We start from the raw sequence: 72,089 nt of genomic DNA, 5'->3' as shown, positions 1-72,089 counted from the left end.
CCACTAATCTCAAGATTCGTGATAGTTTCGGAGATCTGAGGAACGGCAAAAAAAAAAAAAAAAAAAAAAAAAAAAACATTCAAGCCCCCTTCGCTCCTTTGGATACGTACTTGCCAAAGTCTCATCTTATTTATAGTCTAGAGTGAAGAAGAAGATTTTCACAAAATTTCAAGGTTCTATGCGTAGTAGTTTCGGAGATCTGTTAGTGAGTGGATTTACTCATATATATAAAATTTCGCTATTACATGCTACCACCGTGCAAAATTATTGTGAACGTAAAGACTGGCCTTCCTCCGTCTAGGTAGTGGCAATTTTCTACCAGTTGCAAACAAAGCCTTTCGTTTCGGGGCAAAATATTTTTAAGTAATCTAGTTTTTGGTGCGTTCTAGCTTTTAGTTGTACTTTTACTAAACGAAATATTTATTGTAATTGTTTCCTTTATAGATTTAATGTTCTTTAAAGACATTAATTAAGTTTGTAAAAATTTTACATGAGTATGTGTAGTAAATTTAATATCAAATATGTGGATTTCCCTGATATTAAATACGAGCATGATCCAAATATGAAATATTCCAAAATAGGCTCAGGCATATGTGAACTAAAAAAAGAGCCTTGAAAAATTCTGAGTTAAATCCCATATTAAACGTTTTATTTTTAAGTTTGCAGTTCTTATAATTTGATTTCTTATATTGTAACGCGCTGAGAGAAAGCAAACAGTAACGAAACTTTTTTTTTTTTTTTTTTTTTGTGATTACATACACGAAATTTGACCTTCAAGGCGTTCGAAGCACTTGAGATTGAAGAAACAGAACATTGTGCTGAGTCGCTATCCGGTAGTGATATGAAGCCCATTTTCAACAAAGAACAGAGAAAACAATTACCAGACATGTGAAAATCGCATTAAAATGAAACCGTAATATTTTGGGCTTAAAACTCTACACATTAAAAGAACCCTAATTTCAGTTCGCTGAAATAAATACTTCAAATCCATTTGACAAAAACGGGAGAGCTGGAGCTAGAATTGTTTCTGAGACGTCATCTTATATTTTTCTGTGAACCCTGCATGGAAACTCCAAACCAAGAGTAAGACGTTTTATCAATAGTCCAGTCATAATAGGCTCAAAAATGAATGTTTAAGGAAATATTCATATAAGCAAGGAAATTCGTAGGAACGAATTCCTCAAAAATAAAAGCTGTTCTCAAGCCACCATCTTGTAAAATGGCTAAATTCCGAACGGTTTCGAAGGAAATCAAAGTTTTTGGATTAAACAGATATAGTAGACGTACTAATTGCTTGACTGGTTCAAATTATACCTTCTTGATATCATAGTAAATTGACTTTCATACGATGTATAGCAGTTGTCAGTACTACCTAGTAAAGGCTGCTGGAAAATTTTGTAAGATTCTCAAAGTTCCAGAATTTCCAAAATTCCCTTTTTTCGACTTCTTTCGGCTGTAACGTGTCAATGTTGCATGGAAACCAAACTCCGACAATTATGAAAGTGCACTAATACATTTTAAAGATATGTAAGTTACACATTACTTCAATGAAAGCAAAATTAATAATAATTTTAGTTCTTATAATTTGCTTATTTGAACTGTTAAACAACTCTACAAAAGCGTTCACAAATAGAATTGTTTATACATTCTACGTACTTGCAGCTAAAATATGTGTTACAATCCTTCGAATGACAACAGAACAAACACAATTGGTGTACAACTGTTGTTTATAGTACATAATATAGAGAAGTAATTGAGGGAATTTTCGGAAATTCAATCAAAACGTTGCCTTTTTGAATTATTGCCGCAACACTGCATGGAAATAAGATAAAAATATTCTAAATATACGCTGATAGATATTAAACATGATTTTATCATATCAATCCAACAACAATTAGGATTATGTGGTCGAGGTGTATATAACAAAGAAAAATTGAAATTGATGTCAGAACGACTTCAGGCCATTTTTTTAGTTTTAATTTTAAAAAATTGAAAGATTTTATTATACTCGTTTCTACATTTCTCGCAAAAATATGAAACAAAATTAGTATTACAATTTCTGTTATATGGTCAATATTGACTGCACAAAATGTCAAGCTATGACCACATAGGTCAGATTGGATCATATCGTAGGTTAGCCTGATGATTTTCTAGGCATCGTCTTTGAAGACTTCGATCCTACTGTACTGTCTTCAGGATACTATAGTGAAGACATAGGGAAGGAAATTCCCAAGATTTCAAGGGGAATTACCAAGTTTTGTAGCTGTTTTGCTGTTTAAGAATGTAGTAATAATGAACCAACTTGTTAGCAGGTAATGTCAGGTTGGTACTTAGATCATACAGTTGAATATACAGTACTTGTTTACGCTCTAAATAAGATATCGGAAATTGGGTTTATGTTATTAATGATGGTCAGCTAACTCACTGTGTGGTATAGCCACGACTTACAACTTACAAGAATATTTTCAAAAGCTATTTTCCCTACATAAAATCACATTATGGAGGAATATATAGGTCGTATTTGATGGATATCCAATCAATCCCATCATAAAGATTTGTGAATATCAAAGGAGAGCTTCCCAAAGAATATATACTAACAGTTATAAAAATTCAAACTCTTCATCAAGAACTACACAGGCCGTTTCCTTGCGAACAACAGCAGCAACATACAATTTTAGCTATTCATCTCCTAGAATCAAACATGAATATTTATCAAGCCGAATCTGATGCAGACAGTCTCATTATCTTAGTAGCCATAGGTAAAGCAAATACTAAGTCAAATGTCTTTGTAATTGGTCAGTCATTGATAGTTATTGATCTGCTTGTTCTTTTCAATGCAAAGTCATCTCTGTATGACAAAACTAATTTCTTCAGACCAGTTTCTAAGCATGGGAAAGAGGTATTGTTCAGAATTTTAGACCGAAATGCTCTTTTGGCTGAGGTCTGTAAGATTCTTCTATTTGCTCATGTTGTTTCTGAATGTGATATCACTTCAGACCTTTATCATCATCATCATCATAGGTATTCTGCCTTTATTGGCAGGTCACTTGCCGCAGCTGAAAAGCTTCCATGCTCCACGGTCCTCCGCTAACCTTTTCGTCTTCGCGTATAATCTTTCTGTTTTAATATAATCCATTAATTGTAGTCTCCTTCGCCCCCTCCCTCTCTTTCCCGCCACCATACCCTCTAGGATATTCCTCATGATACAATCTCTTCTTAGGCAATGTCCCAACCAGTTTCTCTTCCTCTTCCTAATAATATCTACAAGTGTTCTTTTCTCACCCACCATTTCTAACACTCTCTCATTCGTTTTCCGCTCGACCCAACTAAGCATCAGGCCTTTATAGCCAACGTAAAATAAAAATTCTAAACATTCTTTAAAAAGAGTCTGAACTTCGGTCAATGGTTTTCAATATGCCTTTGTTTCGAAACATGAAACTGTTTCAGCAGGAGAACAATTTCTTCTTCACTAATATGGAATCAAGAAGAGAGGGAACCTCGATGACTTGAGATATTATAAATACATTAATTTAATTGCCAAACAGCACGTATGTTGAGCCTTTGATCATACTATGCTTCCTCCAACCAATGATGTGGCTTCACATAGCTCATACAGAGTCTATTTGCAAGTGTGCATTGGATAGGAAATGTACTGGATCCAATATTATAAGGATGGATGATCAAGAATAAATTTCTAGTTCTCATGAATTCTTTGAAACATTCCGCGCCATCAGAACTGTTGAAACTAGTGTTCAATGCACGTAAAACATTACGCTCTGACAAATGTTATAAATGCATAAATTAGGAACTGACCTATTCCCCAATCTGTCCAACATTCCAAGGCTTTTCTTGTGATAATCGTATATAAGTCTCTGATAATGTTTCAGAAGACAACGTTAATGAGAATATCTAGAAAATTGTCGGCCTAGCCTATGATATGAACCAGTGTTATGTGATCATAGCTCGACAACATTTTGTATAACTAAGATTGGTTATATATAAAAATACTTATAATACTATAATTTAGCTAGTTTTGATCTATAGTTTTCATGTGATAAAAGTAGTAAGTGATATATTTGGTTGATCTATTAAATCGTGTCGTCCATTTTCAGGACTTTTTTTTTTTTTTTTTTTTTTTTGCTACACGTCAATAATGATGAAAATACTATGGAGTATATCAAATTGTACCTATGTTATCAATAATGTGTAACACTATTTGTGGTTTTGCTAAGGCTAATCATTTTCTGTTTGTCAGGGTTTAAAATATATTAAGTTGAAAAGATCATCATCTGTAGCACGTTCCCCTGTATGAGTTTAATATAGGCTCTAATGCTACAGAGAGATATCCAGACAAATTTGTCTAATGTATAGAGAGAATGCTATTGCTGAAGAGACCATTCGGAAATAGGTTGTCAGGTTCCGAAGTGGAAATTTTGATCTAAAGATGCCCCACGTTCTTCTTATCTATTCCACTTTGACGAGGACCATTGGAACAACATGATCCACCGTAATCCAAGTCAAAGCACTCAGGAATTGGACAAGAAGATACGCAGAGAAAAACATGTTTGTGGCGCACGTAAAAATGTAGGTTACTTGCGTAAATTCTGTAGTTTTTGGACTTAACGTATGGTTATATGTAACATCGTACAGCAAACGTATAATTCAAAATGTATTTTATAATACTTTCCGTATAAGTATTCCATCTATACGTACTTTCCGTATGAAATAAAGAACCATATACAGTCGGTCAGGATTTCACGTACAGATAGCTGACGTATGTAACGTATGTATACGTATGTAATATACGCAATACTGTTAGATGTCAGTCAACCTGCAACGGCATGGTGTAACATCTAAGCGGGAAAAGGCAGTACACATGTAGCATATGGATAAATGTATGCTTCACACATATTTCCGTTGTAAACGTATGGATTCCGTATATTTGTACAATATACTGCTGTCCGGATAACGAGTTTTTGTCAGTACAGGCAGTGGACAGGCAACTGTTGAGAAACAACTTCAAACTATGAAAAGGGTTCAAAAACTGGGTTCGAGAGTGCCTCATCCATCAGTACAGACAACAAAAACCAGTGTGCTACTATGTGTGGTTCATTGCTTGTCCGCCACCGTAAATCTTAACACAATTTATCTTACTTACTGTTACCGAAAATGAGAATGAGTGTCTGTATGTGAATTTAAGGCAGGGAAAGAAATGGGTCAGCCCAAAGAGAAGGGTCACACCACCTCCCGACAGAAGTTGTCTCTCATGAAGAATGTTATATATCTGATGGGACATGGAAGGCATTATCCATAGTATAACTCCTACCCTGTAATCGTACTAATGCATTATAATACATCGTGATGCATTGTCTAGTTAGTTCAACACTCAAATAAAAATGTATCCTTTAGTTCCAAACGGAACGAACTAATGAATCAATCCAATAATAAAAACTTCCAAACTTTTGAAATAATTTTAAAAAACAACTCTAAAACCGTCTTGATCTCCATTTCAATTTTTCTTTCTTATATACCAAAACAATGACATCTCGACTACTGTCATCATCGTAATTATTGTTGAACTGAGATAATAAAATTGAGTTGATTTTGAGTTTAACGTTCCTTTCAGCAGCGAGGCTATATGAGACGTGCATCTACTGATTAACGTAGAATTTAAACCACATGAACTCCCGCCGGGAATCTTACCCGGGTCTCCCACGAAGAAGGCGTGTACGCTAACCGATGACAAAATTTTGTCTAATACCTATCAGTGTATATTTAGAATATTTTAATCTAGTTTTCATGCAGTGTTGCCTTTCTATAATAGCATTAATTCAAAGAGATCATTTTTTGGATTGAAGTTTCCGAAAATTCCCTTAATTACTTCCCTATATTAAACACTAATAACAACAAATCATACATCAATTTAATGTCTGTTTTATTGTGGTTCGAAGGATTTCTAATACATAATACTTCAGCTGCAAGTGAAATGGTGAAAACAATTTTATTTGTGAACGTTCTTGTTCAAGCAGTTCAGATAAGCACAATTATAGGAACTCCAAATTATTATTTCCTTTGTTTTCACTGGAATAATGTGTAACTTACAGAATACCCTTAATATGTATTATATACTTCATAATTTTTGCAGTGTGGTTTCCGTGCAATATTGCCACATTACAGCCAAAAGAAGTATGTTCCAAAATTCATTTCAAACGATTCAATCATTTCTCTGTCATGCGATTTCAAACAACAAAGTCGCTCTAGAATACCTGTCGATTTACTGTTCTATTCCACTAAACTTGGGCTTAAATGTCATTGGGAATTTCACCAGTCAGCTAAGCAATCCCGAAAACTATAGATTCGATAGTAAATTTGGCCATTTTGGACACTTGATTTTTTTCCCTTCTCGCCAACATGCTGATTAGGGCAAAATTTAGATATAAACGGAATCAGGAGTTTCACCGTTTATCTCAGCGACACCAAGAACTATGTAATTGACACTACATAATTTCACCTGTTTTCAATTATTTTTATATTTCCCACCCCAATTCTTGTTATGCTAGATGATCTTACCTTAATAGATATTTCCAGATTGTAAGCTATATTTGTATTGGGTTGGTTGAAATTGCTCAAGGCGTTCTAGAGTAATGCTGTTGCAGTTCTAGAGTTACAGTACATATATGAATCCAGTTTAAGGTCGGGAGTATGTTCAAAAATTCATTTAGAACGGATCGATCGTTTTCCCTTGATGCAATTAGAAACAACATTAATCGATTCTTTTGGTAATTTTATGTCTCGTCCCTTCCCACCCTCATGCCGATGGAGGTTGAATTTGGATTTAAAAGGTACGTATTCATCTAACTGCGCTGAAAACTATGGATTTGACACTAATATCAGTTGTTTTGGATTATTTTTACATGACACCCGTTTCTTATCACTTCGTCACGCCTTCTAATCCTCCACACCGATGGAGGATGAAGTTAAACGACATTCGGAGTATGAATATTTACCTCAGCGACCCCGAAACTGTGGATTTGACACTAATATCAGTCGTTTTCAATTATTTTTGCATGTCACCTCTTCCCACCCTCATCATTTTTGCCCTTATCCCAGTGGGTATGAACTTGGATTTAAGTGGCACCAACTCACTCAGTGACCTTGGAAACTATGCATTCGACAATGATATTGGTCGTTTCCGATTATGTCTACATGTCACCCTCTTTTCATCTTCCTAGACTTCTTAGAGGTGTCTTTCACTCCATTGGAAATGTCACTATTCATTTCAGGGATCCCAAAAACAGTAAATTCGACATTAATATCAGTTGTTTTTGATTATTTTTACATGTTACTCCACCACCCTCAGGAGCTACGGGTGTCTTACCCTACCCTATATTTTAAATTATAAGTCATTGCTCCAGGAGTTCCACAGTTATGTTGGAACATGCAAACATACATCCATTTATATATAGATCGAAGACGTAGAAATTTATGTAAGTGTTTACAGAGTTAAAGCAACAATTTTGTTTATTTCAAACTATTAAATACGTAAACTCAATGGTTAGGAAAGTGCCCAGAAAAACATTTAAGAATATTTATTTCTATAAATATTTGTAATACAACAAGTTGAAACTTTTCTTAACTTAGATTATAATGTTTACATAATTTATCTTAAAACACTTCCGGAATAATCTCATTTGTTTATGTGAGTACAATTGCTCGCATTTTGAGCAGCGATAGTTCAAAATAAAAGTTTTTGGAAATACAATACAAATAATCTGTAGCAAATCACAAATCATTATTATAAACATGAACTCTTTGTGCACAATATGCTCAAAACATATTTTAATTATTTAAATATAGATTTTTTTCCTGAACTTGGTGTGGTTTCTTTTGGTTTTGCCATACATTACAAAGTAGAAGAAAGAGCTAAAACCCGAATATTGGTTCAAATTCTTGTACGTAATTTGGGTGATTGTGAAAATAACGTCTGATGTTTATCAGTGTCTGAGCAAACATTGAGCATATTCAATGAGCTCAGTAGCGTAATTTCAGGTTTTGCTTTAGAGAGGGGGGGCAGAGAGCAAGACTCTCCTATTTTAATAGAATTTTAACGTTTTTCGATACTAGGTTAATTATATTGATCAAAATTAATACATGTTTTCTATACCAAACTCGGAGGGGATAGCAATTGCCGAAGCTGCAAATGGCGCCACTGAATAAGCTCAATGTAATAAAGCATTGTTGCTGTTTATGAATGCTAAAGCTTTTAGCATAGGAAACGCTATTGGAACATAAATATATATTGCTAATCTCACTACAAATAGTATTGAATATTTCCGTGCCGTAGTGATAATTGTGTTCAATTGATAACAAGGCACCTCTCAATACTGACCTTAATACAGGGTGGCGTGGAACCGACTGACACATTTGAAAGTTAAATATTGCGCAGGCGTGAAACCTTGGAATGGGTTGCAGGTGGGAAGTTGGAAGAAGATACGACGCCATTTCATAAGAACACCATAACAGTTACCATGGTCATCACTGCAGTAGAACATTGTGCTTTCTGTGTTCGTACTTATTAAGAAAAAAAATCAGGTATTAAAGTACAGCGATTGTTCACACAAAATTTCATTGTTAACTAATATTGCTTCAAAGGTCCATTGTAACTATCACAATGTTTTTGTGAAACAGTATCCTATCCGCTTCCCATTCTCACCTGCAACCCACTCCAGAATATCTCGCCTGCGCAATACCCAAGTTTGAAATGTGTGTCTCGGTTCCGAGTCATCTTGTACTCAATTTTCGTTGCACTAACTGATAGCAGATAGAGTAATGTCCTCTCGTATTGTGAAGTGTTACAACGTTCTGAATATTTATGTAGATTGAGTTAACATCTAAACTTCCTACATGGAACAGTTGCAGCTCGTATAATAAAAGCAGCATAAAATATTATTTTGATGGAATTATAATTTCTTGTTCCTGAATGCGGTGACACTTGTAAAGAAGTAAGTTCAAATAATGAAAAATATGTTTCTTAAAGAATATACTTAAACGTTTCTGTGATTGCTTGACGTCAACGTTAACACATCTTCCTATATACCTTGTAAGCATTACCTCATCCCCACAACAGTAGGAAAAGAAGTAAATGTATTATAATGAAACACTATTAAATTTGGATAACAAAAGCTATGCATCCAAAATGTTTGAGAGACTGACGTCAGGGGACCCTCAATTTTAAAAAAATACATATAAATATATATAAATTCCTGCTTATTAAATGTTAAAGACAAAACTTAAATTGCACATGTGTTTTCATACTAAACGTTTGTAAAAACAATTTTAATCTGTCTTGAATACATACAAGACCGGAAAACAAACAAAACAAATAAAGTAATAATTAAGACATATGATGGAAGTACATAACAAAGAGCCTACATTTAGCAAAAAGTTGCAAACTCTGTGTAATTGAGTTTATACCAATTTAGCTCATAGTTGACGATAATTGATACGAATTTTTCATAAATAACATAAGATCTCAAAGTATCTAGCAATTATGTGTTATCACAGCATTTTCTCTAAACTAATAAGTAGTCAGAAAAAATAATGTTACAAATATGGTAAACGTCATTTTTCCAACTTGCAAATACGATCTATATCTTACATCAATAAGTACCCACCACTCAACTTGTATTATGTCGGTGTAGGAATAACTGATACTATTGTGTCCATAAATTAAGGAATTTTACCGAAAATTTTCAATCATGTGGAAAAGCTTAATTTGCGTAGGACAATTTGTGCATCTGGATAAATACTAAGGACTATACGGAGTTAAAACAACACATTAAAGTAATACACATACGGACATTGCATAGGCATTGCACTTGCCATCTCCCGTGTGTGTCATGCATACCCTCTTCGATAGTACCATAACCATTCAAAACTTGTGATTAGTTTGAGAGTCTATACGGGTTAAACATCAGGTTCCCTTATTGTCATCATTTTCTATGGTAAACCATGCCATTCTAGGACAAGTACCTTTCGAGTTCGGCAACAATTCGTCTACGTGAAGTTAAGGATACCATCTTGGGACTAAGCTTTCCTAAGAATGCTCAAGAGGATCGGAATTTGGGGAGCAAAGGACTAGTTCGAACGCGTGATATTCTCTCATTCAGTGGATTTGTATAGTAAATATTCCAGAATGATATAGGCCTGGTAGGGTTGTGTCTTATTGTCCATTGGACAGAACCCAGGTTCTTATACAAAACGAAAAGAACTCGCATACTGTTGCAAGATGATATTGCTATAGACCACTTCCATCACACTATCTACTGAACTACATGCAGAGGCTTACTTCCCACATACATTCAACAAGGACTTTAGCTAATCCAAAATTATCAATTTTCACGACATTTCCTGAATTGAAATATGTTCCCAGAGTGTGCCAGGTAAACAGACGCCAAGAATCGCCCTTCGGACAAAAACGAGACTCATTCATTATTCTGGGTCCGAACACAGTATGAAGCATAACATATTACGAGAACATGAAATACCTTCATCTTACTGATGCCTGTCATATAGAAAAGTTTCTTATAGCCAGTAATATACAAGTGACATCTCGTATGATTGGCACTGTTTTGTTGTCTCGAAATAATACAGATTACGTAATACTCGAACGTCTTGCGGCATTTGGAACCACATCATGATCGTCAACTTCGTGATTTTGGGCATACATCGTTAGTTGGTGATTTTATGCATACTGTCGTAGAATCTTTAGTGACTTCTTTCAGTCATCTACATAACCATGAAATAAGACAACTGGCAATGTTAACTTATTACCAATCTGTCTCTGACTTTGGTTTACTTTAAATCTCCAACTATTCAGTAATGTGTTATTCTTACTCGTAGGTTGAGACATGCGGTGAATCTCCTGTCAGAAAAACCTATTTCCACTCTCAGTGCCCAAGGCAGAGAAATCTGGATCATAAAGGACGGTCTACCTACCGATCTAAATGAAACATGCACCACATATGTCAGGAATCATATTTTAATAATAACAGATTCGAAAATTCTTTAAGTTATGAGCACTACTGTATTTTGAAGTTTTAGAAATATGTTAGATGTCTTTTCTTGACAAACTTTACACAAAAGAATGATGGCATCTGGAGTGTCACGACTCATCTCAGCGACTCCGAAAACTGAATTCGACAGTAACATCGGGCGTTTTCAATCATTTTTATATATCATCCCTCCTCACTCTCTCCTAGGTGTGCTAAGGGGATCTTTCCCCTCACTGCAGTTTTACAGACTATAAGTAATATGTATACCAATTTTGGTTAAATTGTCCAGGTTTTCCAGAGTTATGATGAAACATACATACATACATATATATAAAGATTATGTATTACTAACAAATTTACAAAATTTTTGAATATTACGAAGGAAGAAAGATTTTCGTAAAGGATGGAAGTTAATCACTTTATTCTTTTTGATAAACCATGAAAGTCAATCTATGGTTTTTACGTATTGTACAGAGTATCTAAAAAAACTGTTCCACTATGATCATCTCAACTCTAAAACAAAATGTTGAAGGTCATCGGAATGCCTTGCGAATCAACAAGTTTTGTTTATCGTAAACCTCTCGTTTATCGTATATGTAAGAACCTCAACGTATACCTCTTTGGTCATCCTGAACATGTCAAAGAGATATTCCATCTTAAGTACAGGGTTTTCATAAAGTATGGACGGATTTAATTCGCTTGTAATTTACATAAAAATGTTCATATTGAAATCAAATAAAGTGCAAACGGTAGCGGAAGGATTAAATTTTTACCTGTAATCTGCACCAGCTCAGTTCATTCACTGCCACACCTCCAACTGAGCGCCATTTACGTCCACACATTCGCGTAGGCGGCGCTGGAATCCACTCACAGCGTTCCGCCGTGTTTGATTCGAAATGCCAGCCACAGACGCCCTGATTTTGTCCTTTAAGTTCTCCAAACCACTTGGCTTCTTTGCATAAACTTCCGTTTTCACATGACCCCAAAGCCAGAAGTCGCAGGGGGTAAGGTCGGGTGATCTTGGCGGCCAAGCGGTCGGGCCACCGCGGCCAATCCATCGGTTAGGGAATTTCTCGTCAAGGAACTGTCTCACTTTGATTGCATAGTGAGGGGGTGCCCCGTCCTGTTGGAACACGATGTCGTTCTGGATTCCACGTGCCTCCAGTTCCGGAATGAGGTATTTCTGCAACATATCCAGGTACGAATCTCCATTCACGGTCTCCTCTTCAAAAAAGAACGGTCCAATCAGATGATCATAGGACACAGCGCACCAAACGTTCACTTTAGGGCTATCTCTCTCATGTGTCTCAAATTCCTTTGGGTTTTCCGTGCCCCCAACGCGTCAGTTGTGTCGGTTAACCTTCCCGGAGACATGGAAGGTTGCCTCATCTGAGAACATGATGGCTGAAAGGAGAACGTCGCCATGTTCCAACTGCTTGAGCATGGCGTCATAGAAGTTGAACCGGATGTCCAAATCTTCATCATGCAGATCCTGGACTATCTTGATTTTGTAACCTTTGGCCTTGATCGTCTTCTTGGCTATCTTAAACACGGTTGTCTGTGGAATTCCGAGTTCCATGGACCGTCTAGAAATCGACTTCTGTGGGCTGTTGATGATGCTTTCCCTTACCCTGCTCACTGTTGCAGGCGATGTTGGCGGCCTCCCACTTCGAGGACGGTCCAGGACGCTTCCTGTCTCCAAGAACTTAGCATGCCACTTTCGGATTGCACTCTCAGTTGGTGCCGGCTTTTTGAACTCTTTGGTGAACTTTCGACACACCAGAATTGGTGATTTTAGCTCTGCGTACCACAGAACACATTGCGCTTTCTCTTTCACCGACGCCATGTTTGATACGGTAAAAAAAATAGTCTTCTCAAAGGAGTTTTCATTTATTTATTTCTTTAAAAGACACACACACCAATACAGCTTACAACTTACTTTTAACAGTCAACATTGAAACAACAATGAAAACAACAATGGATGGAATTTGGTAAGAAACTGACCCTTGCCCTCTCTCTCCCTCTCTCAACGTGTTCAGAGTTGCCTCTTATCTAACAGTGTTGCCAACTAAAAATTTAATCCTTCCGCTACCGTTTGCACTTTATTTGATTTCATTATGAGCAATTTTATGAAAATTATAAGCAAATTAAATCCGTCCAGACTTTATGAAAACCCTGTATATATAAATACTGGAGCATATCAACAACAACAATATGTACATCGTCAATGACCCGCTTGCGAATTGAAGCAATATCATATCAGGTGTCTTAGATCATGGCAACTATGAGATGGGTTAGACATGGCCTATCGATCTCCATCTCCTAGGGTAACTTATATCCAAAATATCCTGAACATTATGATTCCAAAGAGGAGCGCGGCATCGTGTTGAAAAATTAGGGATAGCAGTAACTCCTCCGTCTTTGGCAGAAGTTATTTTTTCTAGCACATCACACAAAAATCTTTCTTACAAAGTAGTCCTTACTGAAAAAATATGCCGAACACATTATTGCACACTAACTCACACCACATATTTAGAGTAAGGATATCGAAAATGTGTTCATGGGTAGAGTGCGGATATCCAGAACCCTAAATTTCACCATTCTGGCTGTTAACACACTCTGACAAATAGAGCATGGCTTAAAAGAAAACATAATACTTTGTAGGTATTTATTTTAATTCACTGTATTCAGTGATTTTCTTCAATATATATATATATATATATATATATATATATATATATATATATATATATATATATATAACAAGTGAATTTATATTAAAGGACAGTCATTGGCTCCAACACTTAAACAATTTTCACTTAATAAACACGATTTTGCAGATCTTAAGGGCAGTTGCTTTTAGTACTGTTACTCTTGCGAGCTACAACAAAGGTTTTTTGAGGGAATGTGGAAATGGAATTGGGAGATTTCAAGAGTTTGTTGTGATTCTGGTCGTCCACGTTGGTCATTCATACTATCAGCCTTCCTAGAGTTCTTTACTCACCCCATCAGAATGTTGGACTTGCAGGAACGATTACATGATGGAAAAAGTTCCTTTGCAGGTAATTGGCGATTTGGTCTTCGTATACCAAAGCACACAATGAGCCTTCTCTTGTTATGTCCTCACTTTCATTTAATCGGTCTGAAACAAAACTAAGCAGCATTAAAATTAACAGACATAACTTGGTAAGCTGTGGTACATCTTGCAAGGGATTGTGATGCCATGTATTGTTTAATTTGAGAGTTGTGACTGGTTGTAACGGTAATGGGAAAGGAGAACTTTAGGTACATCCACTTCCTAGGAAAATCAAAAATAATCACGACCAAAAATAATGAGAAAAGATCTCTGTATTCTTCCTCGACTCCAGTGACACTGTACTCAGATAATATATTTAATACTGAATTACTTTTTGCTGTATTAATATTCGAATTATTGATTCTTGTAAGTGCATTGTAATCCATTAATTATTGTTTTAAAACGCACAGAAGAGAACAGACCAACTCTTTGTTTACAATGTGGGCTCTGTTTGGTACACATCTGACATAAAATATTGTATAAATATCTATATTTCAGAAATAAATATATATATATATTATATAGGTTGCCTATTGTAATATTAAAAGAGGCACATATTGTATGTGTGTATGTACTGAATGTATGTAAATGTGTATATAGATTGTGATCGGAGTATTATAATAAACATAATTTACTAACAAAGTAAATAAATAATAAACAAAATAGTTTTTCAGGGCTTAAAATAAAAACAAAAGTTAATAACGAATACCTAAGTCTAAGTTTTCATGTGTGCGTGTGCGATACAACCGTACAGCCAATGCGAATTATATTAAAAGTGTTACTACTATTATTATATTACTATCAAAGAAACAAATTATAAAAAGGTTAGATTCTATAACTTATTTTAAAAACAAGAATATAAAATTTGTTGATACTGACGAAAATTTGTTTTAGCAAGTTATATAAATTGAAATAAACTCAAGTTGACTGCAATAAATAGTGTGTTTTTCTTTCTTTTCTGGATCCTTTGATCTACTAGCCATATTTTATACCTCAATTGAGCTTCTGGAGAACCTTCCTTTGCAGGGATGTCGTCAAAATTATGAGTATTATATTTGTAAGTACAAGCTTTAATCAAGTAATATCCTGTTCTTTTTTCAAGTTGTTGCAATATAGGGCGAGACTATATTGTGATGTTACCTTTGACACTACTGTGCACATGTGAGCCACTAACCTTGGTGTAGTAACTTTCCTTAGTGTTCTTACGCTTTATACCACATTGCAATAGTTCTTTGATTCATTTTCAATAATCATCCAGCTCCTTCAGCATAAAGGACTTAATCGTAGGATATTCAAGATTTCTTTCTTTTACTCTCCGACTAACAGACTGCAACCTGTTCGATTGTAGAATCACTATTAGACAGCCTTGACAGGTGCTTGTGAATCCTGTGACTGTATATAGAACTGGTGCACTGTGTCGCAATACTATTTCACATGAAAATGAATAAACGTCTTAATTAAACAATTTACTTTATATTTTATAAGAAACGTTGTGACACAGAATTAAATACAATTGAAAAAAAATGATTTTGATTATGAATCTACGATAATCTCTATGGTCACGCAGAGTAAAGAGTGGCATCTTCTTTCCAGTAAAGGTCGAACATCAGATGAAAGCAACGAACAGCTTCTCAGAGCGATAAAAAAAAAATAAAAATGCAAAATCAACTGAAAAATTATGGTGGTAAGTAATGCAAGATCATAGAATAATAATTAGAATAACGGTGAGTTCTTCTACAGTGCAGCCATTTACATCTGATGACATTTTGTTGTGTCGTGCTATAGTACAATTAGTCCCAACACTCCTGAGTCTTGATAAGACTAAAAGTCATGTCACTATTATTGATCATACCTTGGATCGGATATTATGTTATGCTGTAGCATCTTGTATGTATCACTATAGGCAGAACGAGGCCAGACATTTTAGAGTTACCAGATACACAGTGGAGATCTTTCCTTTTCTTTAATATGATCTTTTAAAATTATCAAAATATGAAGTGTTGTTAAAGTACCTATTCAAATGTCAACTTAACAAGCGCATATTGACATTTCATCATGTATTAATACTTTCCTGTGTGAGTAATTATGTGTTGTTAAATTTACTCAACGCTTCTTAGTCAGTGATGATTAGCTACTTACATTTTACTCAAATCTAAGTTCTCCACCGCACATTAAGAAAGGATAGTTTAAAGCTTGTTTTGGAGATTGAAATACCTTTCACTTTTCCTGCCAGTTTGATTGTACATCATACATCGTTCTGTTAATAATTCAGATAATAAAATAGTTTGTTAACAAAGAAAGCAAATCCATTAGCGAATTTGTCGATCTTGCTACGCTTGGTGAGCTTGCTTTGTGTGTCTTCGACCTTCAATTATTTTTTAGTGAAAGCGAGAAAATAACGAACGGCACAGTATAAACTGAATGCACATTTCAACAATTTAACTTAACTTGTTCAAATTAGGTACTTTGACAGCTCCTGATGCCTTAGTATAACATTGAAATATTATTTTGGTTTCCAAGTTCTGCTAACCTAAATTTGGAATAAGTCTAAATTAGAGCAACAAACACATATGTATATTGAACATGTATACTATCATCATTATACACGAATTTAATTTTTGAGTTAAACTAAGAGAGAAGGACTTCTAGCATTATTTTGCTATTTTGCTCTTATAAGTAGAAAATAAATTCTGATATGTCAATAGATGATTCATTCTAGAAGCATACAGAAGAAAGATTCGATACCCTGGCAGGACACTTTCAACAAAGGGAACTACAATTGTATTGTCATGGAGAGTATTGCCAGATTTTTTAGAGGAAAAAGGAAGATTTTAACGATATGTGATATTCAAAATTTACATATAAAAAACATGTATGGTTTCACATGGTAAAATAGAATGCTTTTAACTGAGACATTTTCATGAGGAAGAAAAATCCTACACACAAAACAAAATCAGTTTGTTACACAAATCTTTGTTGTCATTTAATTGTAATTTAATTAAAAAATTACATCTCTTAGCAGTCTTAAACTCATTATATATATATATATATATATATCTATATCTATCTATATATATCTATATATATATATATATATATATATATATATATATATATATATATATATATATATATATATATTCGGAAAACTCCTTGTAGGATATCGAAATTCACAACCACTCCTACTAACTTTTTGTAAATGTTAAAATTCGAACTGCTTTTAGAATATATAGTAGGATGCTGTTTTGTTAGGAGAAAGAATGTAAGGTACACTCATGTCCAAAATGATTGTCGCATATCTATAACTGTCTTCTTGTAAGAATATAATTTGATAATGATTTTGCAGGGTACTTTTAATACTGATACTATGTGTATAATCAGGAAATGTATATTTGTGGTAAATTTCATAAGAAAAGAACTATAAATACGAAAATTAGAATGAGTAAAACAAAATGTTGCTAAATAGACAAGAAAATTTTATTTTTGTTTTATTGTTCTTATTTACTGCTCTTTTGACATGAAATTTGCCACGTACATGTCTTTGCCAATTATGCACATACTAACATTATAGGAAATACCGGTCGAGTTCGTTATCAAATTATATTCTTACAACAACATATTTATAGACATGCGACAATAATTTTGGACATGAGTGTGCATTTTGTTTTCAGTTTTTTCTCAAAACCACTTATGAATTTTCAATTTATATTACAAACAACATGTGTTGATCATTAGTCTTAACGTGATAGAGTCAAATTGCATCGCTACTAATGTCCATATTAATCAACTCAGTCAATCAATAAAAGTCAAGTGATTTTAACAAAGTTATTGATAAACGTGTTTTTCTTAAATTGTTGTAAATTCATCCTAGATATCTTCAACCCTACACAATAGAAAGGGAAAACAGAATCACACCTCATGTTTCATCATAGTCGGATTTACGAAGTTTATCGTGAATCATACAAATCATGTTAAATGAGGTTAAATGCATCTAGTTTTATTTTCAAGCTACGAAAGAATAAAAGAAAGTATGCTAGTGGTGAAAACAATCGAATTCGAGATTTCAACGAATTTACTCGTTCCATGGCCTATACACACCGACAAAGTTATTTTTCGACATCCTGTTCATTCGTTCTGATATCAATTAGCATAGAGGCCATTCGACTTTCTTGCTATTTCTAAAATTAAGGATAGATTACTGAAAGGTAAAAATCAAAATTTGTGATTTACTCAAAAACCAGCGCTAACAATTTTGTTCATATTTCAAATATCAAGTTTTCAATAACAATCCTACACTGTGATATGAGCAATATCTCTGCGAAAAATTGAGAAGGGGTAGTTTACTCTTGTAATTAAGTTTTTTTTTCTTTTCTTTTTTTTTTTTTTTTTTTTGAGTGATTTTTCTCTATATCGACTCAAGCGATTTTGTTCATATTTCATAAGTAAACACTTCATTAATGGCTTGGCAATATGACACATCTCATTTGTTCTGAGAAAAAGTACTAAGGATAGTTTATTTGGGGGGTGAGTTTTTTTTCGGAAAATGTTATCATAAACGACTCAGATGATTTTGTTCATACGTCATAAAAAATATTTCAGCAATACTTCTCTAATGTTCCACAAATAACTTCAATTATAATATCCAGGAGTAGTTTAACCTTGAGATGTGTTTTTGACAGTTTTGTGAAATATGACTTGTGCGATTTCATTTTATATTCAAATATTTCATTAATAACTCTAACATATTGTATAAGTAATTTTCTTATGGAAAATTTTCAAGAGGTAATTTACTTTTGGGTGAATTTTCTTTGGACGAATTTATTCGTAAATGCCTTATAATTTTACTCACAAGAAAATATTCGTATTTCACAAGAAGATATTTCATTTATAAATACAACATTATTTACTCTAAGGAATTGGAGCGACAAAGTTTAGTGTGGTGGCCCGTACCATTTATTCTTGTCTGATTTCAACAAGCAATATTGTTGTGAGAATTGCTGTTGTCTAAAAAAAATGCGTCCAAACAATTATCCTCTCCTTGTCAATAAGGATGGGAAATCATCTTGTAATTTTAGATTTAGAATTTAGATTTCTGGGCTTTCGGCATCTATGGCACATTTAGCCTACCACGTTTTGAGGGATGACGTCCTTCAGCGAGCACACTATCCGGGGAAAGGAAAGGAAGAAAATATTTGGGAAGGAAGGAAGCAGTCTGGGACCTATAACTTAGATGCCATCTCGGCATTTGCCTAGTGTGAATGAGGAAAACCTCAGTACACAAAATACCGACAGTGAGTTTTGGGTATAAATCTGTAGAATTGAATAAAAGTAACACAAGGTTGAATTTTGAGACATCAGGTGTAAAATCTAGCTATGGAAAAGGGATATAAAGATGCTTCTTATCTAGGTTTCTGGCAATTCATTTAAAATTAAAGCATTACGCAATGTATTAACTAAATTACAAAATTACTTGTTATGCTAGTAAAACTCAAACTATGATTGAAAATAACAAATATATGAGTCAATGTGCAAAAATTTCTACTAGATCTCAACTACTTAAACGAAAGGCAATATTTAGTGTGTTACTCGCTACATTTGACTTTATTTCACTGTTGCACGAATCACAATGTTACTGTCTATACAAAGAACACGTCAAGCAACGACTGTCAAAAGAAGTCCTTGATAGTTTTTTTTTCCTGAAATTTCGCGATAAATAGGCAATCTATTCATGGTAGCACTACATTTGACACGTTAGTATCTTTTAGCCCCGAGACCCTAATCAAAGTTGTATGCTCACTTTCGACTGTCTGATGCAGTTCTGCATTCCGCGACTCCGTTTACTGTTTATACAACTACAGTATTGACTTCAAAATCAGCTCCTCATTGAGCACTATTTGAGTTAAAATTCTACACTTCAATTCCTCCTCGGATAGCACACGCTTATGCTTTTCTTTAGCGTCGGGTTTGGTCCGAGGTTCTCATCTATTTGACTCAAAGTTTCCTCGACCTTCTGGGATCGCTCGGTGCAGAGACATTCCACAGTAATCTCCTCCTGCCTCTGTTTGCAATACTTGGTGGTCAATCCATTAGAAGTAGTCCACAGGTAGTTGCTCGACTATCTCCGAAAAATATAAAAATTTGAGTATGATGAACCTTGTATGTGAGACGATCAATAATATCATTCACGTTGTCGCATGTTCAAGTGTTCCTGAGTGGCGGCTATCTTTGTTGTCGCTGGAGTGCCAATTTTTGCATTTGCAAGCGTTTACGAAAACTACAGTTGCTCAGGACGTGCACATCAGACGAACACCGAACAAAAACGAATGTTTACAGGAGAGACTGAGGTATACGGAGAGTATAAACTTTTGCGTCTAAATAAATATACAGGGTTGCAAACCAATACATGAAATCACCAGGAAAACTACAGAAAATTACACTTTTAAAAGGGCTGTATTTTCGAATGGCATAAGGTAGGTGGTCAATAAGTTTTGTGCTGAATACTATTTCATGCAAAGAGTTTGCAAAAATATCCACAGCTGTGATACTATTGGCATCGTAGATTTATGATGGTCCGAAAGTTGAAATTTCTGATTTTGATGCCATTTTTATCTCAGGAGGGCAAAGTGCTAACAATTGCTGGTTAGGCCACAAAGTAAGTCTGTATGTGAATAAAATATTGCAAAAAATCATGACTGATACTACATGGAGCAAAAAGTACATGATACTACATGGAGGGCATTTTAAATATGCGAAGAAAGCACGTGCATGACGATGGCCATAGACGGAAAAATTTAAATATTTGGATATGTTTAATGCTACATCTCAAAAACTATGCATGGTATAGCAATTAGATCCGCTTTTGTTTGTATTGAGCTGTGCAAAAGTTTGCGAGAGGCCTTTGTTCCATCTTTCTAGCTCCATGATCATTGCCACGTCGTACCTTGCACCCACGACACCAATCGTCAAACTGGGTCGCAGTATTAAGGCACTTAATAAATCAGCGTATCATTGAAATTCAATCCCAGTTACGGAAGTTAATACGTTCACAAGGTTACGTTATATAGAAATGAAATGAAATTTTGAGTTTTACGTCCCACGATTATGCCGGTAAGGCTAAAGGAGACGGTGATGATGAGTAATGAATGAAATGGTGGAATGAAGAAAGTGGGAGGAAACGGAAGAACCCCGAGGAAACCCACTCACACGGTGTTTGTCCACGACAAAGTTCACTTGGCGGGGGCTGGAAGCGAACCCGGGACACCAAACACCAGAGGTGAACGCTTTACCACTGAGCCACCATATAACACTAAAGAAAAAATCAAGGATTCAGGACACGGATTCTTTCCGGGTTCGTTTTGGATTGGAACCCCTGTATGCGTTCGGCATATTTTCTTCTATTGCACAACATATATCAGGATGGCAGATGATATGTTGACATTTATATGTATTCTTGTAGCTAATCAATCTCTCTTGATATACACCGGTGTATATACAGTGGCAATCATAAAGTCAGGTCAACCTAATGACTTTTATCTGAGATTCTAACGCCAATATATTTACTATGCTACGTTCGGCAACCATTAGGCACAAACTCCACAATACCAGGCGGAATCTTTAATCATTGTCATCAGTCGACTATACATATTTACTAGCCATCATATATATATATATATATATACTAGATACATGTATAATTACACAGATCTACTACTTTGAAATGAAAATACAGCTTCTTCGTCAACGTAATCAACCATATCATATAAATTTTATTACATATAAATTCCGACCAATCCTCTTGCACATGTAATTATATATATATATATATATATATATATATATATATATATATATATATATATATATAAGATACATGGATAATTGTACGAATATTGAGGTAAGATGCGGCAGTCGAGGGAACCCGACACTTATTTAAGGATACATATTCATTTTCATATTCATAGGACAATAATCAAAAACAAATATTATCAGGAATATATAAACTTTAGCAAGATTTTTCAATCCGTTAGCTAAGTATTTTACGACGCTTTCACAATATTCAGTTCGTCGTTATCTCAATAGACTTATATTTCAGAACAACAACTTTTATATTTTCAACAACAGTGTGCATTTTTGCCGATTCCAAACGTTTCAGCATTCTTGCCAATTTGATGTCGAGAACATAATCCAAACAACCCTGCGGGGCTTCTAACCCGTTCCTACTACTACTACTACAACTACTACTACATTAGCTGTGGATCTATATAGTACAAGGGCAAACGTACTACTACTACTACTACATTTGCTGTGGATCTATATAGTACAAGGGCAAACTTATTTTAATGAATTTTTTTTTAAGAAATGATCGTTAAATCACTTTTTGAATATTATTTTTAATCTTATTTTAACGAAAGAAGTGTTATAAACATTTTTAAAAGTAGTAAAAAAACTGTCCGTAGGCAGGATTCGAACCCTCGCCAAAAACATTTTCGTTACTAGCATGTTACGCTAGACCACTAGTTTTATTGTTCATATGCTTGTCTTTATACAAAAAGTGTACAAGAACCAGACTGACTCCTAGGGTACTACAATACAATATGTCTTACATACAAGAAAAGGAAAATGTAAGTATAACAATAACCACGAAAAAAAATAGAAACGAAAAGATAAACCTACATCCTGAGTTGTAGCTTTTTTTTTTTTTTTTTTTTTTTTTTTTTAACGAGAAGGAAGGAGATTACTGCAACACCACTTCTAAAAACCTACTAAAATACTGCCTGTCCAACTCGGGGGAAAAGAGCTTTCGGCGAGTGCGTTTTAAAAAATCCAAGTAGGTGCGAGCATCCAGCAAAGGCACATGGCGATGGATATACACAATTGTACAAGCCAGTATAAAAAGCACAGCGTGGTGTTTGGTCTGTGGAAAATAACGAAAATCCGGAAACAAAACATAGGATACTGTGAACTGGTGTGGAGGTCGACGACAAATTCGTCCTAAGAAGGACGTGAGACAGTTCCAGATAGCTGGAGCACCCACACACTGATCGTACCGGTGGGATAGAGTATCTTCTTTGGCGCATCGAGAACACAGTGGGTCAGGAACACGTTTCAGCTCAAATAAACGAGAGCGCGTAGGCACCAACTGATGCACCACTTGAAACCATTCAACCTGTAGGTATGAAGGTAATACCGGGGCAAAGATATTAGCCCATACCTGTGACCACGTAGTCTGAGGATATCGGTGAGGAATTCGGAGAATAATCTGATCGTTAGGCAACGAGAGAAGGAAGTTATACAAAGTGCGAGAATTGTATCCTGTAGGGCAGAGAACCACACCACTGTATGTCCAATAACGTATTAGTGAAGTAATGTACGTCGGACAACAATCAGCAAAGTTAATAAACGGGGGGCTCACAGGGTATTCATAACTAGGCCAAAAACATCGTATCCATTGCTGTGTGAAGGATTCGTTAATAGCAACTGCCTCGTAGAAATCGAGCATAAACAGAGTTTGACATTTCAATCTGAGATGTACTAGACCCAGTGTTGGGTAAGTTACTTGTAAAAATGTAACGCGTTACAAGTTACTTTACTTTATCTTAAAATGTAACGCGTTAGTAACGCGTTACTTGCCCCAAAAAAGTAACTGTTACTTTACTTCGAAAGTAACGCGTTACTAACGCGTTACTTTTAGGTACGAAACTTTAAAAACTGTGAAAACAATATGACTTCAATTTTCCGTACTACTATTACTACCGCAATTATTATTATTATTATTATTGCACGTTCTGAATCGGTTTATGTAAATGCAAGGACAAATTTTTACTTGATATATGAACATTTTCATGTAATGTAACATTGATAAAATGCCATAGACCTACTGCGTTACTCGTAGGGATGGACACGAGCGAGTTTGAGCGAGTTTTCTTTGACACTCGATTCGACTAGAAACAGACATCTTTGAGCTCGACCCGAGAACTCGACTCGAAAAACTTCCTCCAACTCGACTCGAATTGGGGTTGAGTTCCGAGTCGACTCGAGCCAAATCCTGTGAGTAGTTTCAAGTACATTCTTCAAGTATATTACATAGACAGTATAACTATTATCAATTACACTACTACTACTACTACAACTTATATTATTATTATTATTATTATTATTATTATTATTATTATTATTATTAATTATAACAACACTGTATATAAAAAGAAAGATAGGCGGTTTGTATTTGAATACTAAAAAACTAATTGATTGCCAACCTCGGTAGTCGTGAGGTCTAGGAACAAGGATATTGTTTACGAGCTTCTGAATTTGGGTTGAGGGTCTAGGTTGAGTATTCGAGCTCGAGCCAAACACTTTTAAAAGTTATAGTGCACTGGCCAAATATCTTCAAAACTGCTCGTCCCACGTTTAGAATTGTCAACGACTCGAGCAGCTCGGTTCACAGCTCATTCACTATCGAACGGAACCGAGAAGTGAGCCGAGCCAACAGCTCATCCAACCGACTCGGTGTAATATAATTTTATCTCAATGTGTATTAAAACTTCCAAAATTAAAAATATAAAAGAAACAAACAGGATGAGGTTTCGTAAACGAACTTTCAAGAAAAGGAAAGCTAAAAATAAAAGTGAAAATGTCCAAATAAATAAAAACAAAATAAGGAACTGCATATAGGTGAAAAGCCAAAAACAGAGTATATAAACGTATGAAATTGTAAACAATAGGTCAGTTTTTGGTCATTCATTGGCAGTCAGTCAGAACAGACAGAGTCGACCATTAAAACCTCATCAGGATGGACCTCAGCCTGTACCGCTATAACCTTCTGTAAGTACTTATTAATTATGCCGAGAAACAACGCATAAGAAGTTCGTGCATGGAGATCTTCTCCATGACAGGCACATTTTGTTAATCTGTAACTTCTATATTATTGTCATGACCTTTTTTATGTACTACATATTATTGTCATAACCTTTCTTTATATACCTTCATTAAATTATCAAAATGCATCAAAATAGTATTATCTTACTACCGAGTATAACAATAAGCAATCTCCCATAATCACTTATTCCAAATAGTAACAAGTACCATCATTTTAAGTTACGAGACATCGGCTAGAGCCCTCGGCTCAGTTGAGCCGAACAGAGGAAATGGCTCATCCCTACCAAGCTAGCTCGAGCCAATGGTTCACCCCAAGTGAGCCGGCTTGAGCCATCTTCTCAGTTGAGCCGAGCCGAGCTGAGCTTTTTATTTTAAAAAATCTCTTGTGGTCTCGTTGACGAGACGAGACGAGATGCGAGCAGTGTCCCCTCTCGTGAACAGCACTCAAAGTATTCCATGGCTTTCGTTTTCCAGTGTAATCAGGCCACGATTTCAAGACGACTTAAAACGAACGAGCCATTTATCAAACTCGACTGGACTCGAAACTCGACGCGAGAAACTGAATCGGCTCGGAACTCGACTCGAGGATATTACCCTTGACTTGACTCGAAACTCGACTTGAATTCGAGTCGAGTCAAGTTTTAACTTGACTCGTGTTCATCCCTATGCGTTAGAAAAAATGGTTGCTTATTATTATTCTGCTAAACTAGTTGTATAATAATAACAATGCTGTTATGTAAAATTAAAAATAAAGAATATAGAGAAACATTACACTACTCTATAATCAACGGGACTCTAGGATAAGCAAACTGATCTGAAAGAACTCCATCCAATATTACATACCATCAGCAAACTATTTTCTAGTAATAAAGTAGGGCTGCTCATCAAAACACAGTTTATTCATATTAGCCCCTTACTGTAAATCGTTAATTATGGCACCCTAGTTGTTGATAAATATTTTCCGCCGGGGCACTTCAGACACTTTACTTTTAAGTTCTGTCCACCATCATCCTCAGCTCTTAAGAAAAAAGTATTCTTTCAAATGTTCGAACGGTAAAATATTTTCATTCTCCATCTTTATATAAACAACACCAATCAAATTAAAATAGACTACTACAAGAAATTCACTTACAGGAAAGAAACATTTGTTGCCGAAAAAAAATATACATATATATTTTAGTTACTCATTCGAAATGTAACGCGAAAAAAGTAACGCAAACTAGGTACGTTACTTAAAAATTTGTAACGCGTTACCGTTACAGTTACTTTGGAAAAAATGTAACGCGTTACTAGGAAACGTTACTTAAAAAGTAACGCGTTACAAGTAACGCGTTACTTGAGTTACGTTACTTCCCAACACTGACTAGACCCAACCCTCCCTGTGAACGGGGAAGATAGAGTCCTGCACGTGGAATACGAAAATAGAAGCCACGCCATATATTCCATAGGAATAAGGAGTCAAACCGCTTAGCGAACAATTCCGGTAAGGGGAAAATTCGAGCCCGGTACCACAGCTTGGGTGCAATGTAAATATTGATAAAGTGAATACGATGAATTAAATGAAGGCGACGGAAACGCTGTGAAAACAAAAGCTGCCGAATTTGTAACAACAACGGGGACCAAATCTCCTCGAAAAGGGGAGTAGGTTGTGACGTAAACGGGATACCTAAGATCTTCAAGGAAGTGACGTGAGGTACACACGGCACCCCGGGCTCGTTAGCAGGTAAATGGAAACCATTGAACTGTAATAGGTTAGTTTTCTGTACATTATACTGTAATCCGGAACAAAGTGCAAAACGTTGCAACACTGCAAAAACCCGCGCCATAAGAACAGGATCCACTCCGGTGATGGTGACGTCATCCGCATACCCGAATATATTTTGACTCAAAAAACGGGAGGGTCCAGGGGGGTGCAGGGTGGCCAACTGTCGAAGTAAAGGATCTAATGCAAGTGCAAAAAGTATCGTTGACAAAGAACATCCTTGCCTTAATCCACGTTTCAGCGGAATAAGAGGGGACAGGTGTCCGTTAATCTGTATACGGAAATTGGCCGTGGTATATAAATTGTTAATGACTGTGCGGAAGGCTAAAGGAAACCTCCAGGCTTCCAGCACCTGCAACAAAAAACTGTGATCCAAACTGTCGTACGCTTTTTCTAAATCTACAGCTAATGCACCCGCAGGCACCTGCCGAAAATGAAAATAAGCAAAAATATCGCGCAAAGAACGAAGAGTATATGACAGGTTATGCGTACCATGGAGTGCTGCCTGATAAGGACTAATGTAGTGACGGATGATTGGTCGAAGTCTGGCTGTAAGCACTTTAGTGAACAACTTAAGATCGACGGGCAATAAAGAAATAGGTCGATAGTCCTGAACATAATGCGCTGTGCGGGATTTCGGAATGAGGACTAAGATAGCAGTATTACGACCCACTGCTTCGCCTTGTAACCAAGCATTGAATAAAGCGGTAATAGAGGGACTGAGGTGAGACCAATACTGTTTATAAAACTGGATATTTAATCCGTCTTCTCCGGGGGCACTACTGCCCTTTGCCCGCCTGAGGACTGCGAAAATTTCCTCCGCACTAATGGGATTGATCAATGTCTGACACTCGTCATCCGTGAGATGGTGAGATAACGTGGACAAAAACTCCGGGGCATATGAGTAGTCTATGGGACGCGCACGTGCAAAGTCTGTATAGTAGCGCGTGAACTCTTGTAAAATCTGCGAACAATTAGTAGTAGTAGTGCCATCTCCCAGAATGAGAGAATGAATGGCGGTGGAACGCCGTTGTCGCAAAATCCTATCAACATGATAAATAGTTATAGTCTCCTCCGGAAAGCGATGATAAAAGTCTTCCGACAAATACGCACTAATCGACGTGTGGGAGTAAATAGTTTTCAATCGGTGTTTGATACCGTTAATACAAGCCAGGTTCTCCAGAGAAGGCGGAGCATTCCAAAATTCACAGAGAGCTTGATATAAAAATTCATGTAAATGGTGGTCGTCTTCCCTCGCGACCCGCCCTTGCCATTGAAAAAAACTGCGTAATTTAGGTTTACAATATAAATTCCACCAAGAAATAACAGAGGGGTAGTACCGCTGCATGCTGCACCAATAAGGTAAGCGACGCGAGAATTCCTCTACAACCTGCGGGCGAGACATGATGTCATTATTAATCTTCCAATAGGAAGGGCCCCGGGCCGGTGGTAGCAAGAAAGGCATTTTAAAGGCTACTTCAATCGAGGCATGATCGGACAGCGCCACAGGAATTGTATTTTGTTGTATCACCGCAGTGCATAAACTCTCTGAAATGTAAGCGCGGTCGATTCTACTCTTCGTCGTAGTAGTGCAGTGGGTGAATACATGCTTAGAGTTTGACACAACTAAAGCGTCTTTTAACTTTAGGACACGAATAAGCTCTGACAAAGTAGGACAAGGCGTGGTAGGCGTCAGAGAATCTCGGGGATCTACAATTGCATTGAAATCTCCGGCAATTATACAATGAGGAATTCCCGGAGGAAGTAAAGAAGGAATGGTAGTTGCATAAAACTCGTTCCTCTCTTTTGTACGTGTAAAGCCAGAATGACCATATAATGCTATAAAACAAATGTTCTGAATATAACAACGTATAGCCCTTCCTTCGGGGGCTAACACAACACGATCATAACTCAGACCCTTTCGCACCAAAATCGCAACCCCAGTCTCTTGGTCGCGGTTAATAATAACTTGATAATTGGTAAGAAAATCCAAAGATGTAAGCAGAGAACTTATTTCTTGTAGAAAACACACGTCTGGTCGGCGGCTTTCGATGAACTGTTTTAGAAGGGCCTTATTATGATCGGAACTGATTCTATGAATATTGAGTGATATTAACTTAAATGAATTTACTGGTAACATTATAAAAGCACTCAAAAAGAAAACTTTAACAAAAAGAAAAAAGTACTTACAAAGGTGAAAGGAATTCTTTCCCATGAACACTAGTAAAGTGACGCATTTTGAGACGAATAGAAAACAAACCGAGTGAACTTTTTTGTACGAACACAAAAACTAACACTGCCATATACCTCATAACAGACAATGCGGACGAAGCCCTGGAAAGCAGGTGTGAAGGTCAATAGCGAAGAGTAAACACACCACGCCTCAGGGCAATTCTGAGTCAGATATTGCCCGATGTTGTGATCGTAATTCGCGTGGCTCAGCTTGGTCTATCCCTCGTGTAACATCAAGGGCACACTGTTCCTTCTTTCGTGTAGACGTTCGAGTAACTTTCCTTCTTTTTTGTTGTGAAGAAAAATCAGCTTGCACAGAAGTAACAGTATGTTCAGCTGAAGACGGGACATTATTGTCTTGCACTTCAGACGAAGAACCAGACTGAACTGTTAACACTTCCTGCTCCGACGGACGAGTCGAGTCAAGTTCCATGACATCCACAGGCGTATTCTGTAAAGGCGGGGGTCGCAGTTTCACTTCAGAATCTTCCATAACTAGAACATTATTTGTTAGAGATGAATTCACTTCGGGGGTTCGTACTAACACTGGAAACTCGGTGGTATCAGTCAATGAAGGCAAGCCTGAGGAACTCTGAGCAGGGGCCCGGGGGGCAGGGACAGAGAGCGAAGGCGGGCCAGAAGAGGGAAAAGAGCGATGCACTTTGCCAATCTCCGTCATGTGTAAAGACGTCTGTTCAGGGGCGGCCGTAGTTGGTTTTGCGTTCTTCAAATGGCACGTGGCTATCGTATGAAAATTGCTCTGACATCTGAAACAAGTAATAGGCTGCCCTTCATAAGACACACTCACCTTACAACCGTGCACTATGATACGGGATGGTATATGCTTATGTATTTCCATATGAACAATACGTACGCCACTGTCTATGCCAGGGGGAAAAGGGGCACTCCATAATTGTGGTTCCACTTTGCGCACTTTACCATAACTTTTGAAATGATCTTCTAGGAATGATAACGGTAATTCAAGAGGAAAGTCATATATACGCACCAACCGAATGGGGTCATCAGCGGGGACTATCCTTACTGTGCTTGTTTCCCCAGACACATGCGTGAATTCTACAGACGAAGGAGCTGTTGCTGCGAAATGTTCATAGGCTTGTAAATCTTTAAACTTAATATATATGCTATATGATTCCGCATGTAACTGGAGCGCACAAATGTTGTCGAAGATACGAGGAAACTTATTTTCCAACCACTGATATACTTGACTAGCATTAGGTTTTACATTTCTATATCTTCGGTCAAATATTAATTGAAATTGTAAGTCCTTCTTATATTCCATACTACTACAAGCTATTACACTGCAAAACACTGTACACACAGGGTGAGAATTCACCGAGCACACTAAAGCACAAACTTGTGTAAAAAGCACGAGTCTTTTCAACTAACGTATGAGTAGCGATATCAGGCACTCTAATGGGACCAACACTACTCACGATGTGAACAGCTCGAGACGACGAGCTCAACTGACCACTCGGCTAACAGAGCCGACAACAATTTTCGTTTACTTTGTGCTATATGTAGATCATGTCTTGTGATATCGCATCTGTATCGACCAATCAGATCAGAGGATATGCTGAAACGTTTGGGATCCGCAAATATGCCAACAGTGTATATTTATTTTTTCTTCTCTCGTAATATTAATTAAAGAACTAATATGGGAGTTGACATAACACAATTACTTAAAGTATGTAAAACGTCTTTAACGGAAATTTAGGTCCGTTACAACCGCGGCCCTTGCGTTATATAGGATAGACTAGCCTTTGGCTAGATGTGAGCTCTGCCCCCAGTCCCCCGCCTTTGCTAGGCCTACGGCCTCGAACCTCTAAAACCTACCATTCTAACAAATTTCCAGTTTCTTTTCTTATTTCAACAACCTAAAATATAATATTTTGCACCACAAGAAAACACCCATTATTTAACATGGGAATTACTCCATCCCCTCCTTTACACCCCTTAAAAACTAAAAATATTCACTTTTGGCAATTGTTCATTGGGTTAGTCCCGAAAGTCTACAATCACGAAAAATTGCATTATTCTATTCCTGTCGGAAATGCCTAAACATGTTGGGGTGTAAATGTCTCATATAAATAACGTTGGGAAGATTTATCAGTTCCCCATAAAATCTCTCTATGTTCGAAAATTTTTATTTTTGATGATTTACTTAGGAAACGTTAACGGAAACGTACAAGCATATTGAATTTCAAGTTTTTATCCCAATTCCAAGTATTTAAAATATGAGATTATAAATCAAAAAAAGGGGCCATTTTAATAACACGAAGAATTTCTTCATCTCCCTTTAGGACCCTAAAAATTAAAAATATTAACTTTTGGCAGTTTTACTGTGGGTTAGTACTTGAAAGCTACAATCATGCTAAATTTCAACATTCCACGTCAACCACAAGTACCCATTTATTTTATGTCAGTTCATGCAGTTTTATAAATAGTTAGGCTAGATGTAACGCAACCTTGTGAACATTTTAACTTCCGTAACTGGGATTGGATTTCAATGATACTTTGCTCATATATTAAGTGCCTTAATACTGCGGTCCAGTTCGACGATGGGTGTCGTCGGTGCAAGAGGGAGCTAACCCTTTTACCATAGAGACATGGCAATGGTCATGGAGATAGAAAGATGGAACAAACGCCACTCACAAGCTTTTGCACAGCTCAACACAAACAAAAGCGAGGCTAATTGCTGAACCATGCATAGTTTTTGAGATCTAGCATGAAAAATATCAAAATATTTAAATTTTTCCGGCTACAGCCATCGTCACGCACGTGTTTTCTTCGCGTTTTAACCATGTCCTCATTCTCCATGTAATATTAATCATGATTCTTTTGCAATAATTTATTCACATACAGACTTACTTTGTGGCCTAACCAGCAATTTATAGCACTTTGCCCTCCTGAGATATTACGCCCCAAAAATGGCACCAAAATCACAAACTTCAACTTTCGGACCCCCATAAATCTACGATGCCAGTAGTATCACAGCTGTCGATATTTCTGAAGACTCTTTACATAAAATAGTATTCAGCACAAAACTTATTGACCACTCACTTTATGCCATTCCAAAATACAGTCCTTTTAAATGTGTAATTTTCTGTAGTTTTTCTGGTGATTTCATGTACTGGTTTACAACCCTGCATATTTATTTAGAAACAAAAGTTTATATTCTCCATATACCTCAGTCTCTCCTCTAAACATTCGTTTTTGTTTGGTGTTCGTCTGATTTGTGCGTCCTGAGCAATAGTAAATGCTTGCAAATGCATAAATTGGCACTAAACCAACAACAAAGATGGCCGCCAATCAGGAACACCTGTACATACGACAATGTGAATTATGTTATTGACCTTCTCACACACACAGTTCGTCACTCAAATTATTATAATTTTCGGAGATGGTCGAGCAACGATTTTCACTATCTTTGGCACTAGTGTAACGCAAAAATGTCGGCCCCTCCCCGCAGGATTACTTTTGGGATTCCCTTTCTATGCCCATTAACTTCCCACTATATTATGTCCTGTAGAAGATAATGGTTAATAAATCATAATTAACATATTGACCATGGAATATGATAAAATTACAATTAAAGTTAATACTCACCGAAAAAGGCAAAAATTATTTTTTTTACCTTAACCTTCGAGTGCTAAGATGATTTTTTAAACCGACGTTTGCTAGAATGGATGAAATTTTACCTAGAGAATACATATTTTTTCTTTTCAAAAGTAAATAATGTTGTTCAGAGAAATAAATATTCCGTATTCAGCTCACTTTTTGTAGCCTATGGTTCTTGGCATTTGTTTCGCGGTGGGCCCCCAAACTCAGCGCCCTCCCCCCGCACTACAGGCCCTGCGGGCCCCTCAGTTACGCCACTGATCTTTGGAACACTTTAGATCGATTGATCTTTGGTTAAGATTTATCGTCTCACTGCTGCGATGAATTGAATTCTTACAACCAAAACGAATATTGAATTTTGTTCCTGTTTGGAAAAACAGATCTAATGGGAAGGTACGAGATCTTCAATCCCATCTGATGGAGCTGCTTTTAGACCCTACTTTGTGTCTTGTTTTCAGAAAGAAGGAATTAAAAAATGAAACAAGAAGATTACATCATGAGATCTGTACTCAATTGTCTGAATATGTCTTATTTTTCTTTAAGGCTGTTCAACCATTTAACGTAAGATTTTATCACTTAATGGTTTAGTTTAAACAATACTAATTGGGGAACCTGAAAGGAAATATACACCATATTGCATCAAAGTGGAATAATGCGAAAACTTCGAAGTTGTAGGTGAACTTATTTTCTCTTTACCCAAACCGACTTTAACCCCACGCAAAGAGGAAGATTGGGAAGTTGTAAAGGCCGATCAACGTTGTGGTGGAAAATTGTTCTGTTGTGGTGAAAAACTTTGAGCTTAAGGTCATTTTTACTCTCCTGATATTTCCCTTTCCTCTAGTTATTTCTTAGTTTGAGAGAAAATTCTCTACAATAATAATAATAGCTTAAATGGAATTTTAAAAAATGGATTTTTTTAAATAGACCGTTTAAGCCTAACGAGACAGTAGAGGTGTATAGTGATACTAGCCAGAATCTTAATTCCAAAAAGATAGAAAAAAATGAAATGAAATCTTTAGTTTTACGTCACACGGTTATGCCGGTTAGGCTAAAGGAGACGGTGATGATGAGAAATGAATGAAATGGTGGAATGTAGAAAGTGGGAGGAAACGGGAGAAAACCCCGGGGTGGGGAACCCCGAGAAAACTCACGCACACGGTCCAAAAAGATAGAATAACAGTAAAGATAAGCAGAAATTAATAAAATAATATTAAATATTTATGAAAAATGAGAAGTGTAAACATTTATTTTTAATTTCCAATCCGATTCTCATTACCATTACCATACAAATCCATCTGCCAAGTAATGCAGATCTTTGTCTCAACAAAACCCGAGCCCCTTTCGAATAAAATAATCATTTGAGAGAAAAAATCTATATAACTTAAAATTACTCCTTAATACTATTTTAGATTAAACATCAAATTTTTAACCAAACTACAATGGGGATTATTATCATTACAGTTGCTGATGCTATTGAGAGAATTGACAAGTAGTATGTAAACCACTCATAATTTTTTTTAAAGGTTTATTTAACAGATGGGGATAACAAAACAACAAACAACAAAAATATGATAACAACAAAACAAAATAATTTAATTTTGAATAAATAAGACAGGGGTGCCCACAAGGGGGCTATGACGCAAACTGCGTCATTGAAATATTTGGGGGGGTTAAAATCTATATAAATATGTTTGAATAGGGGGAGGTAAAATTAATCGAAAAGAAGATTTTTTCATGGAAGAACACCTACGGATAGACAATTGGGGGGGGGGTGCGTCATAGACATAAGGGGGGGTGGGCACCACTGAATAAGACAATCGTGATAATCATCCTATAAATAAATAAACACGCCAATTAATAAGTTCATTAATTGTGGGAATTGAAATTTTAAAAATAAATAGTTCAATAAATAAATAAATAAACATTTTAAATAATGCAGGTTCACACATTCATCAAGTAAAAGCTTTTTAATAAGCAAAAAAAGAAAAAAAGAACCCCGAATGATTTGGTCCTTACCGGTGAGTAGCTCTGCGAATGATTGGCACAAAGGAGTCGTCAATACGTACACGAGTAGGTTAACTACATTACATTATGACAAATTGTTGAATATATATATATATATAATATATATATATATAAATATATATATATATATAAATATATATATATATATATATATATATATATATATATATATATATATATATATATATATATATATATATATATATATATATATATATATATATATATATATATATATTTTAGTTAATTCTTCAAATCACAGCCTTCGAGGCTCAAAAAAATTATTTAGTATTCTCGTTGACAATCAGGCACAAGATCTCGTCCATCGTTATTTCAACATTTACCCGAAGAAGAAAACCTTTATAACGTTGAAAGGAATATTTATATATATATATATATATATATATATATATATATATATATATATATAATTCGATAGTTATTCTTATTCACCAACTTAGTTCACATACACTAACTTTGATAAATTGATTCAGTCGCAAATGAGAATTAATAATACTTGTCCAACCGAACACACAGGAAGCCAAATAATTTTATATTTATTTCTAAATATTAGAAGCCGAAAATTTATTAAATATCGAAAATGCAACTAAACTCCATAGTATCATCCAATAAAGAAAAACTGAAAGAAATACTTTTGATCTCAATTTCCAAATACTGTAAATTGAAATTCCAATAGAGAGGATGAGCGCAACAGTGGTCTAACGCACATTTTTAAAAATGGAGAAAAATCAAGTTAAACTTAAACACATGTGGATTTTTGTACAATGTATGTATTACAGTGTATGACACATTCAACTACTTATGCTTGCTTTTGGTATATTGTACAAAAAACCACATGTGTTTAATTTTAACTTCATTTTCCCCCATTTTTAAAAATGTGTGTAAGACCACTGTTGCGCTCAACCCCTCAATTAAATATGACGGTATGCTGTATAAACTGTCACTAACACTTCATTCAAAAATCCAACCAAATGTAAAGAAAAAGTTAATGCTTCAGTTAACTTTCAAAATTATTCCGAATTAAGCTTGGTAAGAATTTTTTTCAAAATTGTAGACGATTCAAAAAAAAAAAAGAAAAAGAAAGAATCAATTTGGGAAATGTCGACATCCAATTATCAGGTAAGTCCAGAACTTATGAACACTTTGAGAAAAGGAAATACATTTTTTTTTTTAATTTTCAAATTTCAGACGACAGATGGAGGAACTCCAGGACCAGATTGAGAGCCATATAGATGTCCCATCGACACATACGCATGATCATCACATTCTGTTCTTAATATCATTGATTGATTTTTTTTATTGGTCTCTTATTCCCATTAACGTACTGAATTCGTATTGCCTTCAATGACGTTACGATTACAGAAACATTACCACTCCTAGGACATTCATAAAATAAATACTTTAAACCCGAACGCAATGAATAAGCCGGGAAAATCAGCCACGGAGAATGTTTTTCTCAGCTCCGTTACAAATTTTCACTATGAATATTCATTTAATCATACTATAATACTTTCATATGTGACATTCATCGGTTCTTCACAATTGACGCGTCGCTACAAACTTACACTGTAAAAAATCGTTGTGCTATTTCAACGACATGCCTATGTGTTAACACTATTGTGTTAAAATATAACACAAACAAGTGGTTAGAACAACCCACTCTCCATTCGGAGTTGTTTGTCAAATGCCGGTAGTTGAAAGTTTGGGTCGCAGTCTAATTATGTCCGCCAATGCTGTAGATTTCATGCGAAAATCTTAAATGTACGCATTGGTTGGCAACACTGCCAAACTGGGGTGCTTGGAACATGGGAACACTCACATTATGTTTGCAATGTCCAATGCTGCTTCTGTCGCATTTGCTCTATATTCGTTCAATGGCACGCACATCATTTGCAACATTATTATGTTTACGTTTGGTTGGCAACACTGATAACCTAGAGTGGTTGGAAGATGGTAACACTCAACGTCTTTCTGCTATAGTGTCGTGTGATGTTTCTGCCAAGCTTGGTGTATAAACGCCTCATCGTATGGAACCTGTTTTAGAACTTCTCATTTCTACAATTGGTTAGCAAAACTGACTAATTGCGGTACTTGGGAGAGGAATACGTCCACAGTATATTTTCTCCAATGACGAATGATGTTTATGTCACGTTTCAAGGATATACATCCAGTGGTACAAAAATCATCTTCCACACTATATTTATAGTTCCTTGGCAACACTGACCAAATGGGTAAGTCTGGCTGCAAAGTGATATTATCAAACCCTTGCTCGAGTGACGTTCTAGCAATGAGTCAAAAAGGAACATGATAGGCTCACGTGCTTACGCGTCATTTTTATTCTATCGAATATGCTATATATAGGGTCACAAACACCAACAAACCGGCCCCTTATAGGGTCAAGTTGCGGATTTTCCGGTGATTTGAAAAGGGTTTCATACTTTCCATGGCAAGAGCTTTCAGACGATATATAGGTTTTCCCCAGGTACTTGATTCCGGTATGGTATTATCCCTAGTAAGTGTAATGTTCATATTATTATAATATTATACTATGACATATTATATTATATTAATGTGTCCTATTGGTCGGTCTATCAGCTGCACTGGAATCTGGACACGCGCTCAGGAATTTGGGGAATAAAATTCAAAGAAAACTCTCTTGGGTTTAAAATAAATATCCAACCATTAAAATAATAGTTTCTTATGCAATGCTACTTTCTTGCAGTCCCAATTATGTCTCTTCGCACAGCATAATAAAATGCACTTAAAGTTATAATTACCTGCTTTGGCGTTAGGCAAGGTGAAGACCAGTCTCAGCTCTGTAGCCACAGTTTTAGATTCCGTAAAAGATACCGTGAGAAAATTTCACCTTTTATACTGGCACAATATTAAGGTTTGCAGGATTTTTATTTAGCAGGTAGGTGGCCAAGGTATGTTCCAGCATTAACCTCATTATTTCCCGATCTGGAAGTCAAAGTACTTTACAAGTCGAAGTAAGGCAAACAGTGACGACAAGTGTTAATTCAGAACTTATTCTGACAGAGATTATATATATTTTTTAAAATAAAGTATTTTTTGGGAGATACTACCAACGTAACAGTGTCTAAAATTTCAGATATATTTCAGAGAAACCCTGGTTTCAAATTTTGTGTCACCATATTTTCTGTTAAAAGGGCGTATGTGTCCAAAGTTTAATATTTTTGTAGATTAAAACATAATTCACAGTAACATCCTATATAGCTAATAAACAATTAGTAACCATGTACATTTACACATATTTTTCTCTTTTTTCATCAACCGAACCGACTCGTGAAAGAACATTTTTTGTCATTTCCCGAAGATGTTGTTTATACACACACGCCCTTTTAACAGAAATCGATTTAATTGTCAAATATAATTTGAAAGAATTCAAAAACGTAAGGTTGGAAAATCGGAAATTAGAGCCAAAAATAATGTTTCGTAACATTTTCTCTTAGAGAATGATTTCAGTCACAGATTTATATTCACAAACGTCCAATCAGAGGTAATCAATGGTCTCGTATTCAATTCAGTAATACACAGTACTAAGATATATTTAAAATAAACGTAAACACATTTTCCTCCGATATTACAAAAACTAAAGCAAAATTAAAACCAGTTGAGAATGCTCCAAGAATATTGCCAGAAGGAACTTAAAAAGAATGGAGAGATAGAGCGGGAAGGATAACTGTCCTTGTTCCTAGATGAAAAAGTAAATCCTTATCGACACCTTCTTCTCTTTCTCGCAAACATTAGCAAAATATCATCTCTCTATGACTTACAAGTTCTCGAGATATGGTTGCTTAAGTATCTAGAAATTCGAACTTTTTTAGCCAATATTTGAGGAACGGTTGTTACGTGTTATTCTTCGCTACATTCCCCAGTTCCAAATATTAAATACGGTAGTTAGTATTTATAAAGTACATAAGATTAAATTAATCACACACCACGATTAGACACTTTAGAACAGTGGTGACCAATTATAATGTGCCTGAAGGCCATAATAGTCTTTACTAGTAAAGTGGAGGGCCGCTGCTAATAATAATAATAATAATAATAATAATAATAATAATAATAATAATAATAATAATAATAATAATAATAATAATAATAATAATATAAAAGAGAAGAATAGACGTAAAAGAGAAGAATGTGCAAGGCAGCTTCTGAAGCAATTCTTCACAATTTTCATGGTGGAAAATGCACTTTCACTTAAATAAGTACTTTCAAACACTGATACTCTTTCCAGACCAAGCTCCAAGATTTAGGGAAAGGTGCTGCCGTGGATTCTCGGGCCTTTTTGTTGTACAGAATCGCTAAATGGATGCCTTATTTCGAAAGAAGAGTGGAAACATTAAAAGAATTAATAAATATAAATGAAAGTAGTATCAGTAATAAGAATTGTAAATTGTGAAAGCTTTGTTGGTCGCGCAAAATGGTTTGGCGGGCCGCATGCGGCCCGCGGGCCGCCATTTGGACAGCCCTGCTTTAGAATATATATATTGTGCAATAAATAGCAAATACGACACCTTAAAATAATCAACATCAACTTCATACCAGATAGTCTTACGTTATATTGTATCTTAGTTACTGTATCAACAACATTAACAGGTAGTCATAGCAGCCAAAACAAGAAAAAAATGTCGATGCAATAACAACTATTAAAATTAGTTCTATATATATTTTCTTCTTCTTTTCAACAGCTTGTGCCCTTTTAAACAGCGCTTTTACCCCTAGATAGGGGAAAAAACTGAAAAGAACATACAAATACACATTATCGTTGTATATATGGCTCCCGAACTATAGGAATTCTTAAATTGGTTAAAACTGGAGAAAGAATCCTGGACCGTTGAACATTTCATATATATGGTTACCACACTTTTCGAATAGCTTTTACATATTCAAATTGCACTTCATGAAATATGTTATTTTTATCTTATCTTAATACCGTTCTTATTTTTATACACATTTTCTCTTCTTTTTTAATGATCAGTGTTATTTTAATTTTATAAAATTATTGATTAGAAGGACATATTCAAAATATGATAAGTTTGTTAATTATTTAAGTCCTAAACAGATTCTTTAACTCAATACCATTTATACTTGTTAACAATAAAGTTGGTGTAAGTTAAAATTCTACACGACATATTTTATTTTTTCGGGCATAGCTAGCATGACTTTGATAACAACATTCATATTGTGACTGTATAGAATTCAGACGAAATACGAATTACAAGAAAGTCATAACAATATTCAAAGCGAAACAAAACAAGACCTAATTGATATTACATAAAACAATCATACAATAAAGAAGTTATTACACTAAGAATCAATCTGAAAACTTGAACGTGAAATGAAATCTATAAGTTTTACGTCCCACGTTTATGCCGGTTAGGAAAGAAGACGGTGATGATGAGAAATGAATGAAATGGTGGAATGAAGAAAGTGGGAGGAAACGGGAGAACCCCGAGAAAACCCACGAGCACGGTGTTTGTTCACCACAAAGTCTACACGGCGCGAACGGGGATCGAACCAGGGACCACAAGCACCGGAGGTAAACGCTCTACCACTGCGCCCCCTGAAAACTTGACATTATCTATATTGACCTTAGATAAAACTTCTGTAAGAACTAACATTTTAACTAGTTGCATCCATTTACCTTTAGTATGTTTTGACGGACACTATAACAACTCATCTCGTCAACTGACATTACCAAAAGACTCGATTAGATTGCATTGAATGGCACCAAGGGCGCCGATCCTCCCCCCCAAAGCTCATGTGGGCCCCCTATTGTATTTATGAATATACAATATTTGGCATAATTTGAATGCAATTTGTATTAAAATCCTCACACATATATATATACCTTCTGCATCCGAATGACCCCCTCAAATTTACAGAGAAATCGGCGCCTTTGAATGGCACAATCTTGAGTAATGATTCCTATTCTGAAAATTTCTGCCACTTATGTAATTACTACGAAATCTGGTAGTACGTGGAAAATTAGGTCGGTTGTTTACATTATTTCTAAAATATATAGGATTATTATTTCTATTTTTTTCTAAAATTAGATTCGGTCGTATTACCATTAGGAGAAAATTCAAAATTACCTCTTGCATTAGGATTAAAATCTTCCTTAACATTGATATTTTGAACGGGAATATGATTAGCTTGATTTCTGTTAGTATTACTTTGCAACATAGACTGACTTTCAAAATTTTGAACTATCATAATTAGATGATTAAAATTAATACAGTGGGAAGAGATCAGTATTTGCTGCAACCTAAAAGATAATAATGTTCGTATCGATGCAATGACGCGTGATTCCTACTGATATGGATTGATCAGTTTTAAATCGTTATACGTTGAAATCACAAAATCTGTGAGACTTTTGTCTACCTTAGGATCATAACGCCTGTTCCCAATCTGAGCATCACGGTTCGCTAACATAAAATCATTCTCGTAGTTTGCTATTAGAGCATTTTTAAAATCTGAATAGTTACGTACAGAGATGGAGTGGGTCAGTGGGTCGTGAGTCAACAGCATGTGACTCACTATGACCCACCAACCACTGGGACCCACTGCGACCCACCACCCATCATGACCCACTGCGACCCACCAACGTTTTACTTTCAAGACCTTCATTTCCCTTTTCCATTTGTTTCTGTCTACTTACCTGAGGTGAGTATATCTAACCAAGTGAAAAAAGAACTTCAGGCACTTTTGGATATTGATATTTTTAATTGTAATATTAGCAATATGGCTTATACTACTACTTGGCTTTCGAGAAATGTGAGTTTTTAGAGAAGCTAACTACTGGAAAAAATACATTTTTGAATCACTGTAATATATAAATTATTATATAAAAAATTGAATGTAACTATGTGTGCCTGATCATCACGGTAAATTGCAAAGTCAAATGAAATTACTTTTGGTGTATAGTTAGGCCTTAATCCAAACTGGAATATTATATTGCTTTCATTATAATACATATAATAAGGAGGTAGTGAGGATCCGAATTTTTGTGAAAAAAATGAGTATCTCGCAAGCCGTTGAACTTACAGAGCTGAAATTCAATGTATTAACTCTTTATTGAAAATAAACAGAATGTGTCCTAGCATTTTTTTAAATTCTCCTTTATGGAGGGGGGCACTTTCTATATATGGAAAATTGGTAGTGAGTTGGTTTGTAAAAATGATCGAAACAAAAAAACACAATGCTTTGCTTCATATATCCAATGCTTTCTACTATAATAATTGCTGAAGCTTATGTTTATTATATGGAGCGCTTACAGCACATAGGAATCAACCCATAAAGTTGTGAGAAAAATAGACATAAAATTTGTACTGTAAGGTTAATTACACGGAAACTTTAAGTTTGGATTGTACGCATAATTGTATGGAAAATTTTACTCTTTTTCCCCCCTTTACGTTGGTCTACTTACCTTGATTTGGGACTTTCAAATTTCATCTTTTTCCACTGAAAAAGTATCGATAATTCATCAAGAAAATAATTATACTATGATAATTTAATTGAAATTCATCGTAATTTGGAACATGGCAAACAGCAGCGTGGTAATTAAAGGGGAAGAAGGAGGGAAATTCCCATTCCCCTCTGAACACTTTCCAGGAACCTTGTTCCCTTTCGCTTTCTAGACGGGGGAGGAAACTTGGTAATGGCATCGAACCTTCATGTGTAATTACAAAAATTAAATTTATAAACAAATAAGATATCATCAGTTTATCAGGCTTTAATTGATAATTTATACACAAGATTCCTTATCGAAGGTGTGGTAGATGAAGTTTCTATTCTCCATGAGTCGACGTTGCCAACTGACATGGCCGATATGGAAAGGATGTATAATGATAGAGAGATTATACTTCTTGCTGAGTATTTCAAAACTGACCGAGAAAAATCGTTATCAAACTTAAGTCTAACAAGCAGATGGTCGATGAGGAGTTGCAGAATCGGATAGAAGTATTATCAATTTCCACGACAGAGTGCGAACGGGGATTTTCCCTTATGAATTTACAGATGACTGATATTAGAAATATGCTCAATGTGCTATGTGCTCAAACATTGTCTAACTTGTTAATCAATGTTAATGGCCCACCGCTAGACGAGCTAGTGATTTCTTGGCTGAAGGACATAATTCCGCTGCGGATGGTTTACCATGAAAAAGTTCTGGAGGTCAACAGGAAATAAACCCGATTTCAGATTTGTTTTAAGGTGGAAAGTTACGAGTTATGGAAAATGTATACTTATATTACTAATGGCTTATTTGTGTTATTCAACTTTGTACCTATTTTTTAATAAGTCTCTTCTTTCCTTTTCATAAACTAGAAGGTAAACTACTTTGAATAAATATTCATAATAATTGCAATTATGCATATTTGTAACTTAAACTTAACGTGGTCTTTTAGTTATTACACAAATTACAATTATGAGCATACTTTATGGAGATGCTCTCACAGAGGGTACCCGAGCACCTTTATACACTATAAAAAACTTATTTTTCAAGTCTTTAGTGAGAAAAATGCTGTGAATTGAGAAACCATAACCTTTTCCATATTGTACAGGGATATTTTCCAGTGAATAGAAGTTTCTTTTGGAATGCGTTGAGAGATTAACACTTTCAAGAATACTCTCTTAGTACAAGTATATTTTAGGCACACACTAATTTCCCCCCACCTCGAAGTGCTTCAATTTTCTCACTGACAAAAACTTTACTATTTGATACTGTAAAGGTCAGATCCACCGTTATTGTAACAGAGTTGAGTTGATTTTAGTTTAGCGTCCCTTTCAGCAGCGAGGCTATATGAGACGTGGACCTACTGATTAACGTGGAATCCGAACCACATGAGCTCCCGCCGGGAATCGAACCCGGGTCTCCCACGCCAAAGGCGCGTACGCTAACCGCTTAGCCACGGAGGAGCTCGTTATTGTAACAGAGTGGTGCTTGAGCGATTGACTAGAAATTCAAACTTCGATTAGTGACAATTTCACAGTCTTGTTTTATTACAAGTGTAAACTCTTTAGTCACTACAGAAGAGGCCGTGGATCGTGTTCAGAGTTGATGAATTTTGGTGAGTCAGAGTAGGTCACAGTGGAAGAGAGTGGTTCATGGTGGGTGGTGGGTCACGCTGGGTCAGAGTGGGTCATGGTGGGTGGTAAGTCAGTGGGTCAGTGGGTCGTGGGTCAAGTTTTTATTGACCCACGCCAAATCTGGTTACGTATACTACCCCTGATAGCTTTGAACCATACCGAGCAAGGCGGTAAGAAAATGTGGCAAAAGTTTGAGAAACTTTGCGTAATTTTGAGAGACTGTAAGAAGAGATTTGATTCCTTGCTCATGAATATCTGTCTGGAAAATTTTGTGATCAGATTAGGAGCCTATTTAATAACAAATTTGCAAAACAAATTTACAGAAAGGATAATATTAATCAAATAATCATAGTAATGAATAATGAGGCTTGTTTTGCAAAAGTTATATTGAAACTGGAAATTAATGAACAACTTATATTTTTAATTCCACGAATGCTATTATGTGTTATTACTCTTCGAATGATAGTGAATACTGTAAGCATATGCTACGACATTTAAAGAAATACTTTTGCAGCTTCCCGAAACATGTTCACTGCCATTAAGTACAGTTTTCACTTTCCTGGAATATATCAAAACACAGCAATACTTAGGGTCACTCCACATTTCAATTATACAAAATAATCCTAAAGCCTAAAATTATGCTGAATTCACTAAAATTAATTGTATATACAAAACTGTATATGTACACCCCTAAACTCGTATATTACACTGCAAAATTAATATTCCTTACTGAGCTCCTTCGTGGCTAAGCGGTTAGCGTACGAGCCTTAGACGTGGGAGACCCGTGCTCGATTCCCGGGGGAAACTCACGTGGTTCGGATTCCACGTTGATCATTAAGTCCACGTCTCATATAACTTCGCTGCTGAACAGGATGTTAAACTGAAAAAATCAAATCAAAATATTATTATTAGAAAGAAGAAAATACATTTTAGGAACTGTCGATTTTTGTACAATTAAAGAATAACTTGTAAAGGACTTCTTTTTTTGCGAAATGTTATGTCAATTAGTTCCAGAGCAGCTGACTAACATATCGATCAATTGCAAGAAGAAATGAAAGTACGCTCGAATTGTGGCGTTCCAATAGGTTAATTTTTGGGCATTTTTAGTGGCAGTTCAAACGCAATTCCTGTAGCTTTCTTAATTCCACGGGAAGACAACCAATACGTACTCATAAAACGACAAATGGCACTATTTTTATTCTATGAACCAATAATACCTACAAAACTTTATATTTCCAAATGAAACTATATACATTAATGGGTAATTCAAAAAAGTGGGGGGCAATTGCCCCCTCCCCCCGAATCGCCGCCCATGGCATGCAGAATATAAAATGAAATGAAATCTTTGAGTTTTAAGTCCCACTCTTATGCCAGCTAGGCTAAAGGAGACGGTGATGATGAGAAATTAAAGAAATGGTGGAATGAAAAAAGTAGGAGGAAACGGGAGATCCCGCAGGAAACCCACGCACGCGGTGTTTGGCCAACACAAAGTTCACTTGGCGCGAGCTGGGATCGAACCAGGGACCCCATGCACCACAGGTGAAGGCTCTACCACTGAGCCATCGCGGCCCTAGGCGTGCAGAATAGTCTAATGTTGTAACAAAAGTTTATTATTGTATAAGAAAGAGTAACGATAAATGCGAGTTCAATTACACAAAAATAACGAACGCTTTGGCTTAAAGAGTTCAAAGGCTCATCGTAGCAGAAACCAGGGGCGGATCCAGGACCGACTTCTGGGAGGGCGGTGAGTTGTCATGTTTATCTTATACGTATTATGTAATACTCGGTGACCTGTAGTTGTTGTGAAATAAAAGCTTGTATAGCGTTTCAATTCACCTGATTGTATGCCTCTTTTGCTCCAAATATTTTTACCAACATTTTATTTTTCAAAACCCGCACGCAGTTCCCGTTCTTGTATTCGTGTCAGGGATCAACTTCCAGATTCATACAAAATTGGGCAGATTAAGCTCTTATTGATTTTAATATTTGTTAAGACAATGAAAGTTTTACAGTAGGGTAAATTTTAGTACATAAATAATATACAATACTTTTCTACACGACAAAAAGTAGTAATTGTTTGTTACTCGGATTGATAGCTAAAAGGAACAGGAACAGCAGTGCTTTCTCAACATCAGGTGCGAGTGAATTGACGTACTAATTTAGAGTTTACACGATTCTGTTTATTAGAAAAGCTTCCCTCCCTATGAAGGTCAATAACTTGCTTTCCCCTTCTGCAGTGGAAAGTGGTGGGAGGTAGGGGGGTTTCCTATCAGGTTGTCTGGAACAGACTTTAGTACTACCAATACTCCTGCTGCTACAACAACAACAACAACTACTACTACTACTACTACTACTAATACTACTGCTACTACTACTACTACTCCTGCTACTACTACTACTGCTACTACTACTACTACTTTTACTCCTACGACTACTACTACTGCTACTGCTACTACTACTGCTGCTACTACTACTACTTTTACTACTACTACTGCTGCTACTACTATTGCTACAACAACAACTACTACTAGTAGTAGTATACTGCTACTACTACTACTGCTGCTACTACAACAACAACAACTACTACTACTATTACTACTACTACTACTACCACTTGTATTTATAACGAGAACAGAACCCAACCAACCCCTGCGGCGCTTCTAACCCGTTCCTACTACTACTACTACCACTGCTACTACTACTATTACTGCTACTACTACTACTACTATTATTACTACTACTACTACTAAGATTGGGAGAGGAACTAAAAGATATCCAAACTCTACTTTATCATACCCTTAAGCAACCTTACCCTGGCCACGAAACCCATTCCTTTCTTTTAAGAAAACAGCTTCCTTACCACAAGATTTACACAATTTCCCTAGTGGAAGTACTCAATGATTTTGTAGTAATTTCAAAATACCACTTCCTTCTCTGTCTAGTGTAATTTTCACAAGCCTATATTCATTAATTTCGCACCCGTCAGAAACTGGAATACGCATAAGAATCCCACCTGTTATTTTCGATCTCAATTTACCACAAATACTCGTCGCACTAAATAGTTCTGGAATGTTCTTTTCTACTTAAAGCATTTCAGATTAATACACTGATAAGCTCGATCAGTGGCCACATATACATACGACAAGGCACTCCAAGTGCCGTATTGAATGCAATTACACTTTATAAATCATTTTAATAAAATAAGGATCTCATACTTCACAACACGCACTACCATTTAATATTTAAAAATTCAACGAAAAATAATCAATGCATTATAATTTTCTGCATGAAGCAACGAACTACTTACCGCCACACTCCAGAAATACAACTTCCGCTACATGCCCGCGCACACATCCACTACAATGCATAGGTGTCCAAACTCGCGAGCCTGACGCTCGTGAGATCGGCACTCGCGCTCAACCGGGCTCGGGCTCAATAATTAAGCGCAAGCCCGAGTGAGCCCGAGCTCCAATGAAATAATTGAGCGCGAGCCCGAGTGAGCCCGAGCATCAATGAAATAAGTGAGCGCGAGCCCAGTTAACAGAAGTGATCGCGAGCCCAGGTAAGAGAAATGAGCGCGAGTGCGAATGAGCGCGAGTCCAGTTCAGAGAAGTGATCGCGAGCCCGAGTGAGCGCAAGCCCAGTTGAGGGAAGTGATCGCGAGCCCGAGTGATCGCGAGCCCAATTAAGAGAAATGAGCGCCAGTGCGAATGAGCGCGAGCCCAGTTCAGAGAAGTGATCGCGAGCCCAGTTGGGAAAAGTGATCGCGAGCTCAAGTGAGCGCGAGCCCAGTTGAGGGAAGTGATCGCGAGCTCGAGTGAGTGCAAGCTCAGTTGAGAGAAGTGAGCGTGAGCCCGAGCGAGCGCGAGTTAAATTGAGTGCGAGCCCGCGCTCACTTAACGCTCACGTGAACTCATTTGCTTTAAAGTAAACAAAAAAAAAAAAAAAATAGGAAACTCATTCTATGTGCAGAATTGTAAAGGAAGAATGAAAAAACTTTACAAAAAGAAAGAGTACACTCTTGAGGTCTGAGCTGTCATTTTATTGTCCAGAGGACTTCAAACACCTTTCGATAGAGAACCGACTTTTTTATGGTTATGAGAGGATGGTATTTGTTTGAGGCAGGTATTTGTTTTTGTTGTTTTAGGAACAACTTCCATGACCCAAACTTTTTTTTTTTTTTTTTTTTGTGAGATCATAGAGTAAGGAAACTACTTGACCTTGCGAAGTAGGAAATTTATTTACTAGCAACTAATGAAGCTGTGCGTTCATAGAAAAGTCGAGCGAAATAATTATGTATTATTTAATTGTAGCTTCTTTAAATCCCAATAAAGAAGAGTAGCTTTTAAGAATGTTGATAACTTGCACCATATTGGTTATTCAGCCCATTAATTTATATGAGGAAACATTGTTTTAATTTTTTGAAATAAAAGAATTTTAGCCTGTAATTTTACTGACTACTTCTTGAGATCTTTAAATGTATTCTAAGCGAAATTTAACTACGGTATTATGTAATTTTAATATATATAAATAAAAACTAAAACAATATTGCATTGAATTTTTTTTTAAAGCAAGGAACTCTTAAATAGGCCAGAAAAAGAAATTAGTAAAATTGAATGATTAAAATCTCGTCTATTTAAAAGAAAAATACTTCTTCATATAAGTCAATGGGCTATTAAAAAAAGAAAGATAGCAATTCAACATCCAAAAAAATAAGACACACACACACACACACACACACCTCCTTTCATTAAAGTCTTTTTTTCGAAAGCTACCTTGAAATGATGGCGAGTCGTTTGTTACAACTTTTGTTAAAAGTGAGGGAAAACACGAGGGACGCCATCCCCCACTTCCAAAAATATCTATGGCGTCCCTTCACTTCCTAAAAAAAAATATAGTGGGCAAAGATAGGCACAGGGGACAGCATAACGTCATGCGTTCCCCAACCTTTTCAGATACATTTTTACCCTTGGTTACAATTCGATTTTAATGTTGACAATATTGTCATTGCGGATTTATCAAATCTTATTACCGTGAAGATTAGCACAAACCTGACGAAATAGCTACACTGTGAATAAGTGGTAAGTATTCTCATCTTCCAAACGAGCGAGATCTCATACAACCTCACTGATGAAAAAGAATATTAAGCTCCAAATAAACAAATACAAAACATTCTAAATTTCACGATAGCTTCGTAAATTGACATGATTACATTTCCTCTTTTAACGCAGTCCTTAATATTACCTCATTTTATATAGGTACTATTTTTCCGTTATGTTACGCCATTAAAGAACCGGCTTTTAATATACATAAGGAAATGTAAAGATAAATTGAAAACTAGAACCACAATATGCTTACCATTTTCGAAAGTATTACACATAACTTCTCGACTCAAACTGATGTTATGACGTGAATTTCATTCATAAACATCTTTATTGAGCTTTCATTAACTTCTAATTTTCTTTGGTGTGTTTTAACAAAATACATGCTATAATCAACGCATATTTTCAAATTTTCAGTTTTAATACTCTTAAACTTAGTCTAAATTAAGAAATATTCATATTTAATGTATTTTAGCAGGACAATATGCTTTCAATTACATAATTAAAAGTAGAGGTTGCTCCTGAGGGAAGTCACAAAGTTAAAAAATTAAGGTTTTCTTGCTTCAAAGTAAGGGCAAAAAGTAAAGATGCAGGCCCGAATGTGAACACTATTGTGGGGCTCCAGGTTTCAGAAAAACATGTAAAGACATCGCATTAAGACTATATCATCCCGGTATTCATGAAGGTGTCATATCACTTAATATGTGTATTTTTTCATCAGAATTTGGAAACGTAAAGAAATAAAGAAACTACTGCAAAATTAACTTTAGAAAATATTGCTTGTTTGTCAATACAAACTATTCACTCCCTCAAATTCTAGATAGAGGCCAACAGGCTATACGTTCCCTTGTTTGTCCATTTGTATATGAGATCCTGACCGCCCATATTGTTTTATACGGAAAGTACGTACACATGGAATACTTACAGAAAGTATTATAAAACATGCGTTTTCAGCTATACGTTTGCAGTCCAAAAACTACAGGATTTACAAATGTAACATACGATTTTACATACGCCACGTACACTTTTTTCTCAGTGTATGGTATTGAAGCATGGTCTCAGATACATAGCTATTATCTACAGAGCACGACAATGAATGAGCCTCGAGGCTTGGCAATACAATAAAACTTGAAGGTGAACGTCTGCTTTTAACATATCTGGGATTTACTAATTTTGTTGTACTTACTAATTCATGCAGTTCCTGAGCACAAAATTATCATCGGCCAAGATCGATTTCCGCTTCACTGACTCGGGGTTGGATAGTCGGTTTCTTAACAATGGGGATGGGACGGGGAGAGGGTTAACATTCTTCAGAGCACTAACACTTTCACTTTAAAGCCTTGGTGACAGAGGTTCAGAAGGTGTATACTGGATTGTGGACTACACAATGGTTCAATACTTGCATTATCACATTCACAATCAGTTTGGACATCTTCGTTACGCTGACTAAACGATAAAAAAAAATCATCTACAATGTATTCCTAATAAAAACTATTGGACAACAGTATTACAAGCCCTTCCACTGGTCTAGTGGCTAGCACGCGCGACTTTTGTGATAGATTCCCTGTGGGAAAGTATTAAACGACAGTGGTTCAGATTCCACGTTAAAACTATAAGTCCATGTCTCATATAGCCTCGCTGATGAAAGGGGACGGTGAAAGATAATCAATTAATCAATCAACAGGATTTCAAATTTGAGCTTCATAATCAACCTATGACTAGTAGGACTAGTTCATTTTGTTAAAGCACCTGTTTTAACGAAGTTTAGTATTAATATGTCAGGTATTTCTATGAGATAAGAAAAAACATTATTTTGTAACTAAATGATAGATTCATTCGCATAGATTCTGCAAACGAGAAACAATGAAAATCGATATAAAAGTGACTCACATTATTTTATTATGCTGCCAATATGTCTTGAGCCGTGGCAAAAATTCGAACTAAAGCTCACACCCCGACACACCCACTCGTTGAGCCAATAAGGGTTCAGCAGCTGCTAAGCGAGAGAGCCTTAGCGAAAGAGAGTGGAATTCTTCAGCCGATTGCAGCGCCGGACAAGGAAGACTAGGTGTCAAGTCAATGTGGTATATTTATAACAAAAATCGATTTAGATAATAGTTTGGGCTGCCGCAAAAATAGGAAAAGTTAGAAAACACCGATTAATTGTAACAACTCCATCAGGGGTTGAAATTGGAGGGGGCATACGCCATTAATCAGCCTATTAAGGTGTACAAGCTCGCGAGCATGGCTCTTGCGCTCAACTGGGCTCGGGCTCAATAATTGAGCCCGAGCCTCAATGAAACAAGTCAGTGCGAGCCCAACTCAGAGAGTGAGCCCGAGTGCAATTGAGCTCGAGCCCCAATGAAATACGTGAGCGCGAGCCCAATTCAGGGAACTGAGCCCGAGCACGAACGAGCGTGAGCCCAATTGAGAGAAATGAGCCCGAGCGCGAGCGCAGTCGAGAGAAGGGAGTGTGATCGCGAGCGCTGCTGATCGCGAGTCCAGTTGAGAAAAGTGAGCGCGAGCCCGAGTGAGTGCAAGCTCAGTGGACAGAAGTGAGCGCGAGCCCAGATAAGATTAGTGAGTGCGAGCGCGAGTGAGCGCGAGCACAGTTGGGAGAAGTGATCGCGAGCGCTAGTGATCGCGAGTCCAGTTGAGACAGGTGAGCGCGAGCCCGAGTGAGTGCGAGCCCAGATAAGATTACTGAGTGCGAGCACGAGTGAGCGCGAGCCCAGTTAGGAGAAGTGATCGCGAGCCCGAGTGAGTGCGAGCCAAGTCCAGAGAGATGAGCGCGAGCCCAGCTGAGACAGGTGAGCGCGAGCCCGAGCGAGCCCAGTGGAAAATGGCCATCTATGCTACAATGTAAACAATCAACATGGCTTCCAGCCGTCAAATTTCATTACATAAGACCTTTTGTAATTTATAAATAGAATTTAAAGCTACTTATAGATAATCTGCAATTTTCGTTACCAGCCATATTAAATCGACAACATATCTGCATAAAAATAAAGAAGAAAGTGCACTTCTACCTACTCGTGAAGTATTACACCAGGTATGTAAAATTTGACCCTACTTTAAATTCATCAAATATAAACGAATTATAACGAAAATCATTTATGAGGGAGAAGCAACGAAATAATTAACAAAATTAATGACTTTACATCATAGCAATATAGGAATCTAAAGAAGAGGAAATTATTAACGTTTTAGCCTCTCATTTTCCTAAGTACCTACGCGCTACATAAAAATATGGGTGCCCTTCACATACATAAAAATAAACAAATTTCTTCTACATTTTCTAGGGAAATTGAGGCTCTAGATTATACAATCAAATTTTAAAAATATATCAGCATTCTCTTATACTGTCCTAATTTTCCGTTATTTATTTACTTCTCTAGTTTTTTTTCTTTTCATTTTTTTTAAAGAGTGATTATTCAAACCCAATTCATGCACTCGATAAGTCCACATTTTAATCAGTGTTTGTAGGTTTGATTAAGGAAATTTCCCTCAACTGACTCAAAATTTTCTTTTTTCTTATCAAATTTTACCTAGTTTGTTGAGTATCCAGTTTCTATGAAAGAAATCATGTGATAAGCTTAATTTAGCTACGTTAAAGGAAGTGCTAACCACATTTGTTTTATTCGTGTGTTTTTTCCCTTATATTTTTTACTTTTTACTTTACTTTTTTTTTAAATACACACTGGGCCACGATTTCCCAGTGGTAAAGTTTTCATTTCTGGTGTATGGGGTCTTTGGTTTGATCCCAGTTCATGACAAGTAAGATTTGTGCTGGACAAACATCGTGTACGTAAGTTTTCTCGTGGTTATCCCGTTTCCTCCCACTTTCTTCATTCCACCATTTTTCATTCATTTGTCATAATCACCGTCTCCTTTAGCCTAGCCGGCATATGCGTTGGACGTAAAACTTAAAGATTTCATTTTTAAAATTCACACAAATCCACCCAACCAACAATGAGGCAAATTATACTACTTTGAACACATACACACACATATATATATGCACTTAAACTTGTAACGTTCCTCTTTGAGCGTTACATTTTCTCAAAGAGATTATTTTGTAGAGATATTTAATCAGCTCTTAGTTAATGTTCTTTTCTTCTATATTTTCTCAATTCTCGACCTTCGTGAAGGATTCAAGATGGTCGACAATTGGACTAGTATGTGTAATCTAAATATGCTATTTTCTTTGTATGTCTATGGCTCGCGTCAAGCGGATATCTCTCAGTCTCGGTAGATAGCGTTGACTGCTTGAAATAATTTGAAATTTTGTGTTTCGTTTAAATTGAGAAATTTGTTATGAACGTACGTATATAAATACTAACTTATGTAATTTTTACTTCCATTCAGATATATATATTTTATTATTAACATTGTTGCTTTAGTTTTACGCTCTGTTGCGCAAAAGGGAGCGGCCAATCAAAGAACGAGCGGGATTTGTAAGCGCGCTCCCCTTTGTGTTAGCTCTTCGAACCGAAAAAAATATGGTGAAGATGGAGAAGGGTTAGCGCTACGCTCTGTCTTTAAATATGGATTTACTACATATCATGCTGTAAGATGATTGGTTTTCTATTATAAGTTCTTCGATGGGGAATGCCATGACCGAACAATGATAAGAAAGTCAGCGTAATGTGTAACGATCTATAATAACTCGCCTGCAACATTCAACTTGTGCTTACTCCGGTTACCGTTGGTATCGGTTTGCTACTCACTAACAGTTCGTGTGTCGTAAGTGGAAATATGATATTTACACTGAGAACCATCTCTTGGATTAAGTTTTGATCCGGTCTGCTACCTCTTTCTGGAATATATATATTTTTTCCTACAACGTCATCAACGTGGATACTCTCCGTAGGGACTCCTCGTCTTCTTTTCCCTAATTGGGACTTAATCCTTTGTTATTTTGCCGACTGACTCCACCTGCTTCTGTGGGACCCAAGCTTATCACTCAGTGAAATCTTCGTCCGTGGTCGTCGTGGTGAGTATAGGGGCTACAACGAGTGATACGGCAAAAACTGTGTCTATCTGGAGAACGTTGATGAAGTGTCTCTAGTTGCTGCTAACGAAGAAGAATGTCGCCATTTGGTCAACCTGTACCTATGGCTAGAAATTGTGATTACTACGTGTCGAGCTGCCTGGGAGGTCATCGGAGACTGGTCGCCGCCCCGAAGATGCTGTCCGAAGCTGAGCTCTTTACACTGGCTTGTTTTGCCGGTATTGTCCACCAGTAAGCGTCGAAAGGTTGGGTGAGCTCTAGTCACCGTTCCAGGTAACTCTGTCTTTATTATCTCTATCTCGATCTATGGAAGGAGTAATTTCGTTCTGGAAATTGTAAAGGAACTCGTCTACAGTTCATATAGTTCGTTCAAGTGTTTGTCTCTGTTCATAATATCTGGTGTATTATTATCAATGTCGTGTGTTTATTCTATTAATTTGAGTCATTCTATAAAGTGAAGACAATACGTGATTTATTAATAATTTGTTACTCAGTGAGTTTACGCAATATACGCATATTGATTCTACAATGTCCATAATGTTGTTTCAAGTAAATTTTGTCCGTAACATGTTTGAGTAGACAGAAGTGAGTCTCTATCCAGTAAGTCGAATCATACGCCGATGGGATAGTCTGATATCAACACCATTTCTCTCTTGCTTTAAATGGAATCATTTTCTGAGTTGCGTAGATGTATAATGTATCACTCGCTGCTATCTAGCTCATGTTCGTCCAGTAGTGGGCACTCCGTATTGTCTATTTTATAAGTATTATGTTTGAACAGTTAAAGTTTGATTAGCGACAGCTAGCTTATATTTGTCCAGTAGTGGGCACTCCGTATTGGTTACTATAGTATATAGTTCATAATTTAAGTATTAAGTCGCCACGTAAGAAAGATCTATACAAATCCTCAAGTTGTTTCCGTGTCTTATCTCTAATCATAAACTATGTACTAGTTCAGTCGGACACGCCGAAGATGGTGGGCATTGCGATAGTACTCACACCTAGATGTGATAGTGTCAGAGGTAGAGTCTGATTTACTGGTTGGTTTTGTACTTCCTATAAATGTTTCTGCAGTATGTATTATTATTACCGTCGCTGTTGAATTGTAAGCTATGTCGAGGGAAGTGCCCTCTCAACAGTTGGTTGCGGAAAAGTAGTGGAAACGTTATGCTTTTATGGAGGAAGGTTAGTCGACGCAGCCACACATATTTACTCCCTCTATGGTGAGATGTTTTGTAAACAGTAATGTAATTTGTAATCTCTCTTCACTCGCTGTGATGCAGCCTACTAAAGATTTTGTCTTAATACTTGGTCGAGGAATGTAAACAACTTTTCTACTGTTATTAAGAAGGATAATATTTAAACATTGTTGTTGCTCATCTTTTAGTTGTGTTGGCGTGAGAAGCTACATGGAATCTTTAAAGACTGGATACATATGATTTTTTTTTCTGACAATTAATTTTAGATGTCCATAATCGTAAACGTCAATGCCATTTTCAATATTATACGCTGTTTACAAGAGAGTTAAATAAATATGATGTGTAAGGTATATGGTGTTGTTCTGAAATGATTTTCTTTTCTTTTCCTTTTCCTTCTCATGATACCAGCAATACCATTAGTGTGCAAGAGTCTGGAGTTAAATAGCGTTGTGCTCATTGGCCTATAATTGAAATTAAGAAGGGAATCATATTGGCGACCCACTTGATTTTTTTCTTCCTCCCTTTCTTTTAATTTCTTTCTGCTCTTTTTCCCCTAATGTTAGCTACGAATAAAGGTATAAGTAATTGGTGCAACTTGTCCGACATGCGGTGGTTTTCCAGCCACGAGATTCTAAGGTCGTTACAGTTTAGCGATCCAGCACAGGACCGTTTCAAGTATAGCTATCCAGCTATAGAATCGAACTCGCATTCATCAAGTTGGCTTCCATAGCCAGGATCTAACTTTATGTCTCAAGTTGGTACCCCAGTTCAGGGTTTTAAGGTAACGTAAAATTATTGACGTTCCAAGTTTGGCGTACCCAGCCATGGACGCCTCAAACTATTGCTATTGTGTTGATTTATTTGTGAAAAAACAAAGAAAAATTTAAGAATTTTGCTAACTTTACCTACGAAATTTCCCTCAAACTACGAACACTGTTTTTAAAGCGCCCTACACAGCCTTTGTTTATGCTTCCCTCTTCTTCCGTTAGACAGTGTTGCCAACTGCCCTTAATGTAACTCACCAAAAAATTCTCCAAAACGTTTTAATTACTAAAGATAAAATTTATTTGGAAAAAATCCTGCTTGAAAGTAAAATATATAATCTTGAACGGGGCTAATACAAAAAATTGAATGCAAAATTAGAAGGAAATAAGAAAAAAAGAAAAACGAACAACATAATGGAACGAACAGAATTATCTCGTTACAAGTTATTACCTTAGTTTTAAGTTCCCTCTCTTTCAGTTTATAGTTCATGATCTACTAACCTTAAAAGATTTCATTTAATTTAAATTTTCGAAACCTGGTCGTGTGCTCTGAAACTGGCTTTTACGTCCCAATTCAAAACTGGGTATGTTTCTCATTTCTTTCTAGACAAGATTAATGGTAGTTTTATCCATTTAATATATTTTTCAAGTTTTATATTTGGGACACAAACACACACACACATATCTATACCTATATCTACTGATGTTTTCGTATGGAAGAACCATGTTTTTCTTTGCTAAAGAAGCGCTGTATGCCTGGAAGAAATATTGTAATGATTTCTTTAAATGGAAAGAAAACAGATGGAAGCTAAGAAATATACTTACAGAATTCTTTTTTTACTTATATTGGAACTAATTTATTTTTTTAATAAAATGTGAACAATATCTGGATTAAAATCGCAAGTGCAACTTGTTCGTTTCATTGATTTCTAGAGACAGCATTTTTTGGACAGGATTGCATTATCACCTTTTCACACTTACTTTTCATTTGTTAAAATACATTCATCTATATATTCCCTAATCAACTTTTCAAATCTCTATAATCACTATCTTCATAATGGTTACAAATATAATGTTATTTCTTTATATATTTATTTGCACAGGCTCTCTCTCATAACTACCTAAATGGTTTCTGACTTACTGGTGAGCACTTTGTGTCCCAATACTTTTCTCCTTTTTCTTAATCATGGATTCCTCTTTTAGAGATTAAGTATTCTTCCATCCTTCGGGTGGATTTTTTTCTTGTGGACCTTCTGAGCCTCTCTTCGCTGTTTATTTTTTCCTTCTGCTCCAGTATAGAATACCTTTTGGTCTGATGTGTATATTTTCTCCAACGATTAAGTACTTTCTGTTAGGGCGCGAGCTCGTCAAGTTGGTGGGGATCATGACGCTATCTGTTTGGCTTTCAAGGGTACAACGCAAAAGACTTATTTTTCTCTCAAATGCTGTTTAAAAGATTTTATTGGATCCAAGAACACATATTGTCGTCGATATGACCATCAGACAGAGTACACATGTTGTAACTTCTTTCCTCCTTCTCTCCCTTCTATAATTTCCATATCATTGCTTACTTTGAATTAAAAGCCAGGGCCGTTTCAAAGGGACCTAAACTTTCGAAAAAGTTACTTTTTTTCCATAAAAATCATCATTTTCCTCGAACTTTGTTCATATCATAAAAATCATTATTATGACACGAACACGCAAATGCAACCGTTTGGAAGTTTGCTTTATTCTGAAGAGATTGGGGTATGAACCAAAATCCTAGGATCAAGAGTGATGTGAGTGACATGTTAGGAAATTTTTACAATACTTTGTTTTTCTTTTGAGACTATTGGATCATCTTTTAGATATTCATTGCACATTGATAAATATTTTTCTCTCCTTAGTTTCCAATATATCAGAATTGATATTTCGCATACGCATTAGTATTTTTCAAGTGATTTTGCGATCTGTAAGTATACGGTCCAGAGGAGATTAAATTTCTGAAAATGGGACGGACATGCGAATGGTACCGTTTGGAAGGATCCTTTATTCTGAAGAGAATGAGATACAAACCATGATCCTAGGATAAACAGTGATAATGCGGTAGCTGCTTGACTGAAATTTAGTGGGATAATTTACCTTAAAAATTTAAAAATCCCAACAGGGTTAAACTTTAATGATTTTCCTACTAAAACAAATTTTCAATCGGTTATTTATGTTTAACAAACCTAATAAGGTAGTATCTTATCGAAAGCTTTATTCCAATAATATTGAAAACTAATCATTTACAGTTCAGTAAATACATTCTCGTATTTACAATTATTGGAATAAAGTACAGCATTTTATCTTCATCTTTTACATTTTTTTTTAATCATTGCCATTTTGTATTTTGAAGTACCAACAAGGAAACAATTTACATGTTTGGCATTTTAATTCCAAAATATTTGTTTTACTATTAAGCAAACAATACAAGAGCACACGAAACCTTTGTAGTCATGTCATTTGGAATTATATTAATGAACTTTTAATCTAAAATACAAGGAGTACACATGAGTAATACATAATTGTGAAAATTTTGACAACTGAAACCCTGAAATGGTATAACTGATGCTACCTGAGATGTCATCAAATAATGCAACAAAAATGTAAATGTAAATTACTATTGAAAGAAAAAGCAAAATTTCTGTGCTACAAAATAATACTGTTAGAGAACAATGATGTGGATAAAATATTATAAGAGCGTGTATTAAATGTCAATTTTCATATAAATGCCCAGATGATTTTTTAAAAAACTAGGGGAAAGTAGACTTTAGACGATATTAGACAAGGCAATTATGTATGCAAAATTAGGAGACATGCATTCAAATTATTTCCTGTAATAAAAATTAGAATTCAACTTTCCATGGTAGATTGCACATCTTCTATCTCCGAACAAGGTGAAATACGTGCAATTTACTATGGAAAGTTGAATGTTAATTATTATTACACGACATAATTTGAACGCATGACTCTTAGCATGCAAGATTGCATAGAAAATCGCATCGCATAAAATGGGCTTTAGGAAAAGTTAAAAATGATTTCTTTCATTTTTAACTTTTACCATCGCTACTCACAATTTCGGGTATACTAATTGAACATTTACCTTTCTTGTTGTTAGTTAGTCATTGGTGCAGACCCTTTCATCTGAATGCATAACTACCCTTCATATTGCAGCTTTGTATGAAAATGTACATATTCTGTTGGCTTGTATCAATGTAATTGTTTAATAAAAGTAACATGCTTTTACATCAGAATTTCACAACATTGATAATATATTGGTGATTAATACAATTTCTCAACAAACCAATTTTAAATGTTTTTCACTCACACAATTCATTTATCACCTTGCATAAAATTTTGATTAGTAGAGTTAGAACTAACCTTCATACGTAGGTTCCAATGCTTAGTATTTAACTGATAGACACCTTTATTTAGTTAGTTATTCAAATAAGTGTCGCAGGACAAGAAAAGAGTAGCGCGTACATGTGAATAATTATAAGATATTATGTAAAGTTTGCACCTCTATTCGATTTACTGTCGTTGTACATTTTGACAAGTTATGCAAATAATGATTGATAAAGCTTTCATTAAAAAAAAAAAAAAAAAAAAACCAGCAGTAGCATCATGATTATAGAAGTTACAAAAAACATTACACAGCAATCCCTTGTTCTAAGAAATTTTTTGCTGTTTACAGCATGCAGTATACTAAATACAATACAAGCGATGCATTATTAATTTTAGCTTTGCGTGATTTGAACCTGAAATATGAAATACTGATTCTAGTTTCCAAAAAGTTCATGTAACATCAATAATACATATTTTTACATAACACGGGCAGCATCATAATAATTGTACATTTATATATCTGAAGATAAAAGAATATTAAACACTATTTTGTAACAAATTATGTAAGATACTAAACGGTACCACAATAATATCTGCCTACCAGCTATAACATCATAGTATTAAACTGTCATTACAAATTACTAGAATTTTGTGGTGTTATGAAAAAACTTTATTGAATTTTGACTGATTGAGTTTAAACTTGAATGACTAAATTTGAATTTAGTTTTATTTTTAGGCAACTAAGGCTAAAAATAAAAATAGAACTGTCGCGCGAGAGGCGTAAGTGTAAAGATGCAGAAAGGCAGAGTCCTGGCCGTACAGCTTTATATGTAACTTTTGAATAGTTCGTTATAGTTATTCCTGATGAGACGATCCATGACCTCAGTGCTTTCTTTTCCCATATTATCTCTACTTTATTCATTAATAAAAGTTAAGGAGATTTTTTCTCTTATTTTGATTTTTCGCCATGCCATTTTGATTTTTCTTTTTCCGTAATTAAAATATATTTTTACTATCTATATTTGCAAGTAACAAGATAGTAGTATTATGCATTTTGTAATTGAAAATTTAAAAAAATGCTAATTAATTATTAATTTATTTTTTTACTTTTCAGCTCAACAACGGAAATTCAAAATTTATTCTTCCTCTATGGCTTAAAAAATGCAAAGCCTCATTTACAAACAATCGTCTAACATTATTTTTTTTAATTACGTGATCCTTGATTAATTCAATTAAATATTACACGAGTGTTTGTACACAAAGCTTTCCAAATTACTTTAAGTCATAGAGGAAGGTAGATTTAATCAATTTCTGTAGGGTTGGTTGTTTTAATTTCCTTTGCTGAGCTGAAAAGTAATAAGTTAAATTTACAATTAGTTAGCAATCATCTTGTAATTCAGAGGCGTACGCAGGGGGTGGGTCCTGAGGTCCGTATCCCCCCCCCCCGAAATCCCGACTTTTTTGTAAATGTAATCTACTTTTAGGGACAATTTTAGAAATTGTTATAAATTCTAGCCTCAAATTTTATTTGGACCCTCCGAAACGCTTTAGACCCCTCCCGAAATAAATTCTGCGTACGTCCCTGTTGTAATTGCTTAATATATATATATATATATATATATATATATATATATATATATATATATATATATATATATATATATATATGCAAAATTTCAATTACAAAGTTCATAATTATGTACTTTCTTACAATTATAAACGCTAGAAAATATGTTTTAATTACGGGAAAAGAAAAAATCACAATGGTGGCAAATATTCTCTTAAAGCATATAAAAAACCAACTATTACGATAATTTAAATCCTTTACTGGAGTGGAAAGTTAATTTCATGAATCGTTGTTAAAAGTAACATAGGCGTACCAAGCTTTGCCATAACACCACAGAATTATTACATCCTATGAAGATTCTCAAATGTTGATTAAAGAATGCGTTTTAACTTAACATACGTAAAGAGCTTTTGGAACAATGGATTTGTTCATGGACAAAAATATCAACTGCTCGGCATGTTCAGGTGTAAGAGAGTATCTGTGGTATGTCACTACATTACCTCCACAACTAAATACTCTTTCACTAGGTACACTTGTGGCAGGAATGCTCAAATATTTTTTTGCCAACTGTGCTAACCTGGGGAGTAGAGAAGAATTATTTTTCCACCAAGTAAGTGGATCTTCTTCCAATTCAGCGTTTCCAAGATTTAAGTATCTATTCATTTCAACGATTTCACTTTGTTCAACAGTACCTTGTTCAACTTTTTTCCGTTTCAAGTAACTTGCAACGGGTATTAAGGGATGCTGAGTTACAGGATCAGAGATTAAAATCCATTTTTTAGTTACAGGATTCCAATGTTACATGGAAAAATATACATCGCTGGTAGCAATAATTGGCATATGCCTACATTATATTGCTAAATAGTTGAATAATGACAAATATTCGTAACCGAATCCAGTGACCTCTAGCATATCTCGTGCCATCTTTGTGGAGATAGCTTCTTTACGACAGATCATCTAACAAAATTAATGCAATTGAAGAAGGTAAGATGCCATAATACACGCATAAAAGATCTATCAAAATTTTCATTTTAGTCAAAAGGGATCACAACGTTACCACTCTCCCACTCCCCCACTCCCCTTCTTGCGCAAAGCGTCGCAAGATACTGGTGTCCCACTGGCAGGAAAGCTTGCTACGCGTAAAAGAGAGAAATCTATTTAAAATTTACTTGACTTTTGACACCGAGTGGGCGTTTAAGAGCTATTCGTACCGAGAAATTAAACTAATACTAATTTTACCATTTTTCTGTAATATCTTCAAATCAGATAAAAATAGTCGAAAAATGAAAAGCGGGTCGCCTAGATAATATTATTTTGCATGCGATATCGTTACCACGAGTCACTTAGTTTCTCTTGTTTCGCAGCCACTTAGAAGCCCCCAAACATATGGCAGGCCTACAAATGAGTTCAAAATGAAAGAAACTAAGTGACTCTTGGTAATGATATCATATGCAAAATAATATTGTTTAGGCGGCCCGCTTTTCACTTTTCGGTTATTTTATCTGTTTTGAAGATAATACAGAAAAACGGTAAAATTAGCGGTAGTTTAATTCCGCGGTACGAAGGGCTCTTAAGTAGCCTTACAAAGAAATCAGCACGGCTGAAGTGAGAAATCTATCGTTTCTTGCTGTGTGGATGTGAAAATTCAGTGATACTCAGTTTTCATGAAACGGACTTGAACAGGTTTTCCAAAATTTACGAAGTTCCCAAATAACAAATTCAGTGATTTTGCTGTGCATATGTGCGTACCAGAGATGGAGTGGGTCAGTGGGTCAAGTTTTCTGAGTGGGTCAGTGGGTAGTGAGTCAACAGCATGTAACCCACGGCGACCCACCGTGACCCACTACGACCCACCACCCACCATGATCCACTGCGACCCACCACACACCATGATCCACTGCGACCTACCGACTCAGTCTGATCTACCGACTCACTCTGCTCACTGCATTGTAAACAGTATCTTCTGAAGACTGGTAAATTTGTCTGCGTTTTACTTTCAAGACTTTCATTTCCCTTCCTTTTCCATTTGTTTCTGTTTACTTACCTGAGGTGAGTATAACTAGGTGAAAAAAGAACTTCAGGCACTTTTGGATATTGATATTCGTAATTGTAATAATACAAATAGGACTTATACTACTACTTGGCTTTCGAGGCCTGTGAGTTTTTAGACGAGCTAACTACTGGAAAAAAATACATTTTTAAATCACTGCTATATATAAATTATTATATAAAAAAATGAATGTAACTATGTGTGCCTGATCATCACGGCAAATTGCAAAGTAAAATGAAATGACTTTTGGTATATAGTTAGGCCTTAATCCAAACTGGGATGTTATATCCCTTTGATTATAATACATATCATAAGAAGGTAGTGGGGATCCGAATTTTTTCGAAAAAAAATTAAGTATCTCGCAAGCAGTTAAAATTACGGAACTGAAATTCAGTGTATTAGCTCTTTAATAAAAAAAAAAAAGAATGTGTCCTAGCATTTTTTTAAAAAATTCTCCTTTATGGGGGGGGGACTTTCTATATATGGAAAATTGATAGATAGTTGGTTTGTAAAAATGATCGAAAACGATCGATATTAGTTGAGATAATATTCAGAAATAAAAAATACAGTGCTTCGCTTCATATATCCATGCTTTCTACTATAATAATTGCTGAAGCTTATGTTTATTATATGGAGCGTTTACAGCACGGGGCAATCAACTGATAGAGTTGTGAGAAAAATAGACATGAAATTTGTACTGGAAGCTTAATTACACGGAAATTTTAAGTTTGGATTGTACGCATAATTATATAGACAATTTTACACTTTTTCCCCCCTTTACGTTGGTCTGCTTATCTTGATTTGGGACTTTCAAATTTCATCCTTTTTTCCACTGAAAAGTATCGATAATTCAACAAGGAAATAGTTATACTATGATAATTTAATTGAAATGCATCGTAATTTGGCCCATGACAAACAGCAGTGTGGTAATTGAAGGGGAAGAAGGGGAAAATTCCCAGGAACCTCTTTCCCTTTTGCTTTCTAGGGGGAGGGAACTTGGTAATGTCATCAAAACTTTATGTGTAATTACAAAACTTAAATTTATAAACAAATAAGAAATCACCGGTTTATCAGGCTTTAATTGATAATTTATGCACATGATTCCGTATCGAAGGTGTGGTAGATGAAGTTTCTGTTCTCCATGAGTCGACATTGCCAACTGACATGGTCAATATGGAAAAGATGCTGTATGGCGATAGAGAGATGATGTTACTTGCTGAATATTTCAGAACTGACCGAGAAAAATCGTTATCAGACTTAAGCTAACAAACAGATTGTCGATGAGGAGTTGCAGAATCGGATAGAAGTATTATCAAAGAAAATACGATGTAAAGCCCCTCCTTCAGGTACTTATACTTAACAATGGCCATACATCAAAAGATATGCAGTTCAATTTCTTGTTAGGGTTGCCTCGTATAAATGGAAAAGGTACAGTCGGTATTCATTTAAAAAAGAATATACAAAGTGATTTATAAAAAAGGTGTTTCTTGGAAGATAAACCAAACTAAAGGGAAGAACTAGCTCGAATTTCTATGTTCCGATTTTTGCAACAAAATCACGGAATTTACACTGAATCACTTATGATTGAGACTTTATGGATAACCAGACAAAGTTCCAAATCTTATGCGCAATCGTTCACAGTGAACGTATCTAGAGAATGAAACAAACCAGTTGCCGTGGACCAAAACTCCTTTCTTCAGCACAGCGGAATCAATATCCAGCTCTCTCCTCTCATTTCGGGGTAACAGCAAAAATTATTTTTTTCAATAAGAAGTTCCGGAATGTTTCGAAATTCCGGAACGTCTCGAAACTGTGTTCCGATTCCGGAATTGGAATTTCCGTTCCGAAAAATTCCGGAATTCCGGAATTAGGAACAGCCCTAGTTCACACCCATTGAGCGTTTCTTAGGTCAAGAAGAATGCGGTTGCTAAAATGGTATTTTACGTGAACAGTACGTAATTTGGATCTGGATTTAGAAAACAGGGGTAGCAAACCACGGAAAAGCCTTCTTTGCCAATTTTAAGAGGAAACCGCGCTGTGCCGGACAAGAAGGTCCGTACGCAGCCTGCTTGAATTTGTATATTTATAATGTAGTATATGAATTAACTTTGGTTAGGGAATCTTACTTTATTTTTCCCTCGTTCTTTGTTTCGTGACAATAAACCTGAACCATGCTTTATTCCATTATTTACATTAACATTTATATTATAAAGATTTATTTTCCCCTTTGTCAACATATAGTATGTAACGTAGCAAATAAAAATACTTTAAAATAACTTACAGACTTGCTATTTTTACTTCTCATCTAAATGAAACTACTCTTAGTCAGTCAAAAGTGTGAATTTTACTATGTTTGAGCCTGTGTGCTTGTCTTTCTACACCTGATAGGAAGAATCCCGACAGATTTGATTGGCCCCACTGACATACAGAATTGAAATCTATATCGATGTCAAGCAAAAAAATAAAAATAGGAGGAAAGAAAAATGCAATATGGGGACAAAATTTACTTAGAAGATGAAACGGAGAGAGTGTTGCTAACGTAGGTGTTAAGATTCTATGTATAGAAAGATTCTGAATTAAAAATAACTTTTGATGACAAACAAAGAGATTTGCAATGACAAATACATAGTATGTAATAGAGCAACTTCGGTTTCGATGATGATGATGATTCATTATTATAATATGTAATAACTATTTCAATGGTAACTTCTTTTGCTGTTTCATCTTCAGGGAAAATGTAATTGGAAATAATCTTTAGAATTATTAGCAAATGTTCCATGTTGACTTATCGAAATGAATATTTAATTTAATTAAATTTGAATTAAGATGTGATTCTATTCACAGAAATTATCTTCTGAGTTACAAGCCTTGATATATATATACGACAGACTATTGACGAAGCCATTGCAGTGGTTGTCTTGAGTCAGTAGCATTTTGAAATATATATATATATATATATATATATATATATATATATATATATATATATATATATATATATATATATATATATATATTTCAAAATGCTACTGACTCAAGACAACCACTGCTATGGCTTCGTCAATAGTCTGTCGTTGGCGCTCCATGCGTAAAATTGTGTTCCGGCAACCCCCATTTCACTATACGTCGACGGCCCTTAATTTTGGAATACTCCTCGGATATATATATATATACATCGAGAGAGAGAGAACCGGTTGTTAAAAATTAGAATAGCACCACTGTGTATATGAATATTGTACGAAAGCAATAACGCCAATTAAATTATCACTGAAGTTATAATTCGTGCGTATAACACAATAGAATACGATGTTGCTTGAGAGAAACAGTGCCAAATAAAGGGTTAATTTTTTATTCTCCCCCCCCCCTTAAGGGAATGAGGCCCTAAGCTATAGCTTGCTTAGCTTATGCGTGAATCCGCACTGTTCTTATCCATATTAGGTGAAACATGCAGTGAATCAATAACCTCCCGAAAATCATCCTTACCATTTAATGTTCTTCTGTATACTCTCACACAATGCATTGTCTAAAAAAATAACTAAAATACGAAGATAATTTGAGATTACTCATATGTAAGCATGGTAACTGATAAAGAGATACATACTCGTAGATAACTAGAACAGTTAGTTTCCAACATACCAAAATTGTTATAGTTTTGTTATATCAAAGACAGAATGACCTATCGATTTCCGGAAACTCAACTGAATATTTAGAGCAATTTCAAATAAATACAACAAAGAGGAATGTGATTTTTTAAATATAATTTCCTTTGAAACATTGACAATCAGTGTTCTGGCAGTAGTTGAAAAGTTTGTATCAGAAATCAATGATGTGTGGGTTCAGTGCTGAGTAAACATGGTCCGTTTGTTTGATAAGCTCTGCGACCTGTATTAAAGGCACACAAGGGGATTATTGAAAGCATTTGGGTGTTATTGCTCCAAAACTGCAGCGTTACACCGCCATGCTTTCAGCAACTGAGTGAGTTGTATATGCATTTGTCACTAGAACAATGAGTCGAGTTATCTTTGTAACTGCTCTTTGACAGACGACCGTTGCTGGTAATTTCGCTTCATTTACGAGTTGGACAGTGTGAAGATACCATCACAGCGCCCATCCATCCATACGTTTGACATATTACATTCGCAAATGGATAGTTCCTGTGTAAGATACATACAAGTAAACGTTTATGTATGTGAGGTTTATGAAGAAGTAGACTTTCCTTAACGTTACGAAGATGTTAACGAAATATACTCTTTTATTTCCTCCAAAACTATACAGGGTGTTTCAAAACAACACCGACAACGTTTGGGAGGTGATTCCTGACACTGAGATAAAACAAAAAGTATAGACCATCCTCGGTGCACAAATGCTTCCTTCCTGAGTTATAGGCTGCCGAAAACATGAAAAAAATTGTTTTAAAGGTCCATAGCTCCAAAACTATGGGATCTACCGTAGTCGGGTCAAAACTTCACTTAGGAACTAATATGTGCGCTATCCAAAAATACATGTTTCAGAATCCCGCGGTACTCACGCAAAAATTTTTATAGGGGTAGTTTGCCTACGGGCATATAATTTGAAGTACTCACCAACTACCTCTGTAAAATTTGTTGCGGAAGTGACGCAGGATTCTGGAACTTGGATATTTGGATGGGGCACGTACTAGTTCAAAGTGAAGTCTTGACCAGACTAAATTAGGTCCCATAGTTTTGGAGATATAGACCTTTAAAGTTTATTTCTTCATGTTTTTGGCAGTCTACAACTCCGAAAGGAAGCGTTTGTGCACCCAAGTTGGTCTACACGTTTTGTTTTATCTTGGTGTCAAGAATCACCTCCCAAATGTTGTCGGTGCTGTTTTGAAACACACTATATATATATATATATATATATATATATATATATATATGAATACAGAGAGAAAGAGAGAGAGAGAGAACCAGTTGTTAAAAGAATAGAATAGCAGTACTACTCGTGACTCCATAACATGACGATTCTTTTTTGTTGTTGTTGTTGTTGTTGTTGCCGCTTGATTCTGCGTTGTCCCTGAAATCCCTCTTTTGTATCTCTGGACGTTCCTGTTCGTACATTGACTCTCTAGATCTCTCTATTCGCTGTATAGTCCTGGATCTAGCTATGGTTCTGTAGGAAAGACTGAGTATGGAGAATTTTTCTTCAGAAATTGTTAATACGTGTCTTACTAATTATTTTTTTCTTGGGTGGACATCCGACATCTGGTACGTTTTCCGTATATGACGTCATCAAATATGGAGGCTACGTAATCACAAAAATGTTGTTATCTAGGCTAATATTGGACTGATTAACATGTAATTTTGTGTTTTTTCTTGAGAATTGCTTAGCAGGGTTCCTAGTACGTATCTTTTTACTAAGGTGAACACCCGATATTTCTCTACGATGACGTCATCCAAGAGGTTGCTGCTTAATCACAAAAATGTTCATATTTCGACTAATATTGGACTGATTAACACTCAATTTCTTTCTTTTCTCAAGATTTGCTTAACAGGGGTCCTAGTAAGTATTTTTCTTACTAAAGTGCATATCCGACACATTTCTCTGGGATGACGTCGTCCAAGAGGGCGGCTGCTTAATTACAAAAATATTCATACTTCTGATAATACTTTGCTAAAATTAATACAAAATTTCGTTATAATTTTTCATTCCTGTTAAAGAAATGTTTTTGTAACTAGTTTCAATTTAGGCGATCATCCGACAAATTTTCCACATGTAACATCATCCAAGATGGCGTCTATTCAATCAGAAATCTTCATATCGCTGGTAATATTTGACTAATCAACAAGAAAGTTTCTTTGGTTGTTTCAAGGAAAACTTAACAGGTGACGTAGTAAGTACTTTTAATTTAGATGGACATTCAACACATTTTCCAGGTATGACGTCATCAAATATGGCGGCTGCTACACTACATTAATTTTCTCGTATCTATAGCAATTTTAAATGTAAATCTAGAATATACTTCGTGTTCTAATTTAGATTATAAGTTTCTTTTTCTTTTCCGTCAGGTTTTTGAAATGAAAATATGAATGCCACAAAATTGTCGAGAGTTCCAATATAGTAAAAATTCATGCATCATATGCAATGTAATTGACCATTGTGTATTAACTACTGAAAATGACAGAGGAAATTTGAGGGCAGCTGCCCAAATGCGAAATGACATTCTTGTTAAACCTTTGTGCTCTATAAATGTGTAAACAATATTTTACCATAATCTTAATAACGTATGTTATAAACAGTATACTCATAAAAATACACTTTTGCAGCCTGAAAGGGAGAAGAAAAGATTAACAAGTGAGACTGTGGAAATTACCACTTTATCAAATGGAAAGGAAAATTTTTGGAAATCCTCAAGGAAACGAGCACGTCACCACAGTCTTCAAAAACAAACTTCTAAGCGACACCATTTGTGTGTTATTGGGAACCAAAAAAATCACATAATCGTGTTTACGAATGAGTGTCCAAGAGTTGAGGAGTTTCTAAAAACCATTTTGTACATTTAAATAATTCTCTACTCCTCGATGAAGAAGGGTTTACGAGGAAGCCACAAAAAAAAAAAAAAAAAAATGCGTTATTGAAAGAGCTAGAAACGTCTATCACTATCACCAATACGATCTTCTGTTCCAAATGGATCGGAAAACTTGTTACTCTGTAGATGTTATGAATTCCGATTGGAAAATGATGAAAACTGATAAGAAAGTTTTTGGCTAAGTAGCTTCTTTTTACTTTACGTATATTCCGAGCATCAAGAAGAACTGTGAAGGGTCGATTATATGTTTGATAGCACCACAAACCATCACCAAAAGAACACGAGAGAATGCGAAGGCAAAATAGTGTTTCTGTTATACGTATTGCTTCTATTTCCGAAGACATTCTATTGGCCGTATAACTTACTAGTTTCTGAGGATCTTCAAGGAACAAACTGCTTTATTGCAAAAATATTGATGCCGTTTTTGATTCAAGCGCCATGTGAACTACACTTTAGTGCATTCGCAGGTGATGAGATAACATTCATCTGTATATTTGTGAAAAATGGAATGCAAGTTAATCGTCCACAAATAAATTGTTTACTAGTAGAAGAAGCTGACTTTAGAATGATGATTCATTTTAAGCATGTATCCCAGTAAGGGTTCACCAAAATTGTTCCCATTAGTGATGACATTGATATAATGGTATTAGCATTGTTTCATTGGCCTACTCTACATCGAATTGGTTTACAAGAAATGTGGTTACACAATGGAATTGTTGATTCCATACGACTTTTGAATGTTCATACCTTTTAAAGAAAAATGGAACCTGTGCAAATTGCTTCCAGCTATCCATGCTCTGTCAGAGTCTTACACTAATAAGTTCGGTACGAAGAAAACTGCTATTCATTCTGCATCGAACATATATTTGGAAAATTTTGTAGTGATGTCTGACTGGGATGATGTAGAAAAAGGCATTAAATTTGCAGCAGAAGAAGAATACTTAGTACAGGTACCGAAGAAACGATCCCATTGCAAACTATAGATGAATTCAGTGTTTGTCAGTATCATCATGGAGAAAATTACATTTACGGCTTGCCATGTACAAGCAGGAGACTTAAGGAACACTTATTAAGCTATTTTATACATACCTTTAGTGAGACTGTATTGATGACACAATTGTTCACTTAGACCCGTGTGATTTTGGTTTAGAAGTGACAGAAGATTGTTTGATGTCGAAACAAAACTTACAGCAGTATCCTAATGAGTTTATTGGGGCATGTATCGTCACCAGCAAAAAAAAGTTCGCATATTCTGTAATTTCCATATTTTCATTAATAACTTAGTTTTCTTACTATATTATCGCTTCTTTGTGCTTTCCTTAGCAAAGCAGTATAATAATGAATAATTATTTATTATTTTGGAAAAAAATAATTACGCGAAGAATATCCCGTGGGAAATTACAGGGAAAATGACTCGATACAGTGCATAGGTATTAGGAACACTCACTAACATGTGAAGCTATTGAACAGAAACATGAACTGAACAGTCAACTACGTATTTCTGCGTGGAATACGCAATTCACAGTTCATGCACAGTTCCAATATGCAAAATCAGTCAATATCTTCAGTTGAAATTACTGATATAGGGAGAAAATGACTATTTAAAACTTCAAGTGTGAACCTTCGCTTGGAGCGATGTATTAGCATTATTACAACGTATTCTTTCATAAGTTGTCTCGGTGGTCAGGCATGTTTCGTAGTGCTCTTGAAATTCTGACATCACACATCCAAAATGAAACTTATTCATGTTCCTGATACATATTGTAATATACAGGTGTATATGTAAGAGAAAGAGAGAGAGAGAAAGTATGTGAGAGAGATAGAAAACAATATGTGCTTGTATTTTTAATTACAACGTAAAAAGTTATTGTAATTTATAATCTGGATTTTTATAAAGCGATTTGAACGCTTGAAGCGACTTAATGTCCATAAAGCTTCTTTTTTCTTGAAGTTTTTGTAATTTAAGTCGCAAATAGTCCGATATTTTGTAATATGTGCCAAAGAAATAAATGCATGTTTTAGCAGGATAGTATCGTCTACCTTTTGCTTCTATTGATGGTATAAAAAATAATGTTGAGTTGACTTTAACATCCCTTGCAGCAGCGAGGCTATATGAGACGTTTACCTACTGATTAGCGTGGAATCTGAACCACATGAACTCACACCGGAAATCGAACCTTGTAATGCTCCACCATTTAGTGTACGCGTACGCATTACAATCCTGCACCTACATAAATGTGTTAATGTTTTACTTATTGTTCGTTTAAGTTATTATATTTGTCATGACGTTATTCTTAATCTACACCAGGAGACTGTGTAACCATAACTTGGAATTTGGTCCGAATCTCTTGAAACTAACTAAGAAAAAGACGAAAATAATTAATTACACTGATACAAGACAGTAGGCAGGATTTTCTGAAGTTTTAAAAATTAATCTTCTGAATAACATGAACCTGTAAGTAATACATTTAGGGGCTCTGCCCCTTTTCTTCGAAACTCCAAGGACAAATATCAAATTCAAAATTCATGTAAAGGTAATTGCTTTAATACTACGTTGAAAATCTATAGGATAAAATTCAATTTTCTGAATTGTTCAAACCTGCAACCAAGCAAATCACGACCAAAGATTTAGTTGTCATATAGGTTGCATCATTTAATACGTCTGTAGAAATA

Source organism: Thermobia domestica, chromosome 2 (genome assembly GCF_964235325.1).
Source record: "Thermobia domestica chromosome 2, izTheDome1.hap1.1, whole genome shotgun sequence".
Taxonomy (NCBI): Eukaryota; Metazoa; Arthropoda; class Insecta; order Zygentoma; family Lepismatidae; genus Thermobia; species Thermobia domestica.
The sequence above is the reverse complement of the archived record's forward strand: the minus strand, read 5'-3'. Positions refer to the sequence as shown.